General features: G+C 35.7%; 3 protein-coding genes and 1 long non-coding RNA gene across 4 annotated transcripts in view; 2 read left to right on the top strand and 2 right to left on the bottom strand.

Annotated features, from left to right (window-relative positions):
* Nucleotides 1–11972: 11972 nt before the first annotated feature.
* Nucleotides 11973–21894, bottom strand: LOC136819225 (receptor-type tyrosine-protein phosphatase F-like). The gene is made up of 12 exons (XM_067075477.1): nucleotides 21727–21894; nucleotides 21021–21332; nucleotides 20538–20660; nucleotides 19526–19837; nucleotides 18725–19054; nucleotides 18287–18409; nucleotides 17891–18013; nucleotides 16460–16633; nucleotides 15822–16124; nucleotides 14385–14507; nucleotides 13532–13831; nucleotides 11973–12864 (listed from the first exon to the last, which is right to left on the bottom strand). The coding sequence occupies exons 1-12, from the start codon at nucleotides 21770–21772 to the stop codon at nucleotides 12623–12625; spliced, it is 2511 nt and encodes an 836-aa protein (XP_066931578.1). The 5' UTR covers nucleotides 21773–21894; the 3' UTR covers nucleotides 11973–12622.
* A 15683-nt stretch (nucleotides 21895–37577) lies between these two features.
* On the bottom strand, nucleotides 37578–38585 carry LOC136811238 (uncharacterized). Its single transcript, XR_010847219.1, has 3 exons — nucleotides 38234–38585; nucleotides 38040–38117; nucleotides 37578–37786 (listed from the first exon to the last, which is right to left on the bottom strand). It is a non-coding gene; the product is annotated as an uncharacterized lncRNA (long non-coding RNA).
* A 24603-nt stretch (nucleotides 38586–63188) lies between these two features.
* Nucleotides 63189–72089, top strand: part of LOC136812852 (uncharacterized) — a 10849-nt gene continuing 1948 nt past the window's right edge. Inside the window, exons 1-7 of the mRNA XM_067069413.1 lie at nucleotides 63189–63269; nucleotides 63513–63572; nucleotides 64342–64450; nucleotides 64965–64997; nucleotides 67797–67916; nucleotides 70727–70784; nucleotides 71405–71651. Coding sequence (XP_066925514.1) covers nucleotides 63263–63269; nucleotides 63513–63572; nucleotides 64342–64450; nucleotides 64965–64997; nucleotides 67797–67916; nucleotides 70727–70784; nucleotides 71405–71651 — 634 coding nt within the window. The 5' untranslated portion in view covers nucleotides 63189–63262. The remainder of the gene's footprint in view (nucleotides 63270–63512; nucleotides 63573–64341; nucleotides 64451–64964; nucleotides 64998–67796; nucleotides 67917–70726; nucleotides 70785–71404; nucleotides 71652–72089) is intronic.
* LOC136819141 (uncharacterized) overlaps nucleotides 70725–72089 on the top strand; it is a 10208-nt gene continuing 8843 nt past the window's right edge. The window contains exons 1-4 of the mRNA XM_067075372.1: nucleotides 70725–70772; nucleotides 70926–70979; nucleotides 71405–71651; nucleotides 71931–71973. The gene's annotated coding sequence lies outside the window, so the exon portion shown is untranslated. The remainder of the gene's footprint in view (nucleotides 70773–70925; nucleotides 70980–71404; nucleotides 71652–71930; nucleotides 71974–72089) is intronic.

Raw genomic sequence — 72089 nt, 5'->3', positions numbered from 1 at the left:
AAATTCGTCCCAATGGAAAACAAGAGCGGGGTCGTGGATAGCCAAAAGACCGATGTTTAAGCAGAGAAAAATGGAACGTATTTTGGCCTTCTAAATAAGCTCTTCGGATGTAATTAAACTTACCGTACTAACGATCGAATTTTGTTTATCTTTCCTTTCAAATCAATCTGATTGGTTAAAAAAATGGTTGAAAATATCCCGCTTTAAATATTAAGTCAAAAATGAACCAATCAACGGTCGGTGTAGCAAGTTGTAAGTTCGACAGTGGAAGAAAGGTACGTTCTCAAAAGTTACCGTCGTTTCGTGATTCTAAAGAATCCTGCATTACTAAAAATAGACAAAAAGAACGACAAATTTTATAAAAAACGACATATTTCGCCGTCCACAACCCCGACCGAAAGTGACTGTACCACCCTTCATTTCTCTTCGTTTATCACGCAGGAATTAACTACATGTGGTTTAAAAGAACGACAAATTACGCATGCGTGTTACAATGCAGGATTCTTTAGAGGAACAGACTGTGTATAAGATTCTCATTTCTGCACTAATATTCTTGTCACTTTTCCGGAATCTTTCCACTATTTTTCCCGGGATAACCGGTACGAAATGTGAAAGCGTTTGTTTCTAAAGGTACGGAAAATCTTGTGTTTACTCACGAAACTGCCTAACTTTTCGAAGCTTATTTTCCAACTATCCGAAGAAAAGTGGCAATGGAATCTTTTGCAAAACGACAGTAAAGGAGTTACCCGCATGCAAACATCATGCATCTAGCCCAAGTGAAGCAAGTTTTGGTAGGATTTCCTACCAAAGAAATCACGTGATAACAAGCAATTTCACTGGTTTGAGAGATGCGAAACAGCGTTTGCCGCCTACTTTTTTTGATCTTGCGCTCCGAAAACAATTAAAATCCTTAGATCCAATCCATCGACACGAAATTTAAAAAGTCAAATTTTTGCTTCACTTTTTTTTGCTGGAGAAAGCTTAAAGTTGCCTATCTAGCCCGTCGGGCTTTATAGATCTGTGATCTAGCCCAAATGTGTTCAACTGCCATAAATAATAGTTTGTAATAACTGTTATACATTTGGGAATCGTGTAGAATAGATTTCTTTTGTAAGAGGGTCATTTCAATTACTCTTTGAGGTTCCTGGGGAATTCGGAAGGAATTCGTAAATAGTAAATATGTATACTGATACAGTCTGCTAGGCATTATTATGGCAATGTTTGCTCTTCATCGTTGATTCTTTCTACAGTGATTAGATTGACACATGCGCGATAAAATTTATATAGCGAAAAAATTAAAAGTTGAAAGAACTTTTAAGGGCTCTGTCTGACCATAGTCAAAAAATTTATTAAGGGATTTGAAGATAAAACTTTTGTTTTGAGTTCCTTGGAATTTTTCCGAAAATCTTTTTTTAATTTGGTTAAAGATACACCTTCTAACGCAAAAATCTTTTCAAAAGATTTTTTCTTCGTCGAAAATAAGGTCTTCAAAGTTGAAATACTCTTCTCCGCAAAAGTCTTCATTTTCTTCTTCGTCAAATTTTTTCATTGTCATTTTTTAATTTTCAGATTAAGAAATAGTTGGCCTAATAGAAAATGTATAACATGCCATAGTTTTTTTGGCTACATCAGGCAGAAATCTATATTTTGTAAACGGCAAATATAAAAAATTCACTATGGTCAGAGCCCTTAAACCGTTGCGTCAGATATCATTTCGCCCGAGAGTGGAGAACGGCCCTGACAAGAAATGTATCGAAAAATTGGATCAGACGCTTTTCATTAAAATGATCACATTTATTAAATGGCCACTTAAAACAAAGTTTTAGTCTGGCCAAAATACAATAAAACAGGGGTGAACGTAGAAAAAAATTCCGCGTAAGCTTTCTTGCTTTCTTGGTACCGTTGGAAGCGGAATTTTATGTAGATTATCATACTCAGAGCCTCATGATGAGGCCCTTTGGGAAAGCTTTTGGTATTCCCCCTGATATGTTTGGATATAGGGGGTGCGAATTGTTTATAAAATTCTCGTTTGAGAGTCACCCCAGGGGGGGGGGGGTCATGCAGTTATTATATAAACACTATGACAATTACTACCGTGGTGGTATATAAACCAAAATTTGGGAAAACAGTTACTCCACCAGTGGACTAACTGCAACATGGGTGGTGCCTAAGCCCAAAATTGTCGATTTTGGTAGGATATGCAGGGATATGGTGTACTAAGTGAGCACATTTTTCAATTTTTCACTTAAAATTTTAGGTTTTTAAAAATTCTGGAAGCAAAAAAATTCAAAACATTTTTTTCAAAAGTCAAAAAAAAATCACAAAGTTTTTTCTTTCAAGGCATGAAAGATATTTTAATAAACTTGGAAAATGATTGAGATATTTAACTCTTGAACGGTCGTTAATAAGACGTACCCAGTAAAATGGTATCAAAAATGAGGAATTCAGTGAAAAAATTGCCAAATTTGACATTTTTGGGGGTGGTATACACCAATTTTGAGGGTAAAATCAGTTAGTACACTATGGAATAACTGCAAGGGTGGTGGTGTCTGTAGAAAATGTCCAAAATTGCAGTTACTCCACATAGTGTCAAGGAGTAACTGCAAGACCCCCCCCCTGGTCACCCCATCTTTGTGTGTTTGGGTTTTAGAAACTTGATTGAAGCTTGATTAGTAAGCTTTATATGAGAAATCTTTATATGAGAAATCTTTAAATATCATTAAATTTTGATTAAAAATTTGAATGGCTAGATGTTAATACAATCATTGGATTTCTGAAGCTTTTTAAGAAAATTGAAATAGGCTTTCCCAAAATTGGTGTAACTCACAGACGGGATTTTTTTCCACGATCAAATCTGGGGATGTACCCATCCTACATTAAATTCCACTTTCATTTGCAGCGTTTGGAAACAGTTATAAATGACAATCACAAAAAATGAATCAATTAATAAGATAATAAACGAATTGTACTACACGAATTACATATCTTTTACTGAAAAAGCATAAGTGGGTGTTGAGAAAAATGTGAAAATGGCTTAAAGACATGTTGGATTATAAGAGCCTCTTAATACAATTTTTCATCCATGTTTTTTTAATCCGGACCTAATTTTAATAGCAATTTCCAAGGCATTTTATAGCAATGTGTCCTTAATGTTTTATTTCACCAATATTCTTCCCCAAGGACCTCAACGTGAGGCTCTGAGTATGTTAAACCTCATAAAATTCCGCTTCCAACAGTACCAAGAGAGTTTACGCGGAATTTTTTTCAAGGTCAACTTTTATTTCTGCCAGACTATTTATCAATTAAACTGCAACTTGTTTATGTTTCATTTTGATGAGTGGCACCAGACGTTTATCTCGAATTTTGGCGATTTTCTTCAAAATGATTCTATGCAAGTACTTCTAGTCTAGTTAACTGGACTCGTACTGGTGTCGTACAAGTTTATCAAAAAGTGAAGTTCAGTCCAAGTAGATTCTTGTAAAAGTAACCTGAGATCAGATTGTGAATGTTTTCTGCCCACCACGCTGAAGCTCTAAAGGGATGGGTGAAAACATACAATCAGACGAATATGCTATCTCAAAATCGTAAGGACCGCGTTCGTCTAAAAGGACTGGGGATGACAACAAATTTGCGTGATTGTGTTTACAAATAGGGCGCCGTATCAGTTTTTAAATTTCTGGCGCACAACAAGATTCTTGTTGTAAAATTTTCCGCGGGAGGACTATTTTCCTCAGATGTATAATTTTCAAGTGCCTTCAGAGGTTTACCGTGCACGTAAGAAAATTATGAACAGCTGTTATCAGGTTATGTAAAAGTGACTCTCAAGCTGACAAAATGTTATTTATTAAGCAACACATATATTCATTCATGCATACTCTATTATACATTATATTATATACAATACAATACAATACAATTCTTTATTATATACAATATAATTAATAAAATCTTATAAGATTTTAAATACTAGCGATATTAGTCTATCATCATACAGTGGTTTGCCAAATAGAAGATTCCTTTATTATAAAAAAATCGTCGGCAAAAAAATTCGTCACTTATTGCCAATAATTTCGTTACTTTTTACGTTCGACATTTTAAAAGAATTAAGGATGGAAAACACCAATGAACTTTAGCAATTATTGTTTTTTTGTGACCATCCTTTGTCGTAAGTTGCACATAAACTCAAAATTGGAATAAGCATCCAATCAATCGAATTTTTTAAATTGAACAAAAACCATATGCGATTCTTTTCGCCGACCAACCTTTTTCGACAAATTGATTCCACAAAATTATCAGATGAACATACAAATTTTTCTTTTAATACAAAAATTGCTAGAATTCTTGGCCTTTGTTAAAGTTCAAAAGCGAAATTTTTTCAACACTAAAAGGCGAATCAGACCATACATTTTTGCCTTTCTAAGTAGGTTTATATAACACGGGGAGTACCATACACTTCGATTGTTTCTTTGTTTTTTAATGTTTCATTTTGGACTTTTCACCGAGCGGAACGATTGAAAATTGCAAGGGCTTGCATTCGTTGTTGATTGAAATAAACTCTTGTATTTTTGTGGGGCTTGAAGGTGATAATGTAACATTTGTAGCCATACAATAGACTAACAATCACAATGCAATTGATGATAAGGACGATCAAATGTGTGAACAAACGATCAACTTGATCCAAGAAATAGCTGATAGGGAAAGAGATCAAGAAATTGACTGTGATTATTAGAATGGCGTAGACCAATGACATTGCTGTATTCATTGGACCTGGTAAATTTCTACCACAGTAAGCTTGGCGAAAGCAAAACATTTGAAGGATGGTGACAAAGGCGACCATGATATTTGTGTGGTAATTGGTGTTGCAGTAATGGATACGTTGCATTTGATTGTCATCTAACCAAGAATCGATCGCTGGTGATTGTTGAATGAAAGTGGTGATCGCAATTCCATTGGCAATTATTGGGAACAAAATGATAGTGAAAGCTTGGACGGCCGATGTCTGACGAATCTGACTCCTCGATATACGGAAAAGGGCTTGAAAAGCTGACATCAACTTTTGTGATTTTGTATATATGAAACCAACGTTGGTGACATATAAAACGCTTAGAATGAGATTGGATGAGATGCATTTGATAATGGTTACATTCTCACTTAAATTTAGATACATGATGGTGATGATGGTCAATTCAATGCTGGACAAATGCAATGTGGATACGGTTATATCACTGGATCGAACAGTTGGGGTGTCTCTTTTCCATACGAAAATCACAAACGCCACAGAAGTGATGAACAAACAAAAAACACCAGATATCAGTATCAGGTAGAATTGAAGATCGCTGAAAGAAAAATCCACGTTGGTATATCGATCGATACAAGCTGTTCTTTTACCGTCATCTATGGTGAATGGTTCAACATTGCAAGCGATACACAATCCATCACCATAACCTGCTTTGAAATGGTTGACTGGACAAAGCACACATTTGAATTCTATTCTCAAGTCGAAAATCTCACTCGTTTCCCGTTCTGTGTATACTTTATGGAACCCTGGTAAGCAATGTGTTTTAGAGCAGTTCGTTGGAAGCCAATAGTCTGTCTCCTCTAAGAATTTCTTTGACTGCTTGACTTTGATGTCATATAAATGGCGTAATACTGGACCTAACGGCTCTTCCATATAAAAAGGTATAACGTAGGAATATCCATACAAAGCCTCCATATCCTTCAAACCTGCGCTTAGAGCCGGCACAGGACTCATATCATAACGATAATTCGATACATAATTTTTCAAGTCACCGAGAACGTTAACATAGCCGTATGGTTTTTTGATTGGCTGTTGTCGTATATAAAGCCATTGGATAAACTCTGATGGAGTGAAGATTGGTGTCTCAAACTCCCTTAAGCTGTGAGGGAAATGTACGATCATTGTCGTTTCTTTGTAATTATGACGTAAGAAATCTTCCATAGTATTTATTAAATAATGACCATGCTCCTCTTGCACAAATATGACAACAGCAGAAGTCCGAACAGAAGCGTCTGCAAAGGCTCTGTTCATTGTTGATAAAAAGAAATTTTTCATTTTTTCGTCGTCAAAAAGCACCTCATAAGTCACATTGAACTCTTTGGCTTTAATACAAAACGTTTGCGTGTTTTTCAATGTTTGAATTGACTGTTTGTAATAGCTGGTCCAGTATTCGCTTGTTATGTGACCACTTGTCGGCGTCAATAAAACTAGTGTCACATCGTACCAACCGAAGGTTTCTAGCAAGCTTTTAAGTTCATTCGCTTGTGTCTCGATAGATTTTAACTCAATACGATCATCACACCTTGTGGGAGCGCACAGTTTCATCACTTTGCTAAAGCTTAGAATGGATTTTGCTAACTTTGACATATCAGGAGAGATGTGAAAATACAAATACAATATATTCTGGTTTCTCCACACATTATTTCCACCAACCATATCTGGCTCAAAGAAATACTTTTCATTCAACGTTGCTTCCAACAACAGATCAATAAATTCATTAGTATCATTGCAAATCACATAATCGGTATAATTTTGGGCCCATATTTTATCTATTGCTTCAAGATGCCGATTTTTTATCCTAGTTCGATTAGCCTCTATACTAAGGGTACTTCCATTATCTGGACATACATACATAATATACCAATTGAATTATATTCCTCCATTCCTCCAAGACCATATTTCAAATAGAATGGAGAACTTGCATTGATTTCAACGACTAGATAAAAACAGTTGAACGAGAGTAAAAATATGCTTGAATATCTTGTCATCTTAATATTCTTGACTGGTCTACGCCTTACAAACCGTCTTTTACAATGACTACAAAAGAATACACCCAAGTTGATTAAGTGTGATCCTTTTATAGTCCATTTGCTAAGATCTATTCTAAATACACTTTTTCGACCGTTGTCTCGCGGTCAGGCGATTATTCAATTATCCCCTTAAACTCGATCCAATCCTTTTTTACAACTTTTTCTATTGTCTATAGGTGCGAAAAAAAGACTGGGACGGTTTTAGAGTTGTAAAACGGACGAGAAAATACCACGCGGCAATTGGCGGCTACGGTCGAAAAGTTGTATATCATTTAAGAACCTTATCTTTTCATTATGGAAAGCAATTAAAACAGAGTGCTTAAAAATAAGGGTCTTAGACATGAGGGCTCTTTATCATGTCTTTTCCAGATGTTATCAGTCTGATTGTATCGTTATTAAAACCTTAAAGGAAGAAATTTTGGCGGGAATTTATTTTGGCGGATGGCCGAAAAAGTTTTTTAGATGGAATTTAATTTGGCGGATGGACGAAAAAACTAAATTTGGCGGGAATTTAATTTGGCGTTTGCTGAAAATTTTATCCTTAAAATGGCGTAAAAACAGCAAAAAAAATGCAAAACCACCTTAAAAGAGATCATATTTTCAAAAAGTTTAATTTGGCGGGAATTTAATTTGGCGGATGGCGGAAAAAAGAAATTTTGGCGGGAACTTAATTTGGCGGATTCTGGCCAAATCCGCCAAATCCGCCAAATTTTCTTTCTGCCAAAATTTCTTCCTTTAAGGTACCTGGATATTGCTATGTCTACATTGTACTTCAATGTATATTGCTGTCGTTTGGTCCTGATTTTAATAGTGTTTGGACTACTCTAGGCTATGGTATAGTCTAAGAAAAATCACTACCTAAGAAATAAGCTCAAAGCCGAAAAATAATTCGCAAACAGGCTTTTTTGTCGAAAAGAGTTTACAGCAGGTAGAGTTTGCAAGTCTAAGTCCAAGCAAAACTACAAAACCGTTTTTATGCTAAAGAGTTATCCTCCGTTTCTTCGAAACTCTCCCGCCGATTGTTTTCCGTATACTGCCATATTTTCCCGTCTTTACTATCACTGTAACGGACGATAACATCGTTTAGGACTATTTTGTGTAACTTATGGCAAGTCCCAAAATCAAAAAAATATGAAATTTTGCCTCATGACTGTTATATGTGATCACAAACTTTTGAAAATTAATTTTGGCTGAAAAGATGATGACGTCATCATTTTTAAAGTTATTTTTCCCTCAAATTGCTCCTTCTCAATGGGATGCATCTTTCGTGAAAATTTCATCATATATTTTTATCACTACTTTTTGGCAAATTCTAATTTTAAGTTTAATGACGTTATCGATGATGTAGGTATTTATAGTCATAAAACAGTATTTCCCTAATTTCTTGAAAATAATTTTAATTACAGTGATTTCTGAAATCTACATCCTTATATGCTAATTTTACACCCTTTCTCAAAGACCTGGTAGGATTTATTCAGCCAGTGGGGGGGATAAAAATAACGGACTGAAACTCGATGGGGATTGATATTTCCATATCTTTTATGGCTGGGGATTTTAATTCTTTTGTTTTCAAGTCACAAAATTCAATGGGGATGGGAAAAATAGCATAATATTTTGGAGTGAGTATTGGCCTATTTGATTACTTTCAGTGAGGACAACAATTGGAAGAATAATTTTCCACTGGGGACGATATCTTGAAGAATTTTTCCAGTGGGATGGGGTCCCAGTGGGTCTGTGAGAGGGGGTGTACTTTTGACGGACAAATGAACATGTCTAGGCCCCCAGATTTTTGCGCTTAAAATTTGGCATTCTGGGACATGGTTAGAATAATGCTATGATCTTCATTTTTATATCAGAGATCTTGAAACGTCAAAAATGCGAAAAAACTTGAAAAAATATCTATTCAGTCAAAAAAGACAGCTTAAAACTTTGCCCTGATTGACATAAAAAGGGGCTCTTTTTTGTTGTTCTTTTGTCAATCAGTGATAAATTTTGGACTATATCGTATTGTACATTTTTTTCTGGCTGGTTGTACCTTTTTCTTGGTGGTTGTACCTTTTCCTGGGTGATTGTACCTTTTCCTGGGTGATTGTACCTTTTTTCTGGGTGGTTTTACCTTTTCCTGGGTGGTTGTACCTTTTCCTGGGTGATTGTACCTTTTTTCTGGGTGATTGTACCTTTTTTCTGGGTGGTTGTACCTTTATCCTGGGTGATTGTACCTTTTCCTGGGTGATTGTACCTTTTTCTGGGTGGCTGTATCTTTTTCTGTGTAGATGTACCTTTTTTCTGGCTTGTGGTACCTTTTTATGGTTGGTTGTACCTTTTCCTTGGTGATTGTTCCCTTTTTCTGGGTGGTTGTACCTTTTTTTTGGGTGGTTGTACCTTTTTTTCCTGGGTGGTTGTACCTTTTTTTTGGGTGGTTGTACCTTTTTTTCCTGGGTGGTTGTACCTTTTTTCTGGGTGGTTGTACATTTTTTCTGGCTGGTTGTACCTTTTTATGGGTAGTTGTTGGTGATTGTACCTTTTTCCTGGCCGGTTGTACCCATTTTGGGTGGTTGTTCATTTTTCCTGGTGATTGTTACTGATTGTGGGTGATTGTGGCTGGTTGTGGGTGATTGTGGCTGGTTGTGGGTGATTGTGGGTGATTGTTACTGGTTGCGTATTTAAGTTTTACCCAAAAACATCGGAGGCTTCCAATTATTTGTGTTTTCAAAAAAAGTTTTTTTGTTTTTTTTTTGTCTTTTCTTTTACCACCAATAAAATAGGTATATATCTAAATATATCTAATATTTACAGCTTTCTTTTTTATTGTTTTTATGATAAAGTCTATGCGAAATAAAATAAAAAGTTTATGCGAAAGACGATTCCCCAGTGTACCCGAACGAAGACCTTCCGGACCAAGCGGGGCCTATCCGTTAGTTAGAATGGTCTTGTTCTGTGAACCCCAGGGAAGGTCTCGCATTCGGAAAAGTAGAGGAGCAAGGGAATCCCTAGCAAATAGTAATGCGGACCGATGTGGAGACTCAAAATGGGGGTAGTGGAGGGAGATTCCCCCAAAAGGTTATGTAATTAAGAGCAAGTTCCGTCTGCGCTGAATAGCCTTCAAAAGTGCCTGTCTAACACCCAGACCTTGTTTACGACTGCGTTTTTATGGATATTTTGGTGATTTTTTTTATGTTAAGGGCTTTGACCATAGTCAGAAAATTGATTTTAGTATCTGAACATAAAAGTTATGTTTTAGATTCTTTAACACTTTTAACAAAGAATTGCCTTTATGAATTGCTTTTTAATCAAACCCCTTAAGAGTAATTACCGTAAATCACCGATTAAGCGCCCCGCTTGAATTAGCGCCCCGCTCGAATAAGCGCCCCCCTTTTAGTTAAAATAATCTTATAAGCGCCCCGCTCGAATAAGCGCCCCCCTCAAGGGAGGGGCGCTTATTCAAATATTGTTATTAATTGAATAAGATATTGAGTAGATACTTGTGTCTTAAAAAGAAAGAAAGCGATTAAGAATAAAATGATAGAAATTGTCAATTGGATTTTTCCAATTTTTCTTTTATTCATCCTTTTTTGAAAAATCAACTCTTTGAAACAGTTAAGTTTAATAGATTCCAAATTTGTTGATATACGAATTTCTGAAATAAAGAAATAAGCGCCCCGCTTGAATAAGTGCCCCACTTGAATAAGCGCCCCCCTCAGAGCCTGAAAAATTAAATAAGCGCCCGGGCGCTTAATCGGTAATTTACGGTAAGAACTTAATTGCAAAAATGACGTTATGAACTTTAAAAAGACGTTAATAATATGTTGCATCACCTTCTTTTATAAAAAGTGCTAAGTAATTAACCTTTTTGTTTCGAACTTTTTTCAAACTGTCCGCAAAGAATTGAATTATTTTAGATTTTGCGGAAAATATTTCTAAAAAGATGTGTCAAAAGTTATGGCTGTTTTTTAAGCAAAATCCAGATGAAAAATTGATGAAAAACCACTGTTTTGAAGATTTCGAGACAAAGAAGCATTTACAAAAATTGTCCGCAAAAAATTTTATTGTTCGGTAAAAGATACACCATCTACTGCGAAAAATTTTTCAAAATGTTTTTTCTTCGCCTAAACTAAGCTCTTCAAATTTGAAATACGCTTCCTCGCAAAAGTCTTCATTTTCTTCTTCATCAAATTTTTTCAATGCAATTTTTGAATTTTCAGATTCAGGAATAGTTTGTCTAACAGAAAATGTATACTGTAACATGCCATAGTTTTGTTGGTTACATCAGTCAGAAAACACATTTTAAACACGGCAATTATGAAAAATTCACTATGGTCAGAGCCCTTAAATTACACAAGTTCCAATTTTTAATTTCAAACCTCACTGCATTTAGACGAAATAAGATTTTCAATAAAGACATGATAAAGAAGAAAAAGAAATATGGAAAAGGAGACAAGATAAGAAATAGAATCTAGACAAAAATCCAAAAGGCAAGGAGACAGTAATATCGAAACATTGATAAGATATGGCTTTCAAAATAAGTGCTCAATTCACTCGCCCACTTCTCTCAATATTAGTTTTTGAGAGATTTCACTTGTATTGGTAGTAAGAAAAATGGGGTAGAGACACGAGAAAATGTTTCAGGTTGGTGAGATGGAGCATGTTGCATCCCACCATAATGCAAAAAAGACTTCTTGTGTCCCCAAGCCTTAAGAGTCACGTACGATCTGATAATCACTTATATGATTCTACGAAAGTCAAATGCCGAATGTGATTTCAAAGACTTTTTTTGATTCCCAATAAAGAGTGGATACATGAGAAAAATTCTTTTGAAGATGTTGAAATGCAAAACGCTCTCCCACTATAATAAGGGGCCGTCCATGGAGGTGGGCTGGCTCGGCTAGGTGAATTTGGGATTCAAACGTCACGTGATCTATTTTTAGCCATTTGATTCGTCCAAAACTGTAAAGTAACGTTCGAAAATCTATCTATCTCACCTCCTCCAAGATTTTCTAACCGAAGAATAGAATTTATCATCTCATCGGGATTTCAATGGAAAATTTCATCCCTACTGTTGGAAAAAGTTCCACCGGGGCTGTGAGACAGGGGTGTTACAATTAGATAGGTAAAGTATTTGTGGTAATGAAAGTTCATTAAGAGTATTTAATGTTATTCATAATGTTTTATTCTTTAAAAACATTCTAGAAACTTAAATTAAAATAATATTGCTAACTTAATTATTCCAAACAAACAAACAGAGGAAACAGTCAAATGTGAATTTATCATTAAAAAATAAAATAAAAGTTATAACAATAAGGCAATAAAAATTTATTTATATACACTAGAAAAGATATGAAAATTTTGATTTTTACCCTGATTTAAAAAAAAAGTCAAGATTTAATTATTCATATGTACGTTACATATCAGGCACGTATTTCATGTCAGGCCATGTACATACCTTATTGTTTTATTTCGTTTGATTTTATTTCCAGTAAACACAAATTGCTACATATTTGAGGCTTTTTCTAAAACAAAACCCACAACTAATTTTCAAAATTACTTTCTTTTTGGTAAATTCAGTAGGCATTTCAGAATGAGCTAGATTTAAAAGAGATTGGGCTGGAATCAATTATATTGCAACAAAAGATGCAAAAATGGCGTTTGTTGTATGTCAAATACTATTCTTCACTCAATCCAGTCATGTCCGGAATTGATCAATCATATAATAAATAAAATCGTTTTTCAAAAAGTTTATCATATCATTTTTTTTTTTCATCTTCCAAATAGTTTTTCTCGTACTCAACTCCATTATCTATGGTCGTCGGTCCATTTCATAACCATTGTTAGGTTTACCGCTACCGTTATATTTTCCTTGTGGTTTTGAACTTTTCGATTTACGATTCTTCATAACGATGACGATGATAATGATGAGGATGATTAAAGCTAAAATGATACCTATTGCGATACCAGCTTTTTGAGCAGTTGTCATGCCTTCTGATGATTCATCACTTGATGGTGGAGCCTTGGTGGTTGAGCGTGTGAGTGGCGGTACAGCTAAAGAAATTTAAGACAATATTGGTAAAAACATAAAAAGTTAGAATTGCTCCATTAGTACTAAAACTTGATATCTTGATGGTTTATATTTTCATTCTTTAAAAGAGTGCCGAAAAGTTTGAAGCTAGGTAGTTTTCCTTTAAGTTCCACTTGTCTTTTAGGCCAAACCCTGTTTAGGCACGTTAAAACAACAAATCAAAAACCTGTAGATACTCTAACTTATTTACAGTTGATTCTCTCTAATTCGATCTTTTATTGACCAAGAATTTTCTTTCGAATATCCGAGGAAAGAGAAGGATTCGAATAACGGTCAGTATTTCATGGTACAGCTAGTCAAGCGTAGTCAAGCGGAGACTTAAGTTCCAGTTCTAATTAATGAAAAATTCAAATAAAAGAGGCTCGAATTAGAGAGAGTTTGCTGTTTATCGTCGTTTGATATCAAAAAAATTCTGCTGATTTTAGATAAACTCCAACTGACCATATACGCACGCCCCCTAACGGTTTGTGTCAATGCGTGAAGATTTTAAAAAGCTGCGTGAAGGCGTGAACTTGAAAAAAAAATGTCTGATTGTGTGAGTTGAAGGTCCGCTGGGGGGGTCATAATACTGAGAAGACTTTTCTTTTAAAGTTACATAGTTTGTTTGGAGGAGAAGTTGAAAGAACTTACATTGACCAACGCTGATTGGTTCACTCCATGGTCCATCACCTGAAGGGTTCACACCTCTGAATCTCACTTCATACTCTTTACCAGTGACTAAACCATCCAATTGGAATTCGACAACAGCTCCGGCAAGATAATTATGTTGTTTTGAGGAAGATAAGAAAACTTCATCTTTACGAATGTCACGAACTTCAATTTCAAAATGATCGATTCTGTCTGCTCCAGGGAAATTAGGGAATGTGAATTTGTAAGATCCTTGGCTTTTTTCTTTGACATCGATTTCCTTTGGTCGGCTTGATGGTACCTCTGTTGAGAAAAAAATGAAGAAGGAAATGAGTAATTTAAAAATCTTAAGTGAAACACACTTTTGTATAACTTAAACATTTTGAGACGGGAAACAGGGCTAGAGAGGAACTGGATACCACAATGGCTGATCATGAGCTGCGGAGGAAGGGTTATTGTTTATATCCGACCCATGCGTCTGATGATACACATCTCCCGAAGATTCTTTCTCTATACAAATAGGATACGAAACTCCCGAAAACGTTCAAACACAATTCATCATACACTAACGAATGGATGAACAATTCACAATGTTTAGAATTACCTTGATTAAGTAAACTTAAATCTGCTAAAGCTTCGATTTAGTTTTAAAAGAAATCTAAAGCTTGTAAAAAGATATTGATAACCGATTCTGACACTCAAAAATGTTGGATGTTTTCGTTTAAGAATGACATAAAAATCAAGAAAACCATACCGTGAAAACAACAATTGATGATAGTGTTTAAAAAGAGCCATACTAAGTCAACAAAATATCAGAACGAGATAACGATCACTTTATATGTAATGGTCAACTTACTACATTGAGCGCCAACTTTTTCATCAGAGGCATCACCACAATCTTTGATAGCATTGCAAAGATTATTTTTGTCCACACATTGTGGTGATCCAGTACATCTAAATTGGTCTGAAGTGCATTCGTCTAAAGAAAAAAAATAAAATTGAATCATTTATTGTGATGATCATCGGCAAGGACAATAGAGCACCGTAGGCATGTTTTCCGCCGACGTTTCTCGAAGAAATGACGTCTTCCGCATCGGAAAAAGAACAACCTACTGTTTTTCCCACGATTCTCGTGTCAACCTGACACATCCCAGTTTGCACACAGGGTTATTTCAACGTTCATCTAGCGTTATATGGACGTTGAGAATATTGGATAAACGTTGAAACAATGTTTACATCTATATCGCTGATAGTCTATATTATGATAATGATTGTATGAACCATTCTCTTTGGGGGATGGTCAAAATGGGTCCGACTCCTCACGAAGTAGATATCATGATGTATATTGAGGGCACTCGAACTACACGGCAGAGAGTACACATTTTTTATAAAATTTTGTATCAGAAAAGTGGTACCCAATTCCCCTCACATGTTATGAGTTGACCGGGGGGGTTTCATGGTTGGCGGAGGAGCGGAATCGGCCCTTTTTTCGGACGGAGTGGCGGAATTTGGCGAAAATTTAGACGGAATTACGGAAATTGGGTTCTCTGACGGAGACGGAAAATTAGACAATTTTAGTGCGGAAAAACGGAATTTAGCAAAAAAATTTGCGGAATTTCGGAATTGGTAAAAGATATTCAAAATTTGCGGAATTTTCGACAAAAATATTGAATTTCAAAGGAATTTTCGGTGACGGAATTTTGGTTCAATTTAAGACGGTTTGACGGAAATTGGAGAAAAAATTGGCGGAATTGCGGAATCGGGTACCCCCTGAAACCCCCCCCCCCCCCTTGACCCAGGTGAAGGTGTGTTAATTTGCCAAGTAAGCAGTGGGAATCGAACTTCGACCTCCCAGGCGTCAATAACAATGATCACCACTCTTCTACGCTTACGTTTGCATTACAGTGATTGTTTCATGTGAATTTTATAGATATTTTGTTTTACATTTCTATTATGATGTGAGCTGACTAAATTCTTATTTCAAACTCAGTGAAAATTCAAGTCACGTTTTACTTTTCTATAGTTTTCCTTTTCTACGGGGACGGTTTGGGCTAGAAGAGAAATTCGGTTGAATCTGTTTAAAGAAATTAGCAATTAATCACTTTTAACGATTGTTGTGGTCACATCTCTATATTGGAAGCAATTTGACATCATTACTTAATGTTGATTGGTGTATATCCTGAATTTCTTTACTCCTTGATTATTTCCGATTTCTTTTTCTCTTTAGGGTAGGGGTTATATAAGAAAAAACGACAATAATAATGAAAGTGAAGAAAAAATTCGTCTGACTCACCTCTTGGTTTTGTTTTATACGTGTCCTTAATGGATTTGCCTTCAGCGCCTTCTGAATCAAAAATCTTGATCTCCCATTCGTAGATATCTTCACGGTTCAAACCTTTTATAACTTGATCATGACCTGTAGTTTTTTCCGTTGTTTTACATGTATCTTTAAGATTGATTCGACAATATATGACTTGGTAACTGAAGACTATTGATTTGTCAAAATTGAGTGGTCGTTGCCAGGAGATTACAAAAGATGATGATTCAAAGAACTCAACAGGTGTCAATTTCACATTGAGGACTGGACCAAAGTTTTCTGAAATGAAAGAAATGATTTAAAATTATGTTTAAATTATGTTTAAATTATAGAAAATAAAAATCTCAGAATCTCTTAAAACTAGTTATACACACTCCAACAAATCAATTCCACCTATCAACTCATGAAGCGAGTGTGTTCAAAATTTACTAGGTAGGATAGATTGTAGATTTCTAAAGACGTTGCATAAATTTTTACACAGTTACAAAATTTTAATACTCTGAATATAAATAAAAACTGCAACGGAAATTTCAAAACAAGACTCGTACAAACCTTAAACCAATTTCAACAGAATGAGAAAAACTCAAAAATTTTTTCAAGATATTTCCACCTACCAGTTCTGGTGATAACATCAGCAGACCATTGTCCATCACCGACAGCATTTCTAGCTCGAACACGAATTTTATATTCAGTATCGACAGTCAAACCTTCAATTTTGACTTCTTTGATTGGTCTACCGAAAGCCTCGTGGCTAATCTTCTTGGTGATTCCTTTGTCTGTTTTGGTATCTATGGTAGATTGGTAGGTTTAAACATAGTATAAGAAAGCCGCGGCTGGAATGAGTACAGCTGAATTTCTGTTGTTCTATCTATGTCGTAAGAACAAATTTTTTTTATGGTTCGGTGACAATTTCCATTGTCAATTTAATTTGACTTTTAACAAACTACCTCGTTAGACGTAATTTTGCTCATAAACGCAAATCTCTTGATAATTCACGCATTCATAACATCAAAGTAAAAGAAAAGACTCTTGGTTTAAAAGTACTAGAACGTCAGAATGTCAGTGCTTTAAGAACTTGAAGAAAATTGAGTGCCTTGAAATGCCTTCCTGATTATTCTGAAAAATTATTACTGGTATTAGTAAATAAATATTCAAGCTGCATTCTGTGAAAATTCCATTCGAAAAACAACAGTATTGAGGTGACAGAAAGCATTGAAAGTTTAGCATTTGAAAATTAGTTCTTTTAATAAAATGTGTTTTATTTGGTCCTAAATTTATAAAAATTTATTTGGAATTTATAAAAATATACTTCAAATAAGGTAATAAGAGAGGATAGTGAGAAAAATTTGAGACTTGAAAAGTAGTTGTTCTTCAATTGAATATTATGAACACATTTAAGGTTAAGGATTTTGTCACCTTCGACTTAGTTCTTATAAACCACGAAGACACAGATAGAACATCCATTTACGACAAAAACAATAGCGTCATCATTCCAGCCGCGGCTTTCTTATACTATGGTTTAAAGTTTAAATGGAAGAATCGTTTCGCAATGACTAGAAAATACCTTAGTTTTGAATACAATTTTATTTATATTTTATTTTATTTCTTACAAGAAACATCTAATGGACGTTAGTCTCGCAATATATTGATTGGTGGAAAACGTAAAATGTAGAAGCAGCAAATTTGTAAAACATAAAAATGAAGCGACTGCTTAGGTAGAAATTTTCGTCATCTTTCGTGACTTCATCAGCATCACACGTGATGAAGTCACGAAAGATGACGAAAATTTCTACCTAAGCAGTCGCTTCATTTTTATGTTTTATTGATTGGTGAATATTCATTATCGAAAGACTAGTCGATTTTGTCTGAGATTTTAATTCAAATGATTTAAATGGTAAATTATTAACAATTGTCAATGGCTTTGACATCATCTCCGATGCCTCTATTTATTATCAAACCATTATTCAGGGTATGTACCCCTGATACACCACTCTGCCATTGATCGTAATTATTTGCGTAGGAAACATTTTTATGGTCACACTTACCTACAACATAAACATCATATTCTTCAGCTCGATCACTGGCAGCAACTTGTTCGAAAGATACAGTAAACCCAGTTGATTTGACCATCACTACTTTGACGTCTCCAGGGACATTCTTGGGGAGTGCTATAAAATGGGAAAATAGATGGGGTTGAAAAAGAATTCATTTTCGCCATTCAAAACTAAAAAAACAAGTAGGAAATCCATTGTAAAGCAAAACTTCTTGGTACAGGAAAAAATGCCTGGGTATCCAGGGTATCTCAACCCTTGACACTTCACCTCCAGTGGATCAGATATACAGGGGACTGTGGAACTCCAAAAATTGATATCCTCAACAGCGAGGGGTGGGTATGAAAAATTTCTAGAACACCCTGCATTGAAAATGAAAGCGCTACTTACGACAATTAGCATCGGTCCCTTCGTCTGATTTATCTGCGCAATCAACCAATGTATTACATATTCTGTCTTTAGCGATACAACTATCAACTTTGGTGCATGTGAATTGATCACTGGAGCAAGTTCCTATTGGTGAATATGAAGATGAAAATTAATATTGGTATGAATAATTGTTTTTTTAATGAGTCTTGTTATCCCTCAAGTTTATTGAATTTAGTTTATGCAAAGTAGAAATTGTCATTGATGTAGAATGTTAGCAGATTTTATAAATGCTAGATTCTAAAGTTGCCATTTATGAGAATTAAACTGCAAGAAACAGGTTTGGTAGAGTCTGAATAATGAGTATGACTAAATTATACTAAAGAACATTGAAAATGAACACGACATAAGGTAGTCTGCATCCTGGAGTTGTCTGCATCAACAGAACCTTGTTCAACTCACGTTTCTTGGCTGGTTGGAATGGATCACTGAAGTCAGCACCTGCTTTGCCGTCTTTGCCAATAGCTTTAATATGGAGTGTGTAAAACTTTTGATTGTCCAATCCAGTGATCTCAACTTTACGTGTTCCAGTCTCAGTTCCTTTCTTACACGTGTCAGCCATATTAATTTCACAGTAAGTCACCTCATATTTATCAACTTGATCAGCTTTTTCAGATGGTTCGTCCCATGTGATGATAACTGCAGTACTCTCGGAGAGAACTTTTGGTGTAACTTTAACATTTGTAACTTTGGGAATATCACTTACAGGGGCGGCGGTGGTGGTGGTAGTAGCTGAAAAGCAAATAGTCAGTTGTAAATGTTGCAAAATTTTGAGCTATAATCATATTTCAAGTGACCATGAATTTAAGTTAAAACATTGCCAAGTTTCAAAGAAATTGAGCTGATAACAGCAGTTAACAGGTCTTTTATTTACTGGAGAAAAGGTTTTTTCTCCTAGAGAAAATATACTTAGAACCCATAAAGCAAGATGGGACAGGCAGGTCAGACAGGTGAAGGACACTAACCAGTAAGTTATCAAGAGCTTAAAAATTGGACTAAACAAATACAAAATAATAAGCGATATCATTAGCAAAGGATGATCTGAGATGAGTTTATTCGCTTTAAGTGTGCACTCTTCTGTTACCATGAAGTAACCATGGCAGCCGAAACTAGATTAATTCTCTTAAGAGCGGTTTCCATGTGGAAGAAAAATAGAATTCGCACTTAAAGCGAAAAGACTTTGAAATTATAAAAATAAATTACCTGGTGCAACTCCATCCGTCTTCAAAGTGACATCATCGGAAAAAATTCCTGTACCAACTGCATTCACAGCTGCGAATCTGAAGTTATATTCTGTTCCTGGAGTCAAACCATCAAAGGTTACTGCACGTTCTTTTTGCTCGTATTTGATTGCATAGACATTCTTTCTAGTGAAAATTTTATCTGTTGCTTTTTCGATCACTTCAAACGAATATTTGGTTGGTCGTTCCTTTGGGTGGACAGGTTGGAATAAGATTGTAATGGAAGTTTCGCCGATTTTATCGAAGACAACAGCATCAGTTCTTGGAGGCGGTACTAGAAGGAGAAAAGTAGAATTAGGGTGATATTTATGTCGATTGACAGTCCTAATATAATATAGAATTGTTTGTTTTCATATCAGAACTTTGTATGTCTAACAGATTAGGGCATTGAAACAACTAGGCAGGTCTTTCTGAGGGTAAGATGAATTTGATAAGAATGGCTAAAAAATTCAATGTTTTTAATGGGCATTGACATTATCATACATTTTAAATACTTAAGACTTTAGCTTATTTGCTAAACCCAAGTATTATAGGTTTTGACCTTATTAAGTGATATTATCTAAAGATTATATCATATCCGTTGTATATTTATGTTTCCGGAAAATCTGTCCTATATTGCTCATATATCCGGATTATATTAGCTGATAATGCAGTCTTTAGAATTCTCGCGGATCTCGGAAATTTTACGAAAGCTCCTTTTTGCGGTGCGCGTTGCGATTTTCATTTGCGATGTCCTCCAATCTTGCACACAACATTGTTTCAACGTGCATTTAATTATGTTATATGGACGTTGTGAACATTAGATACGCGTTGAAACATAGTTAGTTGTGACGTATTGAAACAACGTTGTGTGGCAGCTTAGGCTTGTATTTGTTCCAGTTAATCTTTTAAATCTTTAGAAATGTAAGATAATTAATCGAACAAATTGGATATGAAATATGGTTTTCAGACCAGAAATAAACGTTAACACTTACAGCAGCCAGCGAAGGCGGTTTCATCAGAGTTATCACTGCAGCCTTGAATACCATCACATTTTCTATCCTCTTCCTCACACTGGTTGCTGCTCTCACATGCAAAGAAACCTTTACGACAGGTATCTGGAAGAAGAAGAAGAGGAGTTATGAGCTAGGCTTGAATCTATAATTTTGAGGTGTAGAGTACTTGCTCAGCCCGTTCAATCATAGCCAAGGAATCTGGCTTTGAAACTTTATTGCTATACTATTAGCATTGATGAAGCCATCAACATCACAGTAATCAAAGAGATTGTATTCAGCAAACAGCTTCAGGGCTAGTTCAATCGCGACCCAGAATTTAAAAAACTTGAAATATTTAATACATTTCAAAGTATTGATTTGAAAGAAGCATTCCCAAATTATGAAACATCTTAAAACAAATTCATTTCTTGAATTCACCCAATCTAAGGTGAGAATTTCCAAATCAGGAATCGCGTGACCTACCTCGTTTTTCGAATTTCAAGAGATCTTTTTTCTCTTCCCCTTTAGTTCCATCTTTACTGTAAGCTCTAATATGGTATGTGTAGATTTGACCACGATCTCTGGCGAAATCTGTCATTGCTACACTCCTTGTGGTAACATTGCCATAACTTTTGCAATTGGTGGTTGAAATTGCACATGATTCGACACCGTATGTTAAATCTGCTTCTTTGAAAGATCCAAGATCCTTGGGAACATCCCAGGTGACTGTTACACTATCTGATTCTTTGTATTGGATCGGTGTTAATTTCACATTCTGAACTACAGAGATTTGTGCTGGAAAATGAAATTTTATGTCAATTAGGTTAACAATATCTCTTCGTAATGAACACAGAAAAGCTACGGTACCAAAAGCTACGAGCAAAAATAGTTTTTCGAATTTTTGTTTTAGTTCTTCAGTTCCTTATTTTGATCCATTAGCCAGAATTAAAATATTCGCCAAATAAAAAGGAAACCATCCCAGATTCTCAAGGCCAAGAATCCTCTTTCCCCGTTGGTTGCTTCTTCCCAAAGAATATCTTAGAAAAAGTAATCACATTTCATAATGCCCAAATAGGGAATTAGTATAGAAACTCTATTTCGCATTCAACAAAACTCTGCGGTTTCAAAAGGTTAGAGAGGTCAAAATACCACAAAAGTGCAAAGAAAAACAAATAAGAAACCAGCTTACCTTTAGTTAGTGATAGCAATGCTAGAAAAATATATATGGAACGCATTTTCGGATTTTTTTGAAAAATAATAATGAAGAAAAAAATCCTGAATTCGAAAAAATGAATTGATCACAAAAGTACGTCAAGTAAAATGAAGGAATGATTTCTTTTCTCCTGTCGTCGGAGACTTCTTTTCGTATTTTTGCTGGCAATTAATTACCCCGGAAGAATTGAGAACAATGGTTTATGGATTGGTGAAGAATTATATCCATTGACAACAAACAATAGAATAGGCATAGTCAACGGGAAAACGAAAATGAGTTGATTATTTTTTAATGATTAATAAAGGTTACGCAAAACATAAATACAGGTTTTAACCAATAAGAAGCCTTCATTGTATTTAATTAACCAATGATTGTCAAGCTCAAGAAAAAAAAAATAAGTGATCTGCAAATTGGCCATCTTTAAGGAGTATATGACGAAACAAACAAAATGTATCGACAATCATTTTAATGAAAAACACTGGTGTAATTATTACTACCGGAAGTTCTTTAATTGCTAATTTCAATAGCTTTGTGTTCCGTGTACGGAAACAGTAAACGACAACTCCCTTAACAATTTTTTTTTCTATTTTCCTTCAATGCTATACGTTTTTATTACACTGTGTCAAAATAAATAATTATGAAGGCACTGACTAACACCTGTTTTACGTATGCGATTTAATGAAGGAAGCTCTAGGATTTAGAATTCGCTTACGAAGAAATATTCGTCATTTTGTCCTAAAAGCATACGAGAAGTACACACCTGTTTATAAGAATAAACTGTTTAAGAACATTAGACTTGGATGACAAAAATATTAAGAACATTTTAAGGTTTTATATGCTCTACAACTACAACACCCAAATTCTTAGAAAATTGCACAAAAATACTCACAGAATGCAAAAATAAGAACAGATTAAGAACAATCTGAAGGTTTCCAAATTGTTGGATGTTCTTATAAAAAAAAGCGTGTAACGTCAATACAGTTGATGCTCTCTAATTTGAAGTTCCTCTATTTAGTACGATCCCTTACTCGATGAAAATTTCCTTGAAAATCGAAAGAAAGGCAGTAGTGGCATGGCTCTTTACGTTTTTGTTTTTTTTTCGTTTTTTGGTAAAAAGGATTTAAGATTTAAGCCATTACGCTACGGCTCTTACTTTCAAAGGTCTTTTTATGGGGAATTCATGCTGAAATAGGCAAATTAAGAGGTCAAACCGAAATTTTCTCCTATACACGTTTTTTATAAGAACATCAAACATTTTTGAAGCCTTCAGATGTTCTTAACTTTTTTATCTTTAAGCCTTAAAATTTGGCCATCGAAGCCGTATGTTTTTATAAAAAAAGTGTAGTTAAATGACATGGTTGAACCCTGATAATTTTAGTCTCACATTAATTTTTCAAATAGGATAGATAACACCTGGAAAACATTTTCAATGAAGTGCGTTGTTCGCGGGAAACTAACGATAAGGTTGGTAAACCTTTGGGAATGTCAATTGATCTTTAGAAATCAAGAGAAACAATTAAATGACTTGCACATAATTCATGGCTACCAATTTTGGGTGAATTTTGATTGGGCCTCAATAAGGTCTCAAGAAAATTGGTGGTAACAAACTTTGTTAACATGCCACCCAAAAACATGTATCAAAGAGTGATTCAAAAGTTTAATCAAGGGAGAACTTGTAGGTCTAGCACCGAACCTTTGATTAGCATGTCGCTGTCTGTGATGCTGTTTGTCCGTTTTTGAATAAACTACGCTTTGTCAAGCTCATTTTGGAGAAAAATTTGACTATTGTTATGTCCCCTATATGTTGCTGGGCCTTCATACCTTCAATTTTCATCGATCTTTATCATCTATGATATCTCATCAGACATTCGTTTGTTAGTCGTTAGCGATATCATTAAGAAGGAAGATTTCAAAACGTATTGTATTACTTTCCAATCAAATCTAAAACTAAACTCGTCATCGTCGAGAGCTATTACGACCTGTTGTTAAGGGTAACGCCAGCTCTTTAAAAAAACATATGTTCCTTGTAATTTAATGGAAGTTACATAATCTACCAATTAACTTTTGGTGTTTTTTCTTCTGATATCATCAATTTTGAAAGTGGTATTTTTTTAAACCAGTAGTTTTCAGTGTTGCGGTTTTACTATAGTACTTAAAGGAAAAAAATCATAATTTTTTTTCGAAAACAAATTTTTTGATTACCTCTCATTAACAACGTAACCCCTGATTAAGATTTTCTTTCTTTCTGATTTCATTTACTTTGAGGTTTCCATTCAGATTTTTTGGCTAACGTTTACAGTGTATCAATATTGCCATATATTTTGATCACTAATTTAATACTTCCTACACTACAGAATTACATATACAATGTGTTGCATAACAAGAAATCTGAATTTTCAGCAATGCTTTCCTTTTTCAAAAGCTACCTATCCCCCAATACTTTTTGAGTCTATTAAAATGGTAAATTTAACTGAATGTAGCCCCAATAATGTATTTTGATTTGCCAAACATCTTCAATTTTCGTGAATCAACCATATATGGTTCTACTCGAACCCGAAAAGGAACAATTCCCCCAATACAACCCGCTGTGACAAAGACCATGTTGAAATTACACCCTTTTTTATAAGAATACACTTTATAAGAATGTCCATGATGAAAATAGCTAAAAAATTAAGAATAAATGCTTAAAGAATATCACCATCATGGAATTTTGCTACTCAAGCTAAGAATGCCATTTTTAGAGCATTTTCAATCATAAATTGTCAATTCGTCAATTTACCTTTCACAAAAATGCCATTTACTATATACGTATGTACTAAATGTAAAATCTAGTCTGAATTAGGATCCTAACCTAAGAATGATGTAAGAATATTTTAGGATGATTTTCCCAAAAAAGTTAAGAATATCCATGATGAAATGGATTTGTACACCATTCTTATAAAAAAAGCTTGTAACGCGACAAGACAATGAAAATCAAAATATTTTCTACACACGTTTTTGTTATAAGAACATCCAAAAAAATTTAAGCCTTCGGATGTTCTTAACATGTCCTTATTTCTACAATTTTTTGAGTATTTTTGTCTATTTTCCTAAGAAATCCGGTGTTTAGAGTCCGCAAAGCCTTAAAATGTTCTTAACTTGTTCTTAACATTTTGACCATCGAAGTCTTATGTTCTTATATAGTTTGTTTTTATAAAAAAACGTGTAGTATAATGGGAGCCATTTTTGTGTTAGAATTTAATGAACAAAAGAAGCTATTGTTTTCTATCGTCCCAATTGTTTTTAAATATTGAATAAAAAAAACAAGCTTGTTAAGAGTTTTTTTCTTCATTTTTAATTCTTGAGAGTTCTATCATAGTGATTGGTCGGGAAGAAAAGACACTTTTTTTATTCTTGTACTGGCAGTTTCATGCTAATCTGGTGACAATCTTCAGGCAACATAATCATATAGTAATTAGCTTTTCAACATTGAAGATCTACTAGTGTCCATATAGATTTTATCAAGAGTTGATTATTTTCTTCTTCGTTTCTGCTTCTTCATTTTTATATAAAATTCCACATGATTATCTTTCCAACGAACGAACGTAAAGGTCTAAAATCTTATTTCATCTCAAAATGTCAAAAGTAATTTTACTGTCTATTGCTGACTACTAATTTGAAAACTTTATGGAAAAGTTTATGGTTTTCGCTTCATATGGGAAGCAGGATATTGTTATTAGTGAAGCGGTAATTTGAAACTAACTTCTACTTAGCAGGCAACATACAGGATATTATACTCGACTGTATCAGAACGATTGAATGAATTAAGAAAAAAATGAGAAGGCTCTTTTTAATTTTTGGAACTGTATATTTGTACAAATATTTGATAACGGAAGTCAAAAATGGATTGCATGAACTCTTTGTTCTTCAATAATCAAATTTCCTATTAAAGTCTATCCAGATATAATTGGCAGTGGAAACAAGAATGGTAGTTCAAGGTAGTTCAACCTTAGCTTAAGAAGGTTGTGAAATTTCAAGGCAAACGAAAAAGTCCTTCGGATGATAGGGGACCCGAAATACCCCTTGCTAGCACTCTTCTGTGAAATATCAAATCTCTAATTTTTACTTTTAGCTTTTATGATTCGCGTATTTTCATACCAGATATCTTAGTCGGCCTTAACTTTATTCGGCCTTAATTTTATTCGGCCTTAATTTTAGTCGGCCTTAATTTTAGTCTGCCTTAATTATTATTCGGCCCTAATTTCAGTCACCTCGTCAAAATTTAGTCACTAAGGGCCGACTAATATATAATGAATAATAGCGGATGAAATAATGAATTGTAGCGGACGTAATGATGTGGTATTCAAAAAAGTTGGTTAAAGAAAACTTAATTTTAAACTTAGTTTTAAAATTTTAGTCGCCCCAAATTTTTATTCGGCCCTAATTTTAGTCACCAAGCCAAAGTTTTGCCGATAAGGTAGTAGTTGTAAATTTTAGCCGGTGGTGTTTTCATTAGTATGATTCATTCGATTTTCCATGACTTTGGTATAGAGGGGGTTTATGTAACAAATCCTGCATTACTAAAAATACACGCTTTTTAATAAGAATACCCTTTATAAGAATGTCCATGATGAAAATGGCCAAGAAATTAAGAATAATGCTAAGAATATCACCATCATGGAATTTTGCTACTTAAGCTAAGAATGCCATTGCATTTTCGATTATAAGTTGTCAATTACCCCCAAGTAAGGCTCACTCCTTTCACAAAAATGCTATTTTATGCTTGAGACGTATGCACTAAATGTTAAATCTGGTCTGAAATAGGATACTAACCTAAGAATTCTGTATAAATATTTTAGGATGATTTTCCCAAAAAAGTTACGAATATCCATGATGAAATGGATTTACACCATTCTTATAAAAAAAAGCGTGTAGACAAAAAGAACGACAAACTTCATAAAGAACGACAAATTTCAGATTACCTATTCTTAAAAAAAGTGCAAGTTAAGGTATTGAAATAATTCTAAAACAAGCAAAAAATATTACAAAAGATTCTACCAAAACGAACTAAAAACAGCCAAGCTCTTGCCTTCAGTGTATGTCAAATTTTCTTTATATTATTGGTTCGCAAGTAAATATGGGAGCACAGTTTATTTGATACTAAGCTTTTTCGAGTCGGGCGCCAACAATATCCGTCGAAAATGAAAGGGCGCATACCTCCCTCTCCAAATGGCAACTACCACCTCACATTCTCAAAAATTTGCCGACTTCTTTAAAGCTCTTAGCGTGGACGGTATCTAAAACCCCATGGAAATATCCGATTAATTTTGGGTGGGCTAACAAGGAAACGTATTTTACGACGGCCAACATTTTTAAAAGGTGTCTCTAATGTTAATCCTCCACTACCAAAATGTTGCTCATCGATAGTTAGATACCCATAAGCTCTATTATTGTATTCGGTCACTGATAACAAATCCTCAATTCTACCATCCGCCCATTCTGTAGTGAGATGTCGTTCGATTTCTGTTACAACTCCTTTTCTTTCGATTTCCAAGACAATTTTAGCTTTGACTTGTAAATCCAAATCCAAAAATTGTAATTGTAAATCCAAAAATATTGTATCTTTGGTAGGATGCTTCACAATGACTGACCTTAATCGTTTTAGATTCAATTCCTGAATGATTGGTAAGAGCTCTGTTTCATTATCATCTGCTTGGACAGATAAAATCACTTCCAAAGACTGGACAATCCTACGAATATTTTGTTTGGATTTTAACTGCTTGATTAATTGTTCTTGCGTTATTCTAATATTATTATAAAACATTATTTGGTTTTTGATTGGTATTTTAAATATCTCCTCTAGATAATTCCCAATGGATTGACCCTCTTGACCACGAAAATGATAAGTTGCCAGTACATCACCAGAGCTGATCGATCCAAAGATTCTTGCCGACACCATTGTTTTTATCTTATTTTGCTGATACACTTTTTGAAGGTCTACATCTTCCGTACTAAAAATGCTCACATCGATTTTATATTGTCCCGCGTCTTTATCTACCATCATTAATCCAAAACTATCATCAGTCATTTCCAGACCACTTAGAGTGAACACTTGCTCATTAATTGGATCCTTGAATTTCTTCTGAATCCAGTATTTCAAGTCAATCATACTAAATGTGCCTAGTTTTGGTAACAAAATGTCCAAAGACATTGGATTCAGATCTGAAATCTGGATCTCAATCAATGGTATGACTTTCATCTTATATTTCTTGATGCTTTCTTTGTTCAAAGGGAATAGAACTTTCAATTCCATTGGTTGAGCACGTGGTAAATCAAGTAATAGATCAACAATAGGTTGTTCATCAATCAAGAAAGAACAATAATGCGGTGGTAACAGTAATCTGATTTGAGAATGTCCTGAAGGTGCATCAATATCTGAAAGATGAAGACCTTCTGATATCAAATCGATTCTCAAATTTGCTTGAAGTGCAAGCTTCAATTCTCGAATAGTGGATGATATATGTGGTTTGAATTCGTAAACGATATTCTTTGAAGTCAATGTAGTTGTCCGGTATACTTTGACTGTACAGTCACTTCGTTTTAACATCTCCATTCGTTCCTTACTGATGTTGTCCATAAGATCACCCCTAGCTTCAAATTTCACTTTCTCAGACAATCGATTCTCATACAAAGTCTCATAAAGTTCTTCAGTGACCAAACATTCGCCATGATAAACCACAAACTCTTTTAAAGGATCGATTCTGAATCTCTTTCGTAAGGCTTCTTGGAACTTTTGGAAAGTCCGGACATCAAACCAATAGAATATAGAAGGTTGGTATCCAGCTATCTTTAACACAAAATGGTTCATCATTTTTCTTACATATTATTTTTAAACTGAGAGAAACGCAAAAATAAACCTAACTATTAGGAACTATGAGGTTGACTTTCAACGGGCTTTCAACCCTGTCAGTCCCAGAGCTTTACACTTTTTGAAAAAATAAAATCAGACTTTTCAAAGCGATATCTTGTTTTAGCTGAAAGGATTTTCTTTTCGACAACGTTATAAGAAAACAACCATGAAGAGTCCAACACTCAGCAGACAGATTTACATAACAAGAGGCCTTAAATAACAATGCTGTTATGATAAAAACATCTTTTTTACTTGACTAGAGTTATCTTTCTACTCTAGATAGACGTCATCATCGATATGTCGAAATATACTTAAACATGTTGTCAATCATATATTTAAGAAGCTCTGTAAACAAACCCAATTCTTATCCTAAGACATGAATCATTTTTTTCTTTTGAATACTCACCACCATAACTCAATCAAAAGTTGCATAGATGGTCTCTCTTTTTGAGAGATAAATTGATTTCGATAGCAATTATTGAACCTCTATAAAACTGAGAAATGCTATAGACAGCAATTTCATAAAATGTTGCTTACGAAGGGATTTAGTTACAAGACGTGCTGTTTTGCAGTTTTTATCAAATGTTATCATAGTCAATAAACTTGAATTAAAGGTTTTTCTTATAAAAAAAACTATTTAAAAACATAAAGCTTCGATGACCAAGAACATTGATATCGAGAACATTGTGGAAGGTTTCCGATACCAAAGTTGACGGGCCCCAGAATTTTAGCGGTGGTTGGGGAAGTGTTTCTTAAGTTTAATTGAATTAAATTAATTTTTTTCAACTTATACCCTAAAAAGGGGGCATATGGGTTTGAAGGTGTGATGGTATTAAACTTCTTTTCCGTAGGTGTTTTGGTGTCTAAAGAAAAAAATGACGGTATTTTGGTGTCAAAATTGCCATGTCATGAAATACGGATTTTTGAGATTTTTACGTATTTTCTGTCGGTGTTGACGGTGATAGAAGGAAAATTCGTCGGTATTTTGGTGTCGGCGACCCCGTCACCCACACCCCCCTCCCACAAAAGACTTGACAGTGTCTAAAGCTTTACCGTGTCAACTTGATTTATTAATTTAGTGCTTTTGCGATCCTACCAGTGCTGGAAAAATACTGACCAGCAGCACGCCTCCTGTACCGTTTATATATTTACAAGACCACGCAGTTATCGCTCTTTCTTGAGACATTTTTAACAATAAAACGTATTTTACGTTCACCGACGTCATTCAAAGGCGTCTCTAATTCCAGTCCTTCATTTTCAATGTATTCTTCATCAAGAATCAAACGGTGCTCATTAAATTCATGTTCTTGTAACTTTATTAAATCCTTGATTTTACCATCCACCCACTCATCTTTCGTTAGACGTTTCTCCATTTTTTCAATCCCTCCTTTTCTCTCAATTTCTATAAGAATTTTAACTGTTACTTGTAAAACCAAATCTTCCTTTAACAGCAAGGCATTGCTGATTACTCTTCCATGCTGAAACAATGATGGCGTTGACACATCTATGAGTCTGAGTCTAGCACTTGTTAATCGACTAATCATCTTTTTAAGATCTAAGATCGTTTGATTCTCATGCATTTCCAAAGTGTCGAAATCCATGAAAGATTCAGTAAAGTTTAATTGTATTTTTCGGCCCGTTTTAATAACCAGATTTAATGTCAACGATTCTGTGTATTGATTTCCAGACTGATGTTGATGGTCGTTATGCAACTCCAGTAAATTCTCATAATTCTCTAATTGCCGATTCACAAAAACGATTTCTTGTTGCCTTATATCAATTCCTTTCAAACTTCGTACATACTCTTTCACATCACCCACAACATTCAAGCGATTCGTCAAAACATCAATTGAAAATTGACCAGTCAAAAAATTAAGACGAATCGTTTTTAAATTATTTTCTAAATCCTGCTTTGTGCAGAGTTCTCCATTCGCTGATTCAGCGTCAAGTTGGATATTGCTATTCTCCGGCATACTTGTTTTATCTTGTTTCGTGTACCGACTATTAAAAGTTGAAATTAATCTGAAATTACATTTATCTCATTTCCTTCTTGTAGAAAATGTAGAATTAAAACATGCTCGGGTGGATTAAGTTCGAGTTATTTACCTCAAAACACATCAAATAAATACATACGCTATTTGCACATACGTTGACTTTTTCAGAGAATTTATGTTTTCATACTCAAGAAAGATGCTGACTCAAATTTTTAAGGGCGAAAAAGTAAATATTCACACTGAACAGTTTTTTCAAAAGTAAATTGAGGAAGCATCCTACCTATAGTTCTCGTATTTCTCAGAAAGAGAAATACTTTTGATCAACAATTTAAAAAAATGCTATCACAAACAAGTATCTTACATTTCCTTAACACATAACATCATGAAATCGGTACTTTGGTGAAAATATTATATTATACTAGACGCAGGTGACGTCTAGTATACCTTATCGGCCAAAACTTAGTCGGCCTTAATTTTAGTCGGCCTTAATTATTATTCGGCCCTAATTTTAGTCACCTTCGTCAAAATTTAGTCACTAAGGGCCGACTAATAATTAAGTTTTGGCCATTTCTAAATTTTTAGTCGGCCCAAATTTTATTCGGTCCAAATTTTTAGTCGGTCCTAATTTTAGTCACCAAGCCAAAATTTAGTCACTTAGGTCCGACTAAGTTATGGCCGATAAGGTAGGCTAAAGGATGTATAGGGTTAGGGAAAGTTCCGATTATTGACCGCGCAACAGGCCGCACTGTGGAAATTTACCAGAATGATAAACTCGAGAACATACTATACGCGCAGAGTTTAAAGCCGGTAATGGGTAACATTATGAGTTAGTGCGGTAGAGTTTCGAAAACGTCCGACCCAACCGTCTGTAAACTTGAAAAGCAAAACCCGTTCACGAATTTTTATTCGGCTATGATATTTCTTTACATAAAGGCATATTTCTAGACTATAGTATAGTCTAAGTTAGCCTAACTGCTTTAAACTGTATCAATACCGCTATTCTACTTAATCTATACCTCATTTTATCTGTCATTAAGGCTGCCCCTGGTCGCCCTTAAAGAAAGTCTTTAAATGACTTATGACTTTGTCTGAAACAGACCTTATATCTACGATGATTTCGAAATTCACAGTCGTCGAGGCTATAATATGTACGTAGCTATAAACAAGCTTCTGATTCTTTTTAGTTTCGAAGTTTGAACCTTAGATTTCAACTGTTAAAAAAAAATTAGCAACAAAAGGATTAGAGTCTAATCGAGATACCGTATCCACCAAACTAGAAACACTTTGAAAAAACAAAAAGCCTTTAATTCGAAAAAATCACTCAAAAAGGTGATTCATAGCCGTTGTAGGTTGAAATTAGAAGTATCTGTATTATAATAAACAGAAGAAAATAATACCGTGAGTATCACAACGTAAATGGACATGCGTGACTGAATTCCTTCAGTCCGTCTCCATAGCTTAAATTTCACAGAAAGCTAAACATTGGTACTCACGGTAGAAAACAGAGCAAACTAAAACCTAATCGAGTGTGTTCCCTTACCTTGTACACATCTGCTTTGTATAAGTTCATAACCTTCTGGGCATCCACATTTGAATGAATACTGAGTATTGATACATATTAATCCGTTATAACATTTCTGAATCGCACATTCATTGAAATCACCAATGTCAAATACACTAATTCCCACTGCCACATCTTTAGCAATTGCACGTAATTTTCTACGGTCTGTTTCAGTAAGTTCTTTATTGAAAGTCACAGTATATATATTACCGAAATGACCAATTGAGACGGATTTTGTAATCTTTTGGTTTTGGAGTTTCAGCTTGAAGCCATTAATGATGTCAGATGTTTTGACTCTTGGCGTTGATTCGTAAACGATTTTGTAACTTTCTGCGTCTAGAATATAAAGGAAATGTTCACTCTTCCTTATGAAACACCAAACGATCCTATAGTCTAAGATGAATTCGTTCGTAGCTGCGCGGGAAATAAAAAGTCGGGTGGGAATTTTGTCCGCGCGGGCGGGTAAAAATTCATCACTTTTGCGACATCTTTTCTCTACAGCCTTAAACGGCACCGTATTTTTCCCGCGCACTAATCTTGACAGACGGTAACATCGTCTATCTGAATCATTGATTTAAAAATATCAAGGAAAACAAGAATTATTGCACGCTTAAAGCCAATGGATTTTAATTTTTCTATTACTGTATGTGGCCCCCAAAACGGCGATCAAATTTGAAATTTCTCTCAAATCTAGAGGAAAAGAGATTTTACAAAAATTTTTGCTGCATGAATTTCTACTTTATTTCCTGGAAGTTCTTTTTCAAAATTTTCAATTTCAACAATATTTTTCAATCGCTTAAAGATAGGTAGCTTTTTTCTAATGGCCCCCAAAACGGAGGTTTGAAATTTTAGCGATTTCTCGAGATATCTTTAAGATATGAATACAAAATTTTGACCATAGTTTTGAAATATGATTTAGAGGGTTTTGGGCATAAATTTATTTGATAACATTTTTACAGTATACCCCTGGTTGTCAAAATGCAGGTTTGGGGGCCCCAAAACGGAGGTGTAGTTAAAATCAAATTATTAAGCCCAGTGGTAATAGGGGGAAAAACTAAGAACATATTTGTGTTTTCCCTTAAATTTACGACCCGATGGATGTAAAATTCATGATTTTTATGAAATATTTCAAGATTTTCGATATTGCAAAGTCCAAACTGAAAATTTAGAAATTTTCAAAACGACAATTTTGATTTAACAACGTCTTAATCAAGTTTTTGAAAACAAATCTCTTTTGAAAATAGTTCCATTCATGTATGGAATAAGCTGTAAAAATTTTAGAAAAAAAGCTTAACTGAAACTGAAAATATTAAGCTTTAAAGATATTTTTCTCCTATATTTTGCAAAAAAATGACAGAATTTGCCGTTTTTGCTGATTCAGCGAAAAATTTTATATATAATGTTAATTTTTTGTTATAAACTATTAACTCAAGGTGATAGGAATAGAATTCCAAGATTTTTTGCTGTTTCTCATATTTAGAATTTTCGGTTTTGTCAATGCTGATTCTAGGGCTCCAAAATACTGGTTGACCTTCAAGATGCTATATCTTTTACCCAGCCTCTAAAGTCACAGATGTATTTGCATTTCCTGAACAGCATTAGGTGTAGAAAGTTTCCTATACCCCGTTTTCATAACTTATTTTCAATATCCAAGGAGCTAGAGTGAGTTATATGCAATTTTTATCTAATTTTGGTGTTAAAATATTTCCTTTAGACGCAAATATGTTATTTTGAATCCGTCTCAAACCAGCAAAAACAGGCTCATTTTTAAGTATAACCATCATTCTTTCAAAATAAACAAAAATCGTTTAATTCTGATAAATCTACAAGTCAGAATCTTCATTTTAATGAAAACCTCCGTTTTGGGGGCCGTCTCCGTTTTGGGGGCCATATACTGTAGAGAATGGAAGAAATCTCTCCATGAAAAAAAATGGAATCAAAACTTACTTTTGTTGCAAGTTTGACCATAAAAACCTTCAGGACACGTGCATGCGAGATCTGCATTACAAATACCGTTATTTTGACATCCACAGCTTGACTCAACCGCCAACAAACATTGACAAGTCAACAAAACTATCAGAATATAGAATGATGTTTTGTTTATGACTCTAACGTAATTTTTTAAAGGTAAATGATCTAACTACAGTATATGAAATCCATCAACTCAAAGATACACCCTTGTCTCACAGCCCCAGTGGAACTTTTTTCTCAATGGGAATTAAAATTCCTATTGAGATCTCAATGGGGATTAAAATTCCTATTGAAATCCCAATGGGGATATAAATTATATTCTTTCAAGGATAAAAAATCCAGTGGGGATGGTTTTGGAGTACAATTTTTAATCATTGAACTTTGAATGGGGAGGCAATCAAAGTCAGTTTCCAAGAGGGCTGAAATTCCAGAGTATTTTCCCAGCGGGGACGAAATTTTTGACACATTTTCCAGTGGGTCTGTGACACAAAATATAGATATAGATATTTCTGTTTAAAATATTATTTTTTGGAAACCAAATTTGTCAACTATATTTTGACTAGAATTGTGAAGAATAAGATATTCTGACCAAAGAAAAATTTACTCGATTTCCAAGTAAAATCTTACCAGCTAATACAGCCAACTTGAACATCTTGTCCCCAAAAATATAAATTCCCTGAAATTTTTTTTATGCCTTTTTTTATCTACATGTACCAAGGTTTCGTGTCAAAATGTCGAGTTGTGGAAGAACGGGGGAGAATTTCTGTGTACATAAAACCAATTATAAAGAAAATCGATTTAGAGCTAATTAAAGAAAAACATTTCTGGATCGTCTTTAAGTCGACAAACCTATATCTCAAAACGAACATTAGGTCGACATCTTCGTTAGGTCGACAAAAAGTGTGTCGACCTAACGTTTGAACCAATTTTTAGAGAAAAATACAAAGTTTGAAACGAAGACCCTCATATTAAAACACTGATTACAACGCGAGAACCCGATATGAAAGTTTACAAACCTCAGGCAGTCCGCAATCGGGGTCAAACTAAGTTAGAATTTTTTAGTTAAATATTTCCTTAAGTCGACACGGTATTTCGAAACAGTTATTAGGTCGACATGGAAATATAACTTCATTTTACCCCTAAAAAAGGAAGCATATTTTAAGTTTCTTTCCACTATCTGAATCTGATTGGTTTATTTTTCTAATTATGCGTAAAAGTTACGTAATAGCCTATCTCGTTTCTTAATTATTCAAAATATACAAATTTATGCTAAATATTCGTCCCGCGTGTGTTTGGAAGCGTGAAAAAATATTTGTTTCAGCGTGCAAATGGTACAATTTTCAAGATGGCGTCGAGAACAAGAAGTTCTGCAAGAGTTTGTGGTGGAAGTTGGAAAAAGTTCCTTGGATCAGGAGTGGATCCAGATGGTATTGAAGAACTCAGGATCAATGATGAAATAGGTAAATCTTTTTTCATAACTTGTGCAAGAAAATCCATTTAATCTGAACAGAATCCTACTTGTCAGTTGAGTCAACTACAGATAAAAAACAAACGTATCATTTTTAATTCCTTGAAAAAGCAATTAAAAAACCATGCATTCAAAAAAAACTCTGCAGAGTGAGATTCATGACGTTTGGAGAATCTTTAAAGTAATTTTTATTAACAATGGCTTGGAATTTAGAACAAATTTAGACGACCCTTGCTTGACAACCCCTGGAATCCCCCAGAAATTTCACAAAACCCTGCCGACACACCCAACAGTCGGGTGTTTAAACCTCCATTGTTGGGTGCAAAGGGCCATTCCGGAAAATTTCCGTTAACCCCCTCCGTACGACATGAGTTTTTTTGCCTGGGAAATAATATCGATATCCCAGAACTCTTCAGAATTACAGAAAGTCCATGGATTTTTTCCAAAAACTTCCAAGAAGTATCGGAAATTCCACGTTTATTCATTGTTTTTTAATTAAATGACTCAGAAATAGACACATTTTCTTCGTTGGCCTCGGAAATTTTAACTTTTGGAAGAAATTTTAACCTTCGGAAATTCCGTGTCGTCTCTGGGCCCCAAAACGCCAGACAACGTCAACCGAATATATAATCGAACAATCGAACTAATCGAATTTCATCGAACTAATATCGAACGATAGCTGTTAGATTACCGTAAGTCCAGATGACTTCGGCCACTTTTGACCATTTTTACCTTCGTTTGCAATAAATATTGATTGTACGAGCATGAAACTTCTTATACATCATCTTGAAGTCCCTTAAATTAATGTGTTAAAATTTCACAACCTAAAAGTATTTCCTTCGAAAGCAATGACCCAAAGAAGCCCAAAAAGTAGCAAAAGATAACTTCGGCCAGCCTCAAAATCAAATATATGAAAATATATCTGTTTGTTAGTAATTACGGCTCGTTAATTGTTCATGTATATTTTTACGATTACTAGGCAGTAAACCGGTTTGGTGGGATCGTGTTAAGTAACAACGTGCTTATTAATTAATCGTTTTTCCGATTTCATTTTTAGGCCCTGTCCTCTTTGGAATCAGGATGGATCAAGAAACGAAGTTTATAAGAACAAACAAACTCTGCAAGCATTTGCTTTGCGTTTGTTGTTTTACCAAAGCGGTAACGATGACATGTCAAAAGGAAAAGCGAACAACAGAAGAACATAATAATCTGCCCTACACACTTGTATCACAGAACCCGGTGGGACCTAACACGGGAAATTTCAGTCGTAAATTTCTGTTGCAAAATTTCTTATCGGGAAACAAGATTTGGGGTTGAATTAAGTCGGACTCGGAGAAAAATTGTGATGGGATTAACTTTTGTTAACTTTTCAAAATTCATCATTTCCCCCCGAATTGTTCAGGTTTATCTCCTTTTGGAAGTTCTATTGACAATCTCAACCCTTAAAAATGACTGTATTACTCAATGGATCTTTCTCTTTCCCCGATTGGAATTTTTATCTTCTCTCCATTAGGGTAAATTTCACCAATAACTGCGACATGACCTCTCCGATTTCACTAAACTGGGAATCAAACGCAAGTGTAAAATTTGATGATACTCTGTTTGCTTATTGTAAAGCCGCTGGTAAATGTGGACATAAACAGATGATATACACTGTCCCGGACATTTACTGACACACATAGACGTACATTTTTATATATTTCATATATAATAGAACACCCCTTTCTCAGTGACCCAGTGAAGTTTTGAAACCCACCGGGTCTGACTATAGGATCTCCAAAACTCACTAAGTGATAACTTTTAACTTCGTCGGGTAGGGAAAAATTGACTTTCAAGTAATATTCCAAGAATTCTTAAAAAAAATTAACGATTGTTGACCGGGGTAAGACCATAAATAAGATCTTTGATTTGGGTTCTATGTAATTTCTTTCACCGGGTCATCTATCGAGTGGAGGTGACCGGATCACTGATATAGGGGTGTAATAAAAATATTTCCATATAGGTATAATCTCCGTGGATACAGTCGGGTGCATACTAATTCTTAGCGCTTCGATGGTGAATAAATGATTTTCCTGCCGTGTTTTAGTCAAGTTGACAATTAAGGGTCTTGTCTACCGGAGAACGATCTCGATTATCGGTTCATCCAGTGGTTCCTATAAAAGACAACGAATGAATAAAAATAGGTATATTCAAGGCTTCATTACGTTATCGCGAGCTCTTTAGATAGAAAGCACAACCAAGCCCATCGAATATTTATTAGACATGTAGAGAAATTTACAGTTAACGTTATCTCAAAACTCAATAAGCGGGGGGGGGGGTTGTAATAAAAATGTCCTGGGTGGAAAATTTTCGAAAAAATTAATTAGCGGCCCCCCACCTAGCTACTAGGTACCCGAGAGTACTTACTTGTACGCTATTCTGCACTTTCACGGTATCCCTCTCCTCTTTATGTCATTATATACCGCCACGCGTCATTGATACTACCTAGAACGCAAATGTTAATGTCAAAATCCTGGAAATTATTATTTTACTAGAAGAAAGATACATATTAAAATGGTATAAAGGATAAAACCAGGTGAAAACATTCGAGAACGAAATACCTTTTCCCAATTGCATGCCGTGCAATATGACGATGCGTTGACTTATCAATCCGGGATGCTTGATAGCTGTACCATATTCGACGTGTCGATTTGGGATATCTTGAAAGAAAAGCAATATATTCAAATTATTTTAATCTTCAACCGGCAAAACCACATTTAATACCGATCAAATATGAAACAGTTGACACACAACAGCGTTTCAAAACCTTTTCTAACATTTTTAAATGGCCATCGTGTGGCGCTAGAAGATCTTTACAATCCCTAAACAGGAGAGATTCATTGACTTAAATCAAAATACCTTACGTGTCCGCCGCCTTAGGTGGATTAAACTCCGTGGAGTAATTAAAAACGGTAAATTGGATGATTTTCATGAATTTTCACCCTTTTCGCGGAACTTAGTTCTTGCTAAATTGAAAATTTAAAACTAAAGAAATTGGTGAAATTTGGTAATAAAGAGGCTGCTTCGCAGCTAATTTTTTAGATTCTTATCGCGAAAAATCAGTACATGCAAAAATTAACCGACTTAGGGTAATAATAGCGGCATTCTAAGTTGCGTCATTATAAGACAAAAAGTGAAAAGAAGTAAAAATTCTCACTCGCACGAGACAGATATGTAATGCGTATTTCCTTCGTTGTGAGAAAGGGGTGTACTGTGTATTTCCTTCGTTGCGAGAAAGGGGTGTAATGTGTATTCCCTTCGTTGAGAGAAAGGGGTGTAATGTGTATTCCCTTCGTTGCGAGAAAGGGATGTAATGTGTATTCCCTTCGTTGCGAGAAAGGGGTGTAATGAAAATGTCATATACCACTAGTGAAAAGGGGGCCCTGGCAAAAAGTCATATACTCAAGTTTTACAGTCCAAGGACCGAGGCTCTTCAACTCGCTGCCAAAACGTCTGAGGGATCTCACTGGGTGCAAGAAATTGAAATTCAAAACTGAGCTGGATAAATATCTTTTTACAGTTCCCGACGAGCCACTCGTGACTGGCTACACTATGATGAGACGAGCTGAAACAAACAGCATCATCAATATGAAAATTTACATCGGTCCTCACAGGATGGATGCGTAAAGATATTACGAAACAAGCTCAAGGTAACTCAAGGTAATGTGTATTCCCTTCATTGCGAGACAGGGATGTAGTATGGTATTTCCTTCGTTGGAACCAGAGAGGTGCGAGAGGCGGGGAGAGCTAAAATGCCATTTGCATGAGACAGGGATATGCACATCTGATAAAATGATATTTCTTCGGGAAATTCTCGTATCTTTCCTTCCCCTTTTTACGTTGCCTTAATATACATCTTGAATTAATGCTTGTGAAAGAACATGTAAAAGCTTTTAAACTTTTATCCCGCTCAGATAAGCTCACTTTTATCGATCGTGATTTAAAGAGGCCCTTAAAAATATCCTTGAACTCATTTGCATGTCAATGAACTTCATAAAGTAACTCTCGCAGGAAATCTGCAAAATGTGACGTCATTCTAATTAGATCGTGCAACAGTTTAACAACTTAATCATTTGACATGAATATTTCAAGTTGTCAACATAGGCTTATTATCCAAAATAAGCAAAAAAATAGGGTCAACTTTAAGGGGTTATAGCTCCTCAAGGATTCATTATTTTTCAAAAAGATTTTGTATTCTTTACAATTAGTCTATGTGCAGCACTGCTGTGCAAAATTTTTACATATATCTTTCCGCAATATTTTATAATCACAGTTTCAAAAAAGACGGTCGGAAATTTCCGTTTTTTGCCCCATTCTCAATAGGAATAAATAGTCTTGATTTTTCTCTTGCACCGTTCGAAAGACCTTCGTTGTGGCCAAATGTGTAGAAAAAATGAATGTGATTCATTCATTCTATAAAAAGTTACAGCCCTTCAAAGTCGGCCGAAGTCATCAGGCAGTGGCCGAAGTCATCTGGACTTACGGTACCGAACTGAATCGAGCAAGGGCGTATAAGAAGTTCAGCTAGCAGCCTCTGCTGGATTGCCTTTACATTACAGCTCTGCCTAGGCTAGGAAACCTGTCTTCTCTGTTTGTACATAGCCAGCGTACTTAGCCAGTTATGTCAACTCCATAAAAAATAACTTTCAATTTCATGTCCACATGTCTTCACTCAATGATGGAGTACTTCAACTGATATCAGATTTCTCAAGGAACCTTCTTTTATACTCATTCTGTTCTGTAATATATAAGGTCTAGTCTGCACTCCACCCTAAAGACTAATTATTTAAAAGTTTTAAAATTATCTCATTAATGATCTGGTTGGGAATTTTTAAACCTAATTTAAGAAGTTGTAAAAGTAATAAATTATCCACCCTCAAAAAATAAAAATCTCCAAGACTCCCTCGGTCTAAAAAATTCCTTTCCTCTTATCCTGCCACAATTCCCTAACCTGATATTCAGATGGTGATATTTTCTATCGGTACGCTAAAGCTCTAAAGACACGATGAAAATATACCATCTGACGAATTTGCCTTGTGTTTTGGGACCGCGCAATTTGGGAGTCCGGGCACAAACTAAAAACAATCACGGAATTTCAAATGGAGCGCTAAAAGGATAAAAAATATAATTTTTTGAGAGTAAAAAACAGTTTTGGTGTTTCGGAACGCGACAAAAAGTTGACTTAAAATTTTCCGTAGAGACGGGCATATTCCTCAGATGTTAGTTTTTAGCGATCTTTAGAGCTTCAGCGTGTCGCGATAAGAAAACTCCACAGCTGTATCAGGTTACAATTCCCAGACGGTGTCAATCGAATAGATTTTTCTAATCGAATCATCAAAATTAATGAAACCAAATCGAACGATCAGTGTTAATTGAACACTAATCAAACTTTACCGGAAAATCTTGATTAAGTTTGTTAGTTTTTCAATTATATCATTATTTGTTTGGTGCTTGTTTTATTTTTTCAATTAGTTCGATTAGGGTAATGTGTTCGATTACCATCGGAGAGTGATACATTGCACTTCTCTGCCATATGTCATATGTGTCATAACTGTCACTGTTAACTTTTTAAAACAATTCAAATCTCGCGCCACTTAATATAAACAAAATTTTTTTTACAATAGAGCACGAACCAATCAAAATGAACGCCCTGATTTGGAATTTCTACCCCCTCCCGTCTAGTAGTTTTAACATCAAAATTGTAAAAAATTACAAACAAGAGTAGTACAACATTTATACAAGAGCCAGGTACTAACTAGACGGGTTCCCACACTAAACAGGCCTAGAAAAAGTGTACTAGAAAAGAGAGTGTTTCCATCTCTTACTGTTTTCTTTGAGAAATGCGTTTTAATTTGGATTGCTGCTTTAAGAGAGAAAGCGTGAAATAATAAGAAAGCAAAAGGAAAGAAAGAAATGAGAAGAAAATTAATTCCCGCTTTGATGTTATTATCGAAACAAAAGGATCAGTCATGCCAAAATTCTTTTCCGCACCTAATCAATCTAGTTTTTATAAATATAAAAACTAGAATGTAAGGTTTCTTCTAAAATAAGAATAGTTGGTTTTCTATTCGGGGACGTTAGCTATATTTTGATATTTGATATATTGTTTTACAACTAACTTATTTACAACCATAATTTTGTACGTGAATTCTGATTCGGCTAGCTATATAAGTGAATTGATTCAGCTAAATAAGCGAATTCTTGTGCGATTTGAGCCAAATGATTCGGCTAATAAGGAATATTTGGTTATTATTTTTGAGAAGATCCCTTAGTGAAAAAATGATTCAAAACCGCTAGTTTTGTTTTATCATAAATTGCAATTATACTTTTGGGTTCGATTGTTCAAAAGCTGTGTGACGAAAGCAGTAGAATGATTGTGTAATAATGGAGTAAATAATTTAGCGTTTTGAGCATCATTTATCAGTGGCGTTCGATATTAAAATGATATGTTTTTGATCTAGTTGACCAACTGCTTAAGTAGGAAAAAACTTTCAATCAATATAAAGGTTTTTGGTAGGTGTGTCATGGGTGTTAGAGGAGCCTGACATGCAGTATAGACTTTTTCAGAGATGTACGTCATTTTGGGTATGTCCGACAGATTGTACTGTAAGAATAGAATTATAGCTATAGGTAAAAGTTTTGAGTATGATATAATTTGCTGACCTGCAGGCAAAGTTCAACTCCAATATGTCAGACGTTGCTTGCATCACTTTGTTACCCATTTTTATTTTGCAGAAAATATCAATTGAATCTATTTGAGAGTTTTAAATACCTGTATACAACTTTGACCTTTTATCTTTCCATGTATAGTAAAAGGCTCAAATTAAAAAGGAAAAGCCCTTGTTAAAGTAGGGGTGACAAAGTTTGGGAAGGGGTGGTGAAGAAATCTTTTTTATACATGGATGGGAGTATCTTCGGCGGTTGGGAGTATTTCAGTTAGATAGTTGGGAAGTATCTTAAACCATGGTATAAGAAAGCCGCTGCTGGAATGTTAACAGATGTTAACGGTATTGTTTTTGCCACTTAATTGATGTTCTATCTGTGTCTCCGCACATTATAAGAACTACAATGTACTTTTGGATAAAATTTACATACTTTTCTTCTTTTTTGGCGACAACAGTTCTTTTTATAGTTGAACAACTCCAGTATGGTTCCTATTGACATTAACTAGATTATATAGTTTGTTTGGGTATTTTCATAAAACTAACACTACGTAGCCTAAATTGTCTGTAAGCACTTTTTTGAAAAAGAACAAACTTTGAACGACGCTTGTAGTTGTAAATCTAAAGCTCATTGTGTGAGATTTCCTGAGTATGATCTTGAAACATTCCTTTACTTATTCCAGAAATAATTTTACCAAAATATAATGGAGGCATTGAAAGGCACCTTATTTTTGTTCCAATTCTTTTCGTTATGATATTCTGTTCTTCTTGATGCATCTATATCCAGTCTCTTTACTTCATTGCATGATTTTTAAATGACATTTATTGTTATTGTCACTCATTTTATGACTAAATTGTTACTGGTTATAGAACAGCAGAAATCATGCTCTGCTCACTCCAGCTGTGGCTTTCTTATACTATGCTTAAACTTTATTCTCAAAATTTTGAGGGTCAGGAGTATCAAATATGCGTACATTGTAATCGGTAATAGGCTTAAAGCGTGATAAATGTTCATTTAATAATGGCAGGTAGTGAGAAAGACGAACAACACCAGCAACTGACAGCAAATCATTCCCCTTTTATGGTTTAAAGTCACTGTGAACGGGTGATACTTTGCATTACAGTCAAGTTGCACAACATGCACACTCGTCAAAACTTGCACAGTTATAACAAATAGATCCATATGGTCTTCATTTAACATTGTTTTAATAAATTAAAAAACACTGCCAGTGCTTGTAAGGAGGAGAAGACTCACAATTGATATCCATCGCTACTTGGCTGCCCTGTTGAATTTTATGGTCATGTGGTTATTCCGCCCGGGTGGGAAATCAGCCGCCAAAAGGCGCATTTAAAGTGAAATTAACTATTGCGACTAAAGTAGTTACTATAAAAAAAGGAAAGTCAAAAAAAAATAAGAGCTGTAACTGGCTGTAAAAAGATCAATGTTCTGATTCACATTTCGCGCTTCTAATGATAGTGAAAACAAGTAAAGTATTAGGTAAGAAATGCCAAAAACCAAACCAAAATCTAAATGATGGTGGTCAAAAGTTTAGCCAACCAAGCAAACTGAAAAAAAAGCAGGTTGGACTGGTTTTTGGGTTTGCTAAACTCCAGGCGGTGTCAACCGAACAATCGAACAATCGAATTTCATCGAACTAATCGAACGATAGCTGTTCGATTACCGAACTGAATCAAACAGTAATCGAACTGAGATATCCCGGTAAAGTTCGATTACTGTTCGATTACAATTCGATCAGTTCGATTACTGTTAGATTCAGTTTGATTATAGTTCGATGTGGGTCGATGTGTTCGATTTCCATGCAAGCTACTCTAAAGCCGGTTTTCTATTTACCGAGCGGACGACTTCGCGCGGACAAAATTCTAACAATAGAATTGGTCGCAGAGATCTCGCGGACACTGTTCGAACTCATTAAAAATAACTTGGTTAGGTATTCGCAGTTAGGAATTAGGGATTCGCAATTAGGGATTAGGGATTCAAACTTTGATTGAATTTTTTGAAAGACCTAATTAACTTACGACTTTCAAATAAAAGGAATATGTTAGAAAACATTCCCAAGTTTCATTTCCATAAAAAATAATTGCTCTCCATCGCAGTGTTCGAGCTGTAAAAATCGCAGACTGAAGAATTAGGGATTCGCGAAATCGTCACCGAGTGAACAACTCGGACTTGTGTGGAGGAGAGCAGACTTTTGTTGAACTTTTAAATATTGGAATACGGTTGAGAATATTATAAGGTCTCATTTCTACCAAAAATAATCGCTCTCCATCGCAGTGTTCGAGCTGTAAAAATCGCAGACTGACGAATTAGGGATTCACAATATCGCCACCGAGTGAACAACTCGGCCTTAAGTGGAGGAGAGCAGACTTTTGTTGAACTTTTAAATATTGGAATACGGTTAGGAATATTATAAGGTCTCATTTCCACCAAAAAAAGTCGCTCTCCATTGCAGTGTTCGAGCTGTAAAAATCGCAGACTGACGAATTAGGGATTCACAATATCGCCACCGAGTGAACAACTCGGCCTTAAGTGGAGGAGAGCAGACTTTGTTGAACTTTTAAATATTGGAATACGGTTAGGAATATTATAAGGTCTCATTTCCACCAAAAATAATCACTCTCCATTGCAGTGTTCGAGCTGTAAAAATCGCAGACTGGAGAATTAGGGATTCGCGAAATCGTCACCGAGTAAACAACTCGGACTTGTGTGGAAGAGAGCAGCCTTTTGTTGAACTTTTAAATATTGGAATACGGTTAGCAATATTATAAGGTCTCATTTCCATAAAAAATAATTGCTCTCCATTGCAGTGTTCGAGCTGTAAAAATCGCAGACTGACGAATTAGGGATTCACAATATCGCCACCGAGTGAACAACTCGGCCGTAAGTGGAGGAGAGCAGACTTTTGTTGAACTTTTAAATATTGGAATACGGTTAGCAATATTATAAGGTCTCATTTCCATAAAAAATAATTGCTCTCCATCGCAGTGTTCGAGCTGTAAAAATCGCAGACTGACGAATTAGGGATTCACAATATCGCCACCGAGTGAACAACTCGGCCTTAAGTGGAGGAGAGCAGACTTTTGTTGAACTTTTAAATATTGGAATACGGTTAGGAATATTATAAGGTCTCATTTCCACCAAAAATAATCACTCTCCATTGCAGTGTTCGAGCTGTAAAAATCGCAGACTGGAGAATTAGGGATTCGCGAAATCGTCACCGAGTGAACAACTCGGACTTGTGTGGAAGAGAGCAGACTTTTGTTGAACTTTTAAATATTGGAATACGGTTAGCAATATTATAAGGTCTCATTTCCATAAAAAATAATTGCTCTCCATCGCAGTGTTCGAGCTGTAAAAATCGCAGACTGACGAATTAGGGATTCACAATATCGCCACCGAGTGAACAACTCGGCCTTAAGTGGAGGAGAGCAGACTTTTGTTGAACTTTTAAATATTGGAATACGGTTAGCAATATTATAAGGTCTCATTTCCATAAAAAATAATTGCTCTCCATCGCAGTGTTCGAGCTGTAAAAATCGCAGACTGAAGAATTAGGGATTCGCGAAATCGTCACCGAGTGAACAACTCGGACTTGTGTGGAGGAGAGCAGACTTTTGTTGAACTTTTAAATATTGGAATACGGTTGAGAATATTATAAGGTCTCATTTCTACCAAAAATAATTGCTCTCCATCGCAGTGTTCGAGCTGTAAAAATCGCAGACTGACGAATTAGGGATTCACAATATCGCCACCGAGTGAACAACTCGGCCTTAAGTGGAGGAGAGCAGACTTTTGTTGAACTTTTAAATATTGGAATACGGTTAGGAATATTATAAGGTCTCATTTCCACCAAAAAAAGTCGCTCTCCATTGCAGTGTTCGAGCTGTAAAAATCGCAGACTGACGAATTAGGGATTCACAATATCGCCACCGAGTGAACAACTCGGCCTTAAGTGGAGGAGAGCAGACTTTTGTTGAACTTTTAAATATTGGAATACGGTTAGGAATATTATAAGGTCTCATTTCCACCAAAAATAATCGCTCTCCATTGCAGTGTTCGAGCTGTAAAAATCGCAGACTGGAGAATTAGGGATTCGCGAAATCGTCACCGAGTGAACAACTCGGACTTGTGTGGAAGAGAGCAGACTTTTGTTGAACTTTTAAATATTGGAATACGGTTAGCAATATTATAAGGTCTCATTTCCATAAAAAATAATTGCTCTCCATCGCAGTGTTCGAGCTGTAAAAATCGCAGACTGACGAATTAGGGATTCACAATATCGCCACCGAGTGAACAACTCGGCCTTAAGTGGAGGAGAGCAGACTTTTGTTGAACTTTTAAATATTGGAATACGGTTAGCAATATTATAAGGTCTCATTTCCATAAAAAATAATTGCTCTCCATCGCAGTCTTCGAGCTGTAAAAATCGCAGACTGAAGAATTAGGGATTCGCGAAATCGTCACCGAGTGAACAACTCGGACTTGTGTGGAGGAGAGCAGACTTTTGTTGAACTTTTAAATATTGGAATACGGTTGAGAATATTATAAGGTCTCATTTCTACCAAAAAATAATCGCTCTCCATCGCAGTGTTCGAGCTGTAAAAATCGCAGACTGACGAATTAGGGATTCACAATATCGCCACCGAGTGAACAACTCGGCCTTAAGTGGAGGAGAGCAGACTTTTGTTGAACTTTTAAATATTGGTATACGGTTAGGAATATTATAAGGTCTCATTTCCACCAAAAAAAGTCGCTCTCCATTGCAGTGTTCGAGCTGTAAAAATCGCAGACTGAAGAATTAGGGATTCACAATATCGCCACCGAGTGAACAACTCGGCCTTAAGTGGAGGAGAGCAGACTTTTGTTGAACTTTTAAATATTGGAATACGGTTAGGAATATTATAAGGTCTCATTTCCACCAAAAATAATCACTCTCCATTGCAGTGTTCGAGCTGTAAAAATCGCAGACTGGAGAATTAGGGATTCGCGAAATCGTCACCGAGTGAACAACTCGGACTTGTGTGGAAGAGAGCAGCCTTTTGTTGAACTTTTAAATATTGGAATACGGTTAGCAATATTATAAGGTCTCATTTCCATAAAAAATAATTGCTCTCCATTGCAGTGTTCGAGCTGTAAAAATCGCAGACTGAAGAATTAGGGATTCACAATATCGCCACCGAGTGGCCGTAAGTGGATGAGAGCAGACTTTTGTTGAACTTTTAAATATTGGAATACGGTTAGCAATATTATAAGGTCTCATTTCCATAAAAAATAATTGCTCTCCATCGCAGTGTTCGAGCTGTAAAAATCGCAGACTGAAGAATTAGGGATTCGCGAAATCGTCACCGAGTGAAGAACTCGGACTTGTGTGGAGGAGAGCAGACTTTTGTTGAACTTTTAAATATTGGAATACGGTTGAGAATATTATACTCTCGAGTTCCTAATAAACGTACAGTAACGAATAAACATACAGGGTTGAAAATAGAGGCGTAAAAACCTAATTGAAGGGTCTTTTCCGGTTCGGTTAGGGGGTAAATAATGGTTATTCTGCTTTCATTTGACGAATAGATAAAACCTCCATATTCAAAGAAGGGTATTTAGCCTTAGAAACACAAGTAGGCTCTTGAAATTGAGGAAAATATTTATTGAAATTAATAAACGTACATGTACGTTTATTAGGCACCCGAGAGTAAGGTCTCATTTCTACCAAAAATAATCGCTCTCCATCGCAGTGTTCGAGCTGTAAAAATCGCAGACTGACGAATTAGGGATTCACAATATCGCCACCGAGTGAACAACTCGGCCTTAAGTGGAGGAGAGCAGACTTTTGTTGAACTTTTAAATATTGGAATACGGTTAGGAATATTATAAGGTCTCATTTCCATAAAAAATAATTGCTCTCCATTGCAGTGTTCGAGCTGTGTAAAAATCGCAGCAGACTGACGAATTAGGGATTCACAATATCGCCACCGAGTGAACAACTCGGCCTTAAGTGGAGGAGAGCAGACTTTTGTTGAACTTTTAAATATTGGAATACGGTTAGGAATATTATAAGGTCTCATTTCCACCAAAAATAATCACTCTCCATTGCAGTGTTCGAGCTGTAAAAATCGCAGACTGGAGAATTAGGGATTCGCGAAATCGTCACCGAGTGAACAACTCGGACTTGTGTGGAGGAGAGCGGACTTTTGTTGAACTTTTAAATATTGGAATACGGTTGATAATATTATAAGGTCTCATTTCCACCAAAAATACTCGCTCTCCATCGCAGTGTTCGAGCTGTAAGAATCGCAGACTGGAGAATTAGGGATTCGCGATATCGCCACCGAGTGAACAACTCGGCCTTAAGTGGAAGAGAGCAGACTTTTGTTGAACTTTTAAATATTGGAAAACGGTTAGCAATATTATAAGGTCTCATTTCCATAAAAAATGATTGCTCTCCATCGCAGTGTTCGAGCTGTAAAAATCGCAGACTGAAGAATAAGGGATTAGCGAAATCGTCACCGAGTGAACAACTCGGACTTGTGTGGAAGAGAGCAGCCTTTCGTTGAACTTTTAAATATTGGAATACGGTTAACAATATTATAAGGTCTCATTTCCATAAAAAATAATTGCTCTCCATCGCAGTGTTCGAGCTGTAAAAATTGCAGACTGACGAATTAGGGATTCACAATATCGCCAGCGAGTGAACAACTCGGCCTTAAGTGGAGGAGAGCAGACTTTTGTTGAACTTTTAAATATTGGAATACGGTTAGGAATATTATAAGGTCTCATTTCCACCAAAAAAAGTCGCTCTCCATTGCAGTGTTCGAGCTGTAAAAATCGCAGACTGACGAATTAGGGATTCACAATATCGCCACCGAGTGAACAACTCGGCCTTAAGTGGAGGAGAGCAGACTTTTGTTGAACTTTTAAATATTTGAATACGGTTAGGAATATTATAAGGTCTCATTTCCACCAAAAATAATCGCTCTCCATTGCAGTGTTCGAGCTGTAAAAATCACAGACTGGAGAATTAGGGATTCGCGAAATCGTCACCGAGTGAACAACTCGGACTTGTGTGGAAGAGAGCAGACTTTTGTTGAACTTTTAAATATTGGAATACGGTTAGCAATATTATAAGGTCTCATTTCCATAAAAAATAATTGCTCTCCATCGCAGTGTTCGAGCTGTAAAAATCGCAGACTGACGAATTAGGGATTCACAATATCGCCACCGAGTGAACAACTCGGCCTTAAGTGGAGGAGAGCAGACTTTTGTTTGAACTTTTAAATATTGGAATACGGTTAGCAATATTATAAGGTCTCATTTCCATAAAAAATAATTGCTCTCCATCGCAGTCTTCGAGCTGTAAAAATCGCAGACTGAAGAATTAGGGATTCGCGAAATCGTCACCGAGTGAACAACTCGGACTTGTGTGGAGGAGAGCAGACTTTTGTTGAACTTTTAAATATTGGAATACGGTTGAGAATATTATAAGGTCTCATTTCTACCAAAAATAATCGGTCTCCATCGCAGTGTTCGAGCTGTAAAAATCGCAGACTGACGAATTAGGGATTCACAATATCGCCACCGAGTGAACAACTCGGCCTTAAGTGGAGGAGAGCAGACTTTTGTTGAACTTTTAAATATTGGTATACGGTTAGGAATATTATAAGGTCTCATTTCCACCAAAAAGTCGCTCTCCATTGCAGTGTTCGAGCTGTAAAAATCGCAGACTGAAGAATTAGGGATTCACAATATCGCCACCGAGTGAACAACTCGGCCTTAAGTGGAGGAGAGCAGACTTTTGTTGAACTTTTAAATATTGGAATAACGGTTAGGATATTATAAGGTCTCATTTCCACCAAAATAATCACTCTCCATTGCAGTGTTCGAGCTGTAAAAATCGCAGACTGGAGAATTAGGGATTCGCGAAATCGTCACCGAGTGAACAACTCGGACTTGTGTGGAAGAGAGCAGCCTTTTGTTGAACTTTTAAATATTGGAATACGGTTAGCAATATTATAAGGTCTCATTTCCATAAAAAATAATTGCTCTCCATTGCAGTGTTCGAGCTGTAAAAATCGCAGACTGAAGAATTAGGGATTCACAATATCGCCACCGAGTGAACAACTCGGCCGTAAGTGGAGGAGAGCAGACTTTTGTTGAACTTTTAAATATTGGAATACGGTTAGCAATATTATAAGGTCTCATTTCCATAAAAAATAATTGCTCTCCATCGCAGTGTTCGAGCTGTAAAAATCGCAGACTGAAGAATTAGGGATTCGCGAAATCGTCACCGAGTGAAGAACTCGGACTTGTGTGGAGGAGAGCAGACTTTTGTTGAACTTTTAAATATTGGAATACGGTTGAGAATATTATACTCTCGAGTTCCTAATAAACGTACGTAACGAATAAACATACAGGGTTGAAAATAGAGGCGTACAAACCTAATGAAGGGTCTTTTCCGGTTCGGTTAGGGGGTAAATAATGGTATTCTGCTTTCATTTGACGAATAGATAAAACCTCCATATTCAAAGAGGGTAGAATTTAGCCTTAGAAACACAAGTAGGCTCTTGAAATTGAGGAAAATATTTATTGAAATTAATAAACGTACATGTACGTTTATTAGGCACCCGAGAGTAAGGTCTCATTTCTACCAAAAATAATCGCTCTCCATCGCAGTGTTCGAGCTGTAAAAATCGCAGACTGACGAATTAGGGATTCACAATATCGCCACCGAGTGAACAACTCGGCCTTAAGTGGAGGAGAGCAGACTTTTGTTGAACTTTTAAATATTGGAATACGGTTAGGAATATTATAAGGTCTCATTTCCATAAAAAATAATTGCTCTCCATTGCAGTGTTCGAGCTGTAAAAATCGCAGACTGACGAATTAGGGATTCACAATATCGCCACCGAGTGAACAACTCGGCCTTAAGTGGAGGAGAGCAGACTTTTGTTGAACTTTTAAATATTGGAATACGGTTAGGAATATTATAAGGTCTCATTTCCACCAAAAATAATCACTCTCTATGCAGTGTTCGAGCTGTAAAAATCGCAGACTGGAGAATTAGGGATTCGCGAAATCGTCACCGAGTGAACAACTCGGACTTGTGTGGAGGAGAGCGGACTTTTGTTGAACTTTTAAATATTGGAATACGGTTGAAAATATTATAAGGTCTCATTTCCACCAAAAATACTCGCTCTCCATCGCAGTGTTCGAGCTGTAAAAAATCGCAGACTGGAGAATTAGGGATTCGCGATATCGCCACCGAGTGAACAACTCGGCCTTAAGTGGAAGAGAGCAGACTTTTGTTGAACTTTTAAATATTGGAAAACGGTTAGCAATATTATAAGGTCTCATTTCCATAAAAGATAATTGCTCTCCATCGCAGTGTTCGAGCTGTAAAAATCGCAGACTGAAGAATAAGGGATTAGCGAAATCGTCACCGAGTGAACAACTCGGACTTGTGTGGAAGAGAGCAGCCTTTTGTTGAACTTTTAAATATTGGAATACGGTTAACAATATTATAAGGTCTCATTTCCATAAAAAATAATTGCTCTCCATCGCAGTGTTCGAGCTGTAAAAATCGCAGACTGACGAATTAGGGATTCACAATATCGCCAGCGAGTGAACAACTCGGCCTTAAGTGAGGAGAGAGCAGACTTTTGTTGAACTTTTAAATATTGGAATACGGTTAGGAATATTATAAGGTCTCATTTCCACCAAAAAAAGTCGCTCTCCATTGCAGTGTTCGAGCTGTAAAAATCGCAGACTGACGAATTAGGGATTCACAATATCGCCACCGAGTGAACAACTCGGCCTTAAGTGGAGGAGAGCAGACTTTTGTTGAACTTTTAAATATTGGAATACGGTTAGGAATATTATAAGGTCTCATTTCCACCAAAAATAATCGCTCTCCATTGCAGTGTTCGAGCTGTAAAAATCGCAGACTGGAGAATTAGGGATTCGCCGAAATCGTCACCGAGTGAACAACTCGGACTTGTGGGAGGAGAGCGGACTTTTGTTGAACTTTTAAATATTGGAATACGGTTGAAAATATTATAAGGTCTCATTTCCACCAAAAATACTCGCTCTCCATCGCAGTGTTCGAGCTGTAAAAAATCGCAGACTGGAGAATTAGGGATTCGCGATATCGCCACCGAGTGAACAACTCGGCCTTAAGTGGAAGAGAGCAGACTTTTGTTGAACTTTTAAATATTGGAAAACGGTTAGCAATATTATAAGGTCTCATTTCCATAAAAGATAATTGCTCTCCATCGCAGTGTTCGAGCTGTAAAAATCGCAGACTGAAGAATAAGGGATTAGCGAAATCGTCACCGAGTGAACAACTCGGACTTGTGTGGAAGAGAGCAGCCTTTGTTGAACTTTTATATTGGAATACGGTTAACAATATTATAAGGTCTCATTTCCATAAAAAATAATTGCTCTCCATCGCAGTGTTCGAGCTGTAAAAATCGCAGACTGACGAATTAGGGATTCACAATATCGCCAGCGAGTGAACAACTCGGCCTTAAGTTGAGGAGAGCAGACTTTTGTTGAACTTTTAAATATTGGAATACGGTTAGGAATATTATAAGGTCTCATTTCCACCAAAAAAAGTCGCTCTCCATTGCAGTGTTCGAGCTGTAAAAATCGCAGACTGACGAATTAGGGATTCACAATATCGCCACCGAGTGAACAACTCGGCCTTCTTAAGTGGAGGAGAGCAGACTTTGTTGAACTTTTAAATATTGGAATACGGTTAGGAATATTATAAGGTCTCATTTCCACCAAAAATAATCGCTCTCCATTGCAGTGTTCGAGCTGTAAAAATCGCAGACTGGAGAATTAGGGATTCGCGAAATCGTCACCGAGTGAACAACTCGGACTTGTGTGGAAGAGAGCAGACTTTTGTTGAACTTTTAAAAATATTGGAATACGGTTAGCAATATTATAAGGTCTCATTTTCATAAAAAATAATTGTTCTCCATCGCAGTGTTCGAGCTGTAAAAATCGCAGACTGACGAATTAGGGATTCACAATATCGCCACCGAGTGAAAAACTCGGCCTTAAGTGGAGGAGAGCAGACTTTTGTTGAACTTTTAAATATTGGAATACGGTTAGCAATATTATAAGGTCTCATTTCCACCAAAAATAATCGCTCTCCATTGCAGTGTTCGAGCTGTAAAAATCGCAGACTGGAGAATTAGGGATTCGCGAAATCGTCACCGAGTGAACAACTCGGACTTGTGTGGAAGAGAGCAGCCTTTTGTTGAACTTTTAAATATTGGAATACGGTTAGGAATATTATAAGGTCTCATTTCCACCAAAAAAAGTCGCTCTCCATCGCAGTGTTCAAGCTGTAAACATCGCAGACTGACGAATTAGGGATTAACGATATCACCACCGAGTGAACAACTCGGACTTGTGTGGAGGAGAGCAGACTTTTGTTGAACTTTTAAATATTGGAATACGGTTAGGAATATCATAAGGTCTCATTTCCACCAAAAATAGTCGCTCTCCATCGTAGTGTTCGAGCTGTAAAAATTGCAGACTGAAGAATTAGGGATTCGCGAAATCGTCACCGAGTGAACAACTCGGTCTTGTGCGGAGGAAAGCAGACTTTTGTTGAACTTTTAAATATTGGAATACGGTTAGGAATATTATAAGGTCTCATTTTCACCAATAATAGTAAAATACTAATGTACACGTTTAGCAACATAACTGGCCGAATACTTTAAGTAGGGTAATATTTTTAACCTATGAAGAGCGCTTAATAACTACTTGTGGTATAAAAAGGGAATTTCCCAGAAAAGGGAATTTCCTTAGATTTATAACTCTCTGGGGATAAGAAAAAGACAAACTGAGATTTCAAAATGAGTAACCAGGTCAACTCCGGAAAAGTTTATTTGATGATGATAAAACAATAGAGAGACCGTAAGATAAGAATGCTACCGTCAAGCGGAACTAAAATACTGAAAAACGCGTGCAAAATTATGAGATGTTTGCCCAACTTCCTTATGCCTGAAGCTATGAATGCCATCCTCGGGAGCTTTAGGCTCCCTGCGGTGGCAATAATAAAACATATATTCAATAGGTTTGCGTTGGTTATTGGACTTAATAGCTCTCGGTGATGAATATTCAATATACTAAAAACATCTAAATAACCAACTTTTGCCCACTTTTACCTATTATGTTACAATGAATTGAAAATACTGTACTTTTGTACATAGCACTTTTTAAATTCATTTTTCACTTTCTATTGTTGTACACACAGTCTTTGTCAATTTCAGATCAATAGGTATAATTTTTAGGTTTTAATATTAACGAAAATTAACACTGAGACGTAACTTTTACGTAACAAAAAAATTGGTTTCAAAAATGCTTACCGTTGTTTAAATTTAAGCCTTGTCTACTTTGTGACGCCGTCTGACAGAATTAGATTTCAAATTGCTTCTCGTACTTTTCTAAAAAAATAATTTTCTCAGTTTTTAGCGTTGTCTTAATTTAGTCTTTTATCAAAGGATACGCTCAGATGACATTGTGTGCAAAAAGAGATGGCGCGAAATTTTACCCTGAGAATCAAAGACCGAGTTTTCAAAATAACAACCCCTGACGACCAAGCACAGAAATTTTGTCACGCATGTGTTAATGGGCTCTTCCAGAAAAAGTCCGTTTATGGGGGGGGTGGAGGTTGATTTGATGTTTGACCAGGGGTATAACCCGTGTCCAGGGGGTCAAAAATCAAAATGTCCAGGGGTAAATCATGAAAAAATAATATAATCTCCACCCCCCATGAACGGATTTTTTCTGGAAGAGCCCAATATGAGAAAATTCTGGAACCCAGGAATCCAGGAACCCAACCTTGTTCCCTGCGTTTTATCAGCTTTTTATTGATGCTTACTGATAGTGCTAGATAATACCCTGGCTGGCTTTGGCTGGTTTTCAAACGCGTAAAATTACGTAATTCAAAAGCAAAACATCAGATTTCATTTGTTCCTGGATTTGAAACCATTGTATAGCATTGTAACTTTGTAACGTCAGACTTTTTTATGACGTATTGTTTGAGAAGAAGTTCCCCCTCTGAGAGGGGGGACTCACATCAGCCAACACTAGGGTATTCTCTGGCGTCAATCAGTAACGTAAATAAAGACTGATTGCACGCGGACGAGGTTGTCCAGGAACTATCCTGAAATATCTCACATTTTATTTTTGAATTACGTAATCTTACACGTTCGAAAGACAGACATTGTCATGGTATTATCTAGCGCTATCAGTAAGTATCAAAAAGCTGAAGTCAGCCATTTTTTGTGGGGGCGTACGAGGTTTTAAATTACCACCATCCCGGCCAATTTTTTGAAAATCACCGTTATCCCGTCCAAATTTTTCGAAAATACCGGTCCCGCTGTTTTTCCCATAAGATTCTAAGGACTAGAAGTCAAAAATTCGGCAAAATGGAATAGAATGCGTACGAGGTCGATCACTATTTGTGTATTTTGTTTCGATTGCAAAATTTCAGCCTAATCAGACAATTTTAGAAGTTTCTCGTCTGCCCCAAAGTTTAGCCTCGTAAAATTCGAATCTTTGCCTGGTTTATCCTAGGCTACGGTCATATCTCCTGCGCTCCGGACGTAAAACTGTTAATTTTTCGATGTTTTTAGTCGAACCCGACCGTTCACAACCGTCAAAAGCCTCCCTTTTCTTTATTAATCTTAGAAAACTTTTCAGTTGTCACAAGGATAACTCTATTTTGGGTTTACAGAGCATCAATTTCCGATCCCCAGGAATTAGATTCCGAATATCGCGAATACCTAATACGTCAGTCTGCGATTTTTACAGCTCGGACACTGCGATGGAGAGCGACTATTTTTGGTGGAAATGAGACCTTATAATATTCCTAACCGTATTCCAATATTTAAAAGTTCAACAAAAGTCTGCTCTCCTCCACTTAAGGCCGAGTTGTTCACTCGGTGGCGATATCGCGAAAATCCCTAATTTCTCAGTCTGCGATTTTTACAGCTCGAACACTGCGATGGAGAGCGATTATTTTTGGTGGAAATAAGACCTTATAATATTCCTAACCGTATTCCAATATTTAAAAGTTCAACAAAAGTCTGCTCTCCTCCACACAAGTCCGAGTTGTTCACTCGGTGACGATTTCGCTAATCCCTAATTCTTCAGTCTGCGATTTTTACAGCTCGAACACTGCGATGGAGAGCAATTATTTTTTATGGAAATGAGACCTTTTAATATTCCTAACCGTATTCCAATATTTAAAAGTTCAACAAAAGTCTGCTCTCCTCCACTTAAGGCCGAGTTGTTCACTCGGTGGCGATATCGCGAATCCCTAATTTCTCAGTCTGCGATTTTTACAGCTCGAACACTGCAATGGAGAGCGATTATTTTTGGTGGAAATGAGACCTTATAATATTCCTAACCGTATTCCAATATTTAAAAGTTCAACAAAAGTCTGCTCTCCTCCACTTAAGGCCGAGTTGTTCACTCGGTGGCGATATTTTGGATCCCTAATTCGTCAGTCTGCGATTTTTACAGCTCGAACACTGCGATGGAGAGCAATTATTTTTTATGGAAATGAGACCTTATAATATTCCTAACCGTATTCCAATATTTAAAAGTTCAACAAAAGTCTGGTCTCTTCCACACAAATCCGAGTTGTTCACTCGGTGAGGATTTCGCGAATCCCTAAATCTCCAGTCTGCGATTTTTACAGCTCGAACACTGCGATGGAGAGCGATTAATTTTGGTGGAAATGAGACCTTATAATATTTTAAACCGTATTCCAATATTTAAAAGTTCAACAAAAGTCTGGTCTCCTCCACACAAGTCCGAGTTGTTCACTCGGTGACGATTTCGCGAATCCCTAATTCTCCAGTCTGCGATTTTTACAGCTCGAACACTGCAATGGAGAGCGATTATTTTTGGTGGAAATGAGACCTTATAATATTCCTAACCGTATTCCAATATTTAAAAGTTCAACAAAAGTCTGCTCTCCTCCACTTAAGGCCGAGTTGTTTACTCGGTGGCGATATCGCGAATCCCTAATTTCTCAGTCTGCGATTTTTACAGCTCGAACACTGCGATGGAGAGCAATTATTTTTGGTGGAAATGAGACCTTATAATATTCCTAACCGTATTCCAATATTTAAAAGTTCAACAAAAGTCTGCTCTCTTCCACACAAGTCCGAGTTGTTCACTCGGTGACGATTTCGCGAATCCCTAATTCTTCAGTCTGCGATTTCTCCAACTCGAACACTGCGATGGAGAGCGATTATTTTTTATGGAAATGAGACCTTATAATATTGTCAACCGTATTCTAATATTTAAAAGTTCAACAAAAGTCTGCTCTCCTCCACACAAGTCCGAGTTGTTCACTCGGTGACGATTTCGCGAATCCCTAATTCTTCAGTCTGCGATTTTTACAGCTCGAACACTGCGATGGAGAGTAAATATTTTTTATGGAAATGAGACCTTTGAATATTCCTAACCGTATTCCAATATTTAAAAGTTCAACAAAAGTCTGCTCTCCTCCACTTAAGGCCGAGTTGTTCACTCGGTGGAGATATCGCAAATCCCTAATTTCTCAGTCTGCGATTTTTACAGCTCGAACACTGCGATGGAGAGCGATTATTTTTGGTGGAAATCAGACCTTATAATATTCCTAACCGTATTCCAATATTTAAAAGTTCAACAAAAGTCTGCTCTCCTCCACACAAGTCCGAGTTGTTCACTCGGTGACGATTTCGCGAATCCCTAATTCTTCAGTCTGCGATTTCTCCATCTCGAACACTGCGATGGAGAGCAATTATTTTTTATGGAAATGAGACCTTATAATATTGCTAACCGTATTCCAATATTTAAAAGTTCAACAAAAGTCTGCTCTCCTCCACTTAAGGCCGAGTTGTTCACTCGGTGGGGATATCGCGAATCCCTAATTCTTCAGTCTGCAATTTTTACAGCTCGAACACTGCGATGGAGAGCAATTATTTTTTATGGAAATGAGACCTTATAATATTCCTAACCGTATTCCAATATTTAAAATTTCAACAAAAGTCTGCTCTCCTCCACTTAAGGCCGAGTTGTTCACTCGGTGGCGATATTGCAAATCCCTAATTCGCCAGTCTGCGATTTTTACAGCTCGAACACTGCGATGGAGAGCAATTATTTTTGGTGGAAATGAGACCTTATAATATTCTCAACCGTATTCCAATATTTAAAAGTTCAACAAAAGTCCGCTCTCCTCCACACAAGTCCGAGTTGTTCACTCGGTGACGATTTCGCTAATCCCTAATTCTTCAGTCTGCGATTTTTACAGCTCGAACACTGCGATGGAGAGCAATTATTTTTTTATGGAAATGAGACCTTATAATATTCCTAACCGTATTCCAATATTTAAAAGTTCAACAAAAGTCTGCTCTTCTCCACTTAAGGCCGAGTTGTTCACTCGGTGGCGATATTGTGAATCCCTAATTCGTCAGTCTGCGATTTTTACAGCTCGAACACTGCGATGGAGAGCAATTATTTTTTATGGAAATGAGACCTTATAATATTCCTAACCGTATTCCATTATTTAAAAGTTCAACAAAAGGCTGCTCTCTTCCACACAAGTCCGAGTTGTTCACTCGGTGACGATTTCGCGAATCCCTAATTCTCCAGTCTGCGATTTTTACAGCTCGAACACTGCGATGGAGAGCGATTATTTTTGGTAGAAATGAGACCTTATAATATTCTCAACCGTATTCCAATATTTAAAAGTTCAACAAAAGTCCGCTCTCCTCCACACAAGTCCGAGTTGTTCACTCGGTGACGATTTCGCTAATCCCTAATTCTTCAGTCTGCGATTTTTACAGCTTGAACACTGCGACGGAGAGCAATTATTTTTTATGGAAATGAGACCTTATAATATTGCTAACCGTATTCCAATATTTAAAAGTTCAACAAAAGTCTGCTCTCCTTCACTTAAGGCAGAGTTGTTCACTCAGTGGCGATATTGTGAATCCCTAATTCGTCAGTCTGCGATTTTTACAGCTCGAACACTGCGATGGAGAGCGATTATTTTTGGTAGAAATGAGACCTTATAATATTCTCAACCGTATTCCAATATTTAAAAGTTCAACAAAAGTCCGCTCTCCTCCACACAAGTCCGAGTTGTTCACTCGGTGACGATTTCGCTAATCCCTAATTCTTCAGTCTGCGATTTTTACAGCTCGAACACTGCGATGGAGAGCGACTTTTTTTGGTGGAAATGAGACCTTATAATATTCTAACCGTATTCCAATATTTAAAATTTCAACAAAAGTCTGCTCTTCTCCACTTAAGGCCGAGTTGTTCACTCGGTGGCGATATCGCGAATCCCTAATTCACCAGTCTGCGATTTTTACAGCTCGAACACTGCGATGGAGAGCGATTATTTTTGGTAGAAATGAGACCTTATAATATTCACAACCGTATTCCAATATTTAAAAGTTCAACAAAAGTCTGCTCTCCTCCACATAAGTCCGAGTTGTTTACTCGGTGACGATTGCGCGAATCCCTAATTCTTCAGTCTGCGATTTTTACAGCTCGAACACTGCGATGGAGAGCAATTTTTTTTATGGAAATGAAACTTGGGAATGTTTTCTAACATATTCCTTTTATTTGAAAGTCGTAAGTTAATTAGGTCTTTCAAAAAATTCAATCAAAGTTTGAATCCCTAATCCCTAATTGCGAATCCCTAATTCCTAACTGCGAATACCTAACCAAGTTATTTTTAATTTCGAACTCTATGGAACTAAGCGAACGCAATCGAACAATAGATGTAATCGAACTAATCGAACTAATCAAGTAGAAAATTCGATTAATGTTCGATTTGGTTCGGTAATCGTTCGATTAGTTCGATGAAATTCGATTGTTCGATTACGAAAATTGGTTCGATAGCGTTCGGTTGACATCGCCTGGTAAACTTTTGGTTCAAATGGTTCACACCCAAATTCTTCAAGATGGTGGTGTGCACGTTGTGACAAGAGTGTGCATGTTGTGTGACTTGGTGGTACTCTGTCATACTTTGCACTCATTTTATTTCCGCATAAAACTCCGGTCATCAGAATCAATCCTCTTTACAGATTGAATCATGTGACTTTGTTTTTCTTTCACTTTTGTCACAAGGTTAAAACAACAACATGAAAGATAAATTGGAAACAGATTTAAAGAAAAGCACCTTTGCTCCTGTTATATGATTTGAACAGATATTAGGGGAAAATTTGTTCTTTTGTTCTTTTTTTTTTTTGAGGTCGCTCAATTTTTTTAGTCAATGCACTTGTTATACATTTTTAAAAGCGAACGCCATCTTATCATGACGTCAGAGCAAACATAGGATCCACCCCCCCCCCAGAAATTTGGGGGTACCTAAAAAAAAAAGTGTTAAAAAATAAGCCAGGTACCTGGAAGTATTCTTAAATTTAGGGGGTACCTGATATGTTTGGGGGGACCTGGAATTTTGAAGGTGAGGGTGGGGGCTGGCTATTTCTTCTGTAGTATTTAGAAATTTCCCATTGTTTCTTGAAAAAATTTATGCTCGCTTCGCTCGCAACAACAGTTTAACACTGCTCATATTTCTTTTCTCGTATCAGGTTTAACTTGTTTTTAAACCTCAATATTGTAGCAGAAAAAGGGAAAATTTCTCCTTAAAGTATCTTTAAATCTCCTCATTTTTGAGAAATTAAATGTTGTAGGAACCCTGAATCGGTCAGAATTCTCCTTGTGCCTCTACAAAAAAGAGCAAAATATTGCATTTTAAGTTTTTAATAAATGTTTGGGGGCTACTCAAAAAATCTCATATTTTTTGGGGTACCAAAATGATTGGGGGTACCTAAATTTTTTGGGGGTACCTGAACCCTGGAGGACCCTATGGGGCTCCCCCAGGGGCTGGCGTGACGCGTGAATGACCCTTTTTTCTGTCGTGAATACGTGAATTGGACTTTTTCAACGCGTGAATACGTGAATTGAGATATCCGCGTGAACGTGAAAATAAGATTTTACCAGCGTGAATTCGTGAATCGAGATTTTGAGCGTGAACGTGAAAAGCAAATTATTGTCTAAAACAAAACTGAATAAACCTAAATATGTAAAATTTTCTTGCTCGCTTCGCTCGCATAATCCTTTATATCATATTGACCTATTGCCATTGTCAAGTTATTCAAAATAATCAAAAATTGAAACAGAAACAAATATTTTTTTAAGGGCGCATTTTGTGATGCAAATATTGCATCCAGCGAGAGTGTTTTGAGCCAAAACAAAAAAGTCTAAATGAGAAAATTTTCTTCGTCGGCGCTAATGATGGTCGTCTTTCTGTAATCGCTTATATTGTTACTAAATGCAGTATACACAAAAAGATACCGCATGAACTTGGAGACAGTGAAGGGTATTTGATTCTTCGATAATTTACAAAAGTAGGTAGATAGTTCTAAAAAATTTTATATGATTGCATCATCGAACATTCAGAAAAAAACTCTTGTGACGCCGCATCGTGTAAGGCAGGTACGTCACTCGCCGTACCAGATTTGTACCAGTAAATGGTCAGTGTTGAAAATAATCAAAGATTCTGAATGAATTGTTTGACCAAACAAGGCATATTAGGGCAACAATAGTGTGTTAAGGCCAAAAAATTTTCGCGCTCGCTTCGCTCGCTTTTTCCTTTCCACATCTTTTCTTCAATGAGACAGGGGGTCAAACTTTGGAATTTTCGTCCTCTGGTTGTACCACCTCTTTGAACCTCGCGACTTTCCAGACCATGAATTTGGGCCAAACCTCGATTTAAATTTATTCTCAAAATAAAATATATTTAGGACCTGCGACGAAGAAATTTCGGGGGGAAACCTTAAAACTAAGGCTTAACTTTGCACTTACCTCCCTTAGAAAGCAAATTCAGGCAGGGTTTATACCACCGTACGCCAGAGAGGTAGTTTTTTGTAACTTTGGCGTAATAGACGGGATAGACAGACATTAAACATTGCCCTATGAAAGCTCCAATAATTGCAGAGGTCTTAAAGGGTCGACGATGTCGAGAATAAGGTCAAAAAACTGCAGAAAACTTTATGTTGGCCATAAAAAGGTCAAATTTAGCCCAATAAGGTCACAATCGTTTAACAAAAGAATTAAAAACAAAATCAGCGCGTGAACGTGAAAATGGTTTTTTTCGCGCGTGAATACGTGAATTGGCAAAAAATTTTGCGTGAATACGTGAATTGAGGGTCGCCTGGGGGGGCCTCCCCTATGACAAAACACTGTAAACACGGAATTTCTGTAATGAAAAAACCTCGAAAATTGCAGTGTTTGCAGGATGAGACTTTTGACTGATGATTTTTGGAAATGAAGTTTTGAAATGCAGTAAACACCAAAAGCACCACAAACACATCTCCTCAAAAGGTACTGTGCCTTTAGTGTTTTCAGGACTTTGTATTTACAAAAAAAACATGAAAGAACCTAAAAATTGCACTATTTTTCGTATTTTCAGTGTTTTCTGGACTTTTTTGACATGAAAAAACCAGGCCCTATATCCGCTTGAAATTATTCTATATCGATTTTTGAGAGCTTTCGAATGATATATGATGACCCTATTACCTTAAGTTGAAATTTCCAAAAATATTTATTCCTATGATTTTGGCTTGTAACCCCGGTTTTGTCTGAAAAATAAGAGGTCTACGTAAGGCAAAAACAAAATTACACCACCTGGGCACCACTGAACAGATCTTAGATAACTAGTGGGCAGTCTATACTTTAACTGGAAAGATATAAACATTTTTTACTATGTTAAAGCGAAAGTGTAACAACATTTCTTTGTTTTGATTTGAGGATCTTGGAAAATACCTGCTGCAAAACTCATGACTTGACATAAATGACCTGACAAATTGACGTGATTGACACAGATGGCTGGTAACTTTTAACTAGACTTGTAACTTGACTTGACTAACTTTTAACTAGACTTGTAACTTGACTTGACTAACTTTGAACTCTGTTGAACTAGACTTATAACTTGACTTGACTAACTTTGAACTAAGTTTTCAACTTTACTTCAAAATAAGCATTTTACAACTATTCTTAACTTGAAACTGGACACCTTTAAACACCTCATAACTGGCAAGTTGATTCTCTCATAAATCTCTCAAATTCTTACAGGAAAAGGAGTATTTGCTACAAAACGGTTTCTGGTTGGTGATTTTTTGATGGAGTATGCAGGTAAATATTTAACTTGATTTTGCGCTCCTTTTATCTAGTAACTTTAGTGAATTGCATTTAAAATAGTCATTTTACTGTTTTTGGGTTTCTTTTAAGGCTGAATTAGAGGAAAAAAACATTAGCACAAATAAATTTAACTGAGCTGTCAATACTGAATAATAAATAACAATAAAAGAATTTGTCATTAGGCCATCCTTAAAAAATTGCTTTTTTCCGGTCCGCTATTGGGCAAAATCTTCCTCACCCTGGCAATCTGGATTCTTTTTCTTTCTTTTTTTTTTTTTTTTTTTTTGGGGGGGGGGGGGAATTCGAGTGATTTTTAAGTTTTTTTGACACTTTTCCAAACAATGCTGAAGCCTCAATCCTCTTATTATTGACTCTAAAGCCAAAACAGAATTGGTTATAAGGTTTTGAAGCTTATTTTCGCATTCAGATATATCTTTAATTATTTTTGGTACGTTTTTAAATGATCTTAAAGACAAAAATCACATGACATAATATGATCGAAATAAAAATACATAATAATATAAAAAGCCAGCTTCTTAAAAAAACTTTCACCCAACCCCGGACTGGAAACAAAGATTTTTTTTAGGATGGCCTGATTTGACCTTTTTAACAGCTTTAATTAAAAAAAGACAGCCATTTATTGTTCAAAATCGGGTTTTCGTGAATTGGGCCAAAATCTGCAAAATCCGCAAAATTTAATCCCCGCAAAATTTTATCCCATTAAAGTACACCAAACTTGAAGAAGATTTATTTCAATTTTTAGGTGAAAGAATCTCATATGACGAAGCTGTTAAAAGGGAAAGTGACTATGAATATAATGGCATAGGGTGCTTTATCTACTTCTCTCTGAAAGGACCGACTGGAGAGTTTTGGTGAGTTTTCACAAACAGATTTATAGTAAAACTGCTTTTGAAAGTTCTCAAGCTCAATTGCCGTATAAGTTTCTCAAGTTAAATCTGGTTAAATCAGTCTTTTTAGTATTTATTTTTCAAATCGATTATGTCTGGAAACATGCAAAAAGCGTACGATTTTTGTTGAAATTAGGCATGGTTTTCAGACTTCTACAGTCCAAAAAAGAAATTTTAAGACCAGCCGGTTGAGTCGTAAAAAAATGTTAACCCAGCTGCGGACCGGAAACAATGACTTTTTTTAGGATGTCCCAATGTTTGCATGAAAAGCCTTTTTTTACAGTATTTTACTGATCTTAGATCTTGACATGGTATGTTTCAACAACATTTTATGCTAGCGCTCATCTTCCTAGAAAGTGCTCTAGGTTTATCAGAAATTTTTGGGTGAAAATTAGTTTGTTATCATTTGCTTATTTCATTTTTATAAATAAAAAAGAACTTCTTTTTATGCCAGATGGGGTTTTGTTTTGTTTTATAGTTTGGATGCAACTTCATCTCGTCAAAGTGGAAAGTATGAAAAGTATTTCCTTACACAATAACCTCTTGCAAAATGCTTCTTCAGTTTTTGTTGTTTTTGCACAATATCACTATATTTTGATTTCATTATTGACCTCAATTGTGTCAATCTTGTGGGCGTAATTCGGGTTGGTCTAAAAAGCAGGGTAGCCAATGGGGTAGCCAATTGGGCTAGGTTATGGGGTACCTCTTTTTGCCTAAACTTTTGAAATCTGAAACCTGTTTTCATGTGGAAATAACTATACAACATCTTGTTAATGATTCCATGTAATAAAATTTAAGATTCCTTTCGAACTTCAGCCACAATAGCCTTTTTTCCAAAGGTCCTAAACTTTGTTACTTCTCAAGAGACCTGGCGCCATTTTGTCTTCCTTCTTGGCTTCGTTTGAAAATTTACAGACCCGAATAAAAAATATATACAAAACAGTTTTTAATATTTTAGATTTAGATTTTATTTATGTTTTTAATTGTTATTTCCGTGAAGCTGTAGTTCGATGATAATAGCTTTGAAATCGCCTTTGGGCCATATGATCTCTAATCTTGTCATATCTTAACAATCCTTTGTTATTGAATCTATTGTTTAATTTATATAATGTTTAGATGTTTCAAACAATTAATTCCTTTCAAAATTTTTTAATATGGCAGCTTATAATAGATACAAAAAGTCTTTTGAAATAGCTCTATTATAATGAAGCTCTATTTCTTACTCCTCGTGCATTAACACGTGGTAATTTATATCTTTGTTTATCTTTGTAATCATACATGATCAATCTAAGTATCAATCAGATTCGTGCTCCCTGGTCAGTAAAATGTGGTTCTATGCATTCATTTTCGGTATTTCTATTCTGGTCTGTAAAATATTTAGGTACCCCACAACCTAGCCCAATTGGCTACCCCAATTGGCTACCCTGCTTTTTAGACCAACCCGCGTAATTCTGGCTGGGGGTTAAGCGTTTTAATAAGCTGTTTTAATAAAACAGAAAAAAACAGTTACTTGGGTATTTGCTTCTTTTTTTGACATTAAAATCAACCACTAACTGTCGACCTGATATTGTTTAAGATAGCACTCTAATATAATGATGACCTGATGTTTTTTTGCATAAAGTTTATGAATAATGCAGTTTAAAAATCAACCGACTGTTGTAGCACCTAAAATTAATGTCGACCCAATGTTTCATGAGATATACTGCCTTTGAAATAAACCAACTGTTGACCTAATATTGCCTGATATTGCTTATAAGATAGCACTCTTAAAATAATGCTGACCTGATGTTATTTTGCATGAAGTGATACTTCAGCAGTTATAGAGCAACTGTTGACCTAATGTAGCATTCTAGATTAATGTCGACCCAATGTTTCTTCTTTTACTTGTGGTATACTACCGTTGAAATAAAACCAACTGTCGACCTAAGATAGCACTCTAAAATAATGATGACCTGATCTTTTTTGCATGAAGTTATACTGCAGTTTATATCAACAACTGTCGACCTAATGAAATATCTTAAGCAATATTAGGTCGACAGTTGCTCTTTATAAACTACAGTATCACTTCATGCAAAAAAACATCAGGTTAGCATTATTTTAAGAGTGCTATGTTAATCAATATTAGGTCGACAGTTGGTTTATTTCAACGGTAGTATATTGGAAGTAAAATAAAAAACATTGGGTCGACATTAATTTAGAATGCTACATTAGGTCGACAGTTGCTCTATATAAACTACAGTATCACTTTATGCAAGAAACATAAGGTCAGCATTATTTTAAGAGTGCTATGTTAAGCAATATTAGGTCGACAGTTGGTTTATTGCAACGGTAGTATATTGGAAGTAAAATAAAAAACATTGGGTCGACATTAATTTAGAATGCTACATTAGGTCGACAGTTGCTCTATATAAACTACAGTATCACTTTATGCAAGAAACATAAGGTCAGCATTATTTTAAGAGTGCTATGTTAAGCAATATTAGGTCGACAGTTGGTTATATTTCAACGGTAGTATACCGCAAGTAAAATAAAAAACATTGGGTCGACATTAATTTAGAATGCTAGAGCACTCTTAAAATAATGCTGACCTGATGTTTTTTGCATAAAGTGATACTGCAGTTAATCAACAAAATGTCGACCTAATACAACACTCAATAATGTTGACGTAATGTTTTTTTTACACGGAGTAATACTGCAGTTGAAATTAACTCTCGATCTTATCTTGCTTGATATCACTTAAGAAATTGTCGACCTAAATTGCCGAAGATACCACTCTAAATTAATGTCGACCTAATATTGCCTAAGATACTACTCTAAATTAATGTCGACCTAATATTGCCTAAGATACTACTCTAAATTAATGTCGACCTAATATTGCCTAAGATACTACTCTAAATTAATGTCGACCTAATATTGCCTAAGATACCACTCTAAATTAATGTCGACCTAATACTGCTTTAAAGATAGCACCCTAAATTAATGTCGACCTTGTGTTTTTTTAACATGGGGTATTAAAATGATGTTAAAATCGACTTCGCACTGCTCAAGATAATTACTCCAAGTAAAATAATGTCGACCTAATCTTTTTACCTGATGCAAATCAATGTCGACCTATTGTTATTTTTGCATGGAGTAATACTGCCTTTGAAACAACCAACTGTCGACCTAATATTGGTTTGGTTCAGATAGAACTTTAAACTAATGTTCGTTACTTTCATTTACATTTTTAACAATGAAAGCTCCTTTCAACCGCTCTACTCTGCTCGATTATTACCTACCCCAAAGCAAGGAGTCTTAATTACCTTTTTAGATATGTTAACGATACAATGCACAGATTTGCGAATGCCCACACAAAAAAGATTACTATTGGATCTGTGGCATACATATGTTTGTTTGCCAAGACAATAATAGAACCAGGCGATGAAATAAGGTAACACCACTTTTATTTTAAGAATGGGAACAGAAAATTTTTCTCTGGTATCATAAATAACTAGCCGTCCCGGCGTCGTCCGAGACGACTCTTTAACATGATTATTACGCTCGCTTCGCTCGCTTTCACTTTAGAAATTACACATATTTTGTTTACTTATGCGAAATATGTTTTAGTAATGTAAAAGGAAAATTTCTACGAACAGTTAGTTATGTTTTCCAAGGAAACATAGTTAAGACATATTTCTTGTATTTTCCAAGGAAAATCACCGAGTACGATTTATTGTATTGTCCAAGGAAAATACATCTTATATACAGTTTTTTGTATTTCCCAAGGAAAATACCCTGTTACGATTTCTTGTATTTCCCAAGGAAAATCATCTTATGTACAGTTTCTTGTATTTTTCAAGGAAAATTACCTAAAAAAATATGTTGAATTTTCCAAGGAAAACTAATTGAAGTAATTTCTTGTACTTTGCAAGGAAAAGGAAAACATCTTTTGTCAAATCACTTAATATAATTTCTTGTATTTTCGGAGGAGAATTACATCAGACATTTTTTTTTATGTTCAAAGAAAATTAAAACTATTTTGATACTACTTTCATCAAGTTGGTTTTTGAAAAGAAAACTTTAAAATGATAGAGTAAATTGAATGCAAATTAAATGAAAACTGCCTGGGAAGAAATGAAGATCTTGCATTGCTAGAAATTACCACAATGAAAAATATCTTGTAAATATATTCTTTCGTTTAAGTCCTTTAGCCATCGTGGCTAGCCATCGTGGGTAGACATTCGAGGGTGACTTTGAAAGACTTTGAATAGCTTTGAAAATTTGAAACTTAAATATTTCAAAATGAAAAAGAAAAAGAAGAGTCTTCAATTTCAAAGTGCTCCTGAAAATATTCAAAAAAGAAGATAAGAAAAAGAGAGATAAGATTAAATGTTTTTCACGGCTTTCATTTTAAAGCAGAAATTTTACTAATGTAAAAACCAACACAGAAAAGGCGCGAAAAAGAATTGCCGTCTGCTTAAAAATCGCTAGCGAAAAAGCTTCATGCGAGAATTGGAGAGTTCCGATTTTAGCGTATTATAATATAGATAGAGGTTGAAGAAATGAGAAGACAAAAGTGAAAGTTCTAAAGAGCATTGAATTCAATTTATAGCTTGAATGCACAGTAATTGCATCGTCGAGTTAACTCAGTTGGTTAAGGCGTTTGGTTAACATGCAAGCGATCAGTGGTTCGACCCCCCAGATGGAAGCTTTGAAAATTTGAAACTTAAATATTTCAAAATGAAAAAGAAAAAGAAGAGTCTTCAATTTCAAAGTGCTCCTGAAAATATTCAAAAAAGAAGATAAGAAAAAGAGAGATAAGATTAAATGTTTTTCACGGCTTTCATTTTAAAGCAGAAATTTTACTAATGTAAAAACCAACACAGAAAAGGCGCGAAAAAGAATTGCCGTCTGCTTAAAAATCGCTAGCGAAAAAGCTTCATGCGAGAATTGGAGAGTTCCGATTTTAGCGTATTATAATATAGATAGAGGTTGAAGAAATGAGAAGACAAAAGTGAAAGTTCTAAAGAGCATTGAATTCAATTTATAGCTTGAATGCACAGTAATTGCATCGTCGAGTTAACTCAGTTGGTTAAGGCGTTTGGTTAACATGCAAGCGATCAGTGGTTCGACCCCCCAGATGGAAGCTTTGAAAATTTGAAACTTAAATATTTCAAAATGAAAAAGAAAAAGAAGAGTCTTCAATTTCAAAGTGCTCCTGAAAATATTCAAAAAAGAAGATAAGAAAAAGAGAGATAAGATTAAATGTTTTTCACGGCTTTCATTTTAAAGCAGAAATTTTACTAATGTAAAAACCAACACAGAAAAGGCGCGAAAAAGAATTGCCGTCTGCTTAAAAATCGCTAGCGAAAAAGCTTCATGCGAGAATTGGAGAGTTCCGATTTTAGCGTATTATAATATAGATAGAGGTTGAAGAAATGAGAAGACAAAAGTGAAAGTTCTAAAGAGCATTGAATTCAATTTATAGCTTGAATGCACAGTAATTGCATCGTCGAGTTAACTCAGTTGGTTAAGGCGTTTGGTTAACATGCAAGCGATCAGTGGTTCGACCCCCCAGATGGAAGCTTTGAAAATTTGAAACTTAAATATTTCAAAATGAAAAAGAAAAAGAAGAGTCTTCAATTTCAAAGTGCTCCTGAAAATATTCAAAAAAGAAGATAAGAAAAAGAGAGATAAGATTAAATGTTTTTCACGGCTTTCATTTTAAAGCAGAAATTTTACTAATGTAAAAACCAACACAGAAAAGGCGCGAAAAAGAATTGCCGTCTGCTTAAAAATCGCTAGCGAAAAAGCTTCATGCGAGAATTGGAGAGTTCCGATTTTAGCGTATTATAATATAGATGCCCTCAAATGGGATTACATTCTAAACTTCTGTAACTTATATTATAGCACCTTATTGTTAATTTTTGTTTTTAAGTAATTGACAGTTTGAGAACAAAACTAATGGATTTTTCAGAAAAAGTCCGTATCCCCCCTGTGGAGGCTATAGGTTCTCTAGGAGCGTCTGAAATTTTTAATATCCTAGAATATCCAGGGGATAAGAATCTGAAAACCAAGGATATTCAGGAGGTGGTTGGTGGAGGTTCAAAATTTTCAATATCCTAAGATATCCAGGGTGTAAAAATTTGAGGACAAGTGATATCCTGGGGGGCTAGAAATTTTAAGTGGGTTAAGAAAAATCGACATCCCAGTATGGGAATATGGATCTTTTCTAGAAAAGCCAAATTTCCTTCCATTTAGATACGATTATGGTGATGGTGACACGGCGTGTTCATGGCGTTCAAAGGTGTTTATATTTGTTAGCAAAAGACTATTAAAAATATTTCTCGTGCTGTTTTACTCTTCCCTACTATAAAAAATGAATGCTAAATTTTCCATAAGTTAATTGTTAATTAGCACAATTTACCTACAGTATTCTAATTAAATTTTTCTTTCTAAGGAGGAGAATCTTATGCCAATGAAGAAATCTTCTCTGGAGAGTTTTTTGGTAGAGGTAGATATTTTGTGGAACTAATAGTACTAATTTTCGCCCTTGACACCCACTTTTGGCAAAATTCTTTCATTTTCCTAGGGATATTTGAAATATTTAGAAAAAATTACATTTCGCGGAACGAATTTTCGCGGTAGACACCCAAAATACGCGAAAATTATCCCTTAAGGTATTTAACTCCTATCCAGGGGAGAGCCTCATGGTTTTTCCTCAAGAGCCTTGAAAAGTGCCCCAGTCCTATCAAACATTTATGAATCGAAAACTGAAAATTTAGTCAAACCAATCTTCATTGGTCCATTAAGGAACCCAATCTTTTTCTCACTAAATAACCGCGTGTTCTAGAACAATGTAATGCAATGAAAGAGTCGTGTCCATTGAACAACTTTTTCTGGTTATCTCATGGTAGATTATGTCCTCATTTTTTAAAGAATCACCCGAAGGAAAAATCGTCCAAAGACGAATGGAATTGCAATCAAATAGAAGATAGTGATGACAAAAGTGGACATTGTGATGACAAAAGTGGACATTGTGATGAAATACAACAAATAATCAATGAGATCATAGATGATATTGAAAATGGTTCTCGGAGATCATCAACGAAGAATAAAAACGTCCGCTACGAAGGGATGGATTCAGATCATGGCTTAGAAACGTTTAGCGATCCTGAAATTTTACGTAAGCGCCATACTGCATAAATGATGTAGCTCAGTTTTAAGTTAAATAACAACAATAAAACGGATCTCCACAAATCATCTTTCACACGGGTAAATGATCAATTTCAAAATAAACGTATAAGAAAATTTTTCATTTTATGTTGATTTTGGGATTGGTCCATTGCTTTTCATTAATAAAGGCCCAATTTACTGAGAAAGTGATTTTGAGATTGAACCTTTTAGTCATGTGGACGACCAAATGGGGGATAGAAAATTTGCTACCCATTTTTTTTTTCTTTAGACCGAGAAAGCAACCAATAAACTCTTAAAATACCTGTAAAAAGGTAATTCTTCAAATACCTGTAAAAAGGTATTTTAGGCGCTATTTAGCATTTCAAGTGCATTTAGAGACATTTTAATACCTTGAAAGTGTTAAGGATAAAACTCTTAATTTTTTTTT

Source organism: Clytia hemisphaerica, unplaced genomic scaffold (assembly GCF_902728285.1).
Source record: "Clytia hemisphaerica strain Z4C2 unplaced genomic scaffold, Clytia hemisphaerica genome assembly, whole genome shotgun sequence".
NCBI lineage: Eukaryota > Metazoa > Cnidaria > Hydrozoa > Leptothecata > Clytiidae > Clytia > Clytia hemisphaerica.
This window is presented reverse-complemented; position numbering and strand designations above follow the sequence as displayed.

Coding starts and splice junctions, on each gene's coding strand:
- LOC136819225 (XM_067075477.1), bottom strand. CDS start 21,772: ATGCGTTCCATATATATTTTTCTAGCATTGCTATCACTAACTAAAG. Junction 20,661..21,020: donor CTTGAAATTCGAAAAACGAG/GTAGGTCACGCG, acceptor TTCTTCTTCCAG/ATACCTGTCGTAAAGGTTTC. Junction 16,634..17,890: donor ATATGATGTTTATGTTGTAG/GTAAGTGTGACC, acceptor AATCTACCATAG/ATACCAAAACAGACAAAGGA.